At 59.4% G+C, this 67,782-nt stretch overlaps 3 protein-coding genes across 5 annotated transcripts; 1 reads left to right on the top strand and 2 right to left on the bottom strand.

Moving 5' to 3' along the window:
- The first annotated feature begins 4,888 nt into the window (after positions 1–4,888).
- ILKAP (ILK associated serine/threonine phosphatase) lies at positions 4,889–29,824 on the top strand. Of its 3 annotated transcripts, none has more exons than XM_056108320.1 (12): positions 4,889–4,996; positions 12,092–12,157; positions 12,623–12,679; positions 15,287–15,406; positions 16,480–16,606; positions 18,202–18,308; positions 18,645–18,738; positions 19,139–19,226; positions 21,251–21,372; positions 28,117–28,236; positions 29,425–29,506; positions 29,618–29,824. In XM_056108320.1, exons 1-12 carry the CDS (start codon positions 4,942–4,944, stop codon positions 29,756–29,758), a joined length of 1,179 nt encoding a protein of 392 aa, XP_055964295.1. In that variant the 5' UTR covers positions 4,889–4,941; the 3' UTR covers positions 29,759–29,824. The 3 variants fall into 3 exon arrangements, with proteins under 3 accessions (XP_055964295.1, XP_055964297.1, XP_055964296.1); XM_056108322.1 differs by having other exon boundaries at positions 4,956–4,996; positions 12,092–12,180; XM_056108321.1 differs by lacking the exons at positions 4,889–4,996; positions 12,092–12,157 and adding an exon at positions 12,261–12,300.
- A 5,921-nt stretch (positions 29,825–35,745) lies between these two features.
- KLHL30 (kelch like family member 30) lies at positions 35,746–42,400 on the bottom strand. Its single transcript, XM_056108376.1, has 7 exons — positions 41,621–42,400; positions 40,080–40,215; positions 38,600–38,686; positions 37,789–37,944; positions 37,445–37,633; positions 36,353–36,498; positions 35,746–36,004 (listed from the first exon to the last, which is right to left on the bottom strand). The coding sequence occupies exons 1-7, from the start codon at positions 42,392–42,394 to the stop codon at positions 35,753–35,755; spliced, it is 1,740 nt and encodes a 579-aa protein (XP_055964351.1). The 5' UTR covers positions 42,395–42,400; the 3' UTR covers positions 35,746–35,752.
- Positions 42,401–47,769: 5,369 nt separating this feature from the next.
- ESPNL (espin like) lies at positions 47,770–66,262 on the bottom strand. Its single transcript, XM_056108388.1, has 9 exons — positions 65,969–66,262; positions 64,966–65,156; positions 63,365–63,551; positions 62,498–62,680; positions 57,229–57,360; positions 53,150–53,261; positions 52,045–52,157; positions 51,317–51,511; positions 47,770–49,200 (listed from the first exon to the last, which is right to left on the bottom strand). The coding sequence occupies exons 1-9, from the start codon at positions 66,260–66,262 to the stop codon at positions 47,770–47,772; spliced, it is 2,838 nt and encodes a 945-aa protein (XP_055964363.1).
- Between the last annotated feature and the right edge of the window lie 1,520 nt (positions 66,263–67,782).

Genomic DNA, 67,782 nt, shown 5'->3' with positions numbered 1-67,782 from the left:
CGTTGTACTATCTGTCCGGCACCACGTATGGTTCCCTTGAGTGCCGCCCGGAGTGATCCCTGAGTGCAGACCCGGGAGAAAGCTCTGAGCACTGCTGGGTGTGGCCCAAAAGTATAAACGAAATACTTTTATTTTAGGGTTTGGAGTGATAATACAGTGGGTACGGTGTTTGTCTTGCATGCAGCTGACCTGGGTTCAATCTCAGGCATCCCCTATGGGCCCCTGAACACTGTCAGGAGTGATTCCTGAGCACAGAGACAGGAGTAAGCCCTGAATACAGCTATGTATTGCCCTTCCCCCAAAAAAACTTTTATTGCAAAGCATCAGCTGTAATGGAAAATTATTAACAGTGCTCTAGTTTTTTGCTTGTTCATTGGATCAAGGGCTAGCAGTGCATGGGCTTAGCCCTGGCTCTGCGTGCAGGCTCACTCCTGGTGGGGCGTGGGAGACCTAGCGTGGGAGACCTAGGGAGAGTGGGGAAGAAAACCCAGGTCTGCTGTGTGCAAGACAAGCACCCTCCCTGCTGTGCTATGGTCCGGCCCGTTAATAGCACTCTAAGTGGCATCTTGCTTTTGCCCAATTCATGTTCACTGGCTTCCGAAACTGCATACTTTTTATATTATGAAGAATACTCCTCTCTGAATTGAATGGCGATTCTGCTCTAATACGTCAGAAACTCAAAGGGACTTCATTGGGTGTCCTTGCTTGGGGTCTCCTTGAGCTCACGGTCAGATGCTGGAGGAACTGCTGGTTCTCCTGAGGGATTCACTGACTTGGATGTCTGCCAAGGTCCTGTCTTGGCTGGTGGCCCAGAGACCAGGAGGAGGTTGTTGGACACAAGGCAGCAGGTGGGGCTGGAGTGATGATAGCACAGTGGGTAGGATGTTTGCCTTGCACGCGGCCGACCAGGGTTCGATTCCAAGCATCCCATATGGTCCCCTGAGTAATTTCTGAGTGCAGAGCCAGGAGTAACCCCTGTGCATGGCCGGTGTGACCCAGAAAGCAAAGAAAAAAAAAGAAGGCAACAGGTGACTTTGAGGCTGGGGAGCCTCAGGGACTTGATTCTCACCTGGTGACTGGCTTTCCTCAGAGCAAGCAATGCCAGGGAACAGGGCAAAGTGCAGACTGTTTAAAAATCAAGGCTGAGGGGCTGGAGCAATAGCACAGCAGGTAGGGCATTTGCCTTGCATGTGGCCGACCCAAGTTCGATTCCCAGCATCCCATATGGTCCCCTGAGCACTGCCAGGGGTAATTCCTGAGCGCAGAGCCAGAAGTTATCCCTGTGCATTGCCGGGTGTGACCAAAAAAAAAAAAAAAAGCAAAAAAAAAAAATCAAGGCTGAGCCGTGGAGACCATCAGACCATCAGATGGTGTTTGTCCAGACCCCATCAGTTAAAGCGTTCAGGGTCACGAAGAGAACTCCCTGAATGTTCCATGAGACAGGAGGGGTGGTAAGGATACATTTTAGATGCACATGTACAAGGGGAGATATCAGTGCAGAATACTCTGGAACAGACTGTCTGTCACACCGGGATAGCTGGCAGTGCCTGCGAGACACTTGCTCTATCTCCAGATTATTCAAACTTTCAAGATGAAACATTTCTCATTTTTCTCGAAGACCAATTGTAGAGTGACTTTAGTGGACCTGGCAGGCACAGAACGGGACGCAGCCTCGGTTTCCAGCTTCTTGTTAGTTCTGGGGTAGGAAGGCTTGTGTCGCACACGACCACGACCATCCTGTTGTTTGTCAATTGCCTCGAGCAGGCCCCAGTAACGTCTCCTTCGTCCTAGCCCGAGATTTTTAAAAAAGTGCCATATTAAAGGCTCTTCCTTAAGTGATTAAGTGATTAAAGGCTCTTCCAGGGTTAGGAGAATGAGACCCATCATTGTTACTGGTGTTTGGCATATTGGGTACACCACGGGGAGTTTGCCAGACTCTGCCGTGTGGGCAGGTTACATTCGGTACCCTGCCATTTTGTCTGAAGTAAGAATGAGATAATAAGGTGTCACGCGGCCGCAAATGTGGCCGTGCGCTTCTAGGAGCTAGGTTTTATAGTCTCCGGGTCTTGGCCGCTGATGGGATTACATGGCGCCAGGGGGCCAGTTGGTGGGTGTGACCCCTGCCTACTGGAATTTTGAGGATCTGGGTGGAGGATGCTCAGCCCCGATCTGAGCAGGCTTGGAGATCTCAGCCCCAGGACTCACATGCCTTTGTTCCTCTGCCGGTACCTTCATGCGTGTTGCACACGAGGAGCTGCAAAACTAGGCATGCACCCATCCACTCACTCATCCAGCCTATACATGTGAGGGCCTACTATGTGCCAGGGGCTGGGAGCTGAACTTCCAGGCCTTCTACAGCTCATATTAAGACTCAGTCTTGATACAAAATAAATGTAACATTGCAGCCATGACAGAAGCTCTACAGGAGACGTGTGAGGGGGTTTCGCTTAAGAGTTTCCAAGAAAGATTTTCATGAGAAATGTTCATGTGCAATGCACCTGAGCTGAAAGCTTCAAGGGATGAAGAGGAAGCTTGAGAGGAAGTTGTTGACTGTGGAGACAGAGCAGATTCAAACACTCTTAGGGGTGGATGGAGAGTGTATTTGCAAGGAATTGGGGGTGGATATACACACACACACGGTCACGGTCACGGTCCTCCCATTATTCATCGGTTTGCTCGAGTGGGCCCAGTAACATCTCCATCGTGAGACTTGTTGTTACTGTGTTTGGCATATTGAATACTTCACGGGTAGCTTGCCAGGCTTTACCATGCGGGCGAGATAATCCCGGTAGCTTGCCGGGCTCTCCGAGAGGGGCGGAGGAATCGAACTCGGGTTGGCCATATTGGTCGCTTGCAAGGCAAACGCCTTACCCACTGTGCTATCGCTCCAGCCCATACACACACACACACACACACACACACACACACACACGTATATATATTTGGCATTTGCTATTTACTCCTGTAAAACATGACTAAATGTTCAGTGGCTCAAAGCCAGTCACATTATTATTCTGCACACTTTGTGATTCAGGAGTCAAGGCACAGTTGAATCTTCTGTTAGGCTGAAACCAAGGTTGGGGCCAGGCCTGAGGCTTGAGGGTCCAACCAGCTTCCAAGTCCCATGATTACTGCTGAGACTGGGTTTTCTTGGATGGAAAGCCTGCATCTTGGGGGCTGTGGACCCATAGACCATTCCGTCCTTGCTGGGTCCACTCAGTATCCCATGGAGCCTCCCAGAAGGGCGGGCATCATGAGTTTGTGTGAAGGACTCGTTACCCAATCCTGGCTAGTTTCACACTCTTGCAAATTGGTTCTGGCACATCTAAGTGAAGGAAATCTCTCAGAAGTCCTATGTTGGGGGTGAGGGACCATGGGGGCACCTTGGAGTCCATCCTCCATTGAGGGTTCTAGGGAGGAACCAGAGAAACATCGACCCTGGAAGGAGATAGGTAGGGAGTAGAGAAAAGTCAGAAGTGCTGAGCTTGAGTCCTTTGAGCTGTCAGATAGCGCTGGCATGGGAGCTGATTTGGACAGTGGATGAGGAAGCCCAGATGAACTCCATCCAGACAGTGGCAATTGCACCCCAGCACCAGGGTAACTGCCAAGAGAGGTGAAGAATGAGGGGTGCGTTGGGGGCCAAAGGATAGTACAGCGGGTAGGGCGTTTGCCTTGCACACGGCTGACCTGAGTTCAGTGCATCCCATATGGTACCCCCAGCACCGACAGGAGTAATTCCTGAGTCCAGAGCCAGGAGTAACCCAAGCATTGCTGGGTGTGACCCAAAACGCCAAAAAGAAAAAAAAAAAAAGAACAAGCAACAGCGCACTTGGGAATCTTGGATGAAAACCCATCAGTTACTGGGTAGGAGGGTGGGTGGGTGGGGCGGCGTTGGGACACTGGGGACATCAGTGGTGGGAAATGCACATGGTGAAGGGACCAGTGTTGAAACATATGACTGAAACCCAATCATGAGCTTTGCTAAATGTATCTGTGATTCAATAAAATACATTAAAAAAACAATAATGGTGGGTCGGAGGATAGCACAGCGGGTAGGGCGCTTGTCTTGCACGAGGCTGACCCGGGTTTGATCCCCGGCATCCCCCAGGGTCCCCCGCAAGCACCTCCAGGAGTGATTCCTGAGTGCAGAGCCAGGAGGGACCCGTGCGCATCGTCAGGTGGGACCCAAAAAGCGATCAATTGGGGCTGGAGCCATCGCACAGCGGGGAGGGCGTTGGCCTGGCACGCGGCCGACCCGGGTTCGATTCCCGGCATCCCACAGGGTCCCCCGAGCACCGCCAGGGGTAATTCCCGAGGGCAGAGCCAGGAGGAAGCCCTGAGCATCGCTGTGAGACCCAAAAAGCAAAAAAAAAAAAAGCAATCAATCAATCAATCAATCATGGTGCTGGGGCTTGCCAAGACGATGCCCTAGCTCTGGGCGACGGGACGGGCGGCCCCGGGGGCTTCTGGGGAGAGGCTGGAGGGGGTGCCGGGCTCGGGCTCCGTCCCCTCAGGGCCGTCGGAAGCCGCCCAGGCCCCCCACCCCCGCGGGCCCGGCGGGCGGAGGCGGGACGGCCGCGGACAGCTCCGCCGAGGCCGCCGCCCCGCGGGGAGCGGCACGACGCCTCCGGGCACGGGCGACGCCTCCGCGGGGGCCCTCAGGGCGCGGGAACATGGCGGCCGCGGCCGGCGCGGGGGCGTCAGCGCGCCTGCGCGGCCCGAGCCCCGCCCCCCGGCCGCCCCGCCCGCGCGCAGGATTCTGGGGCGCCCGGGCCGCGCCGCGCGCCCATTGGTGGCGCTCGGGACCCGCCCTCGCGTGACTGACAGCGCCGGGCCGCCGCCGCCGCCGCCGCCGCCGCCGCCGCCCCGCTGTCGCCCCGCTGCCGCCGCCGCCGCCGCCGCCGAGTGTGGAGCCGCCGCCGCCGCCGCCCAGCCTCCGCCATGGACCTGTTCGGGGACCTGCCGGAGCCCGAGCGCTCGCCGCGGCCGGCCGCTGGTGAGTGGGGGGCGACGGCCCTGAGGCGGCGGGGGCGGCGGCCCGGGCGGCCCGAGGCGGCCCGCGGGGGTCGGGCCCTGGCGCCGCACCGGAGCCCGCAGCGCCTCCGCCATCTTCGCCCGCCCCGAGCCCGCGCCGCCTTTGTGTGCGGCGCCCCCGGACCCCCGGCGGAGAGCGGACCCCGCGCCCCCGACGGCCGCGCCGGGGCCGCCGCGCTGAGGGGGCTCTGAGGAACCCCGGGGCCGCCGCGCTGAGGAGACTCTGAGGGAACCCCGGGCTGCCGCGCTGAGGAGACTCTGAGGGACCCCCGCGCTGAGGAGACTCTGAGGGACCCCCAGCGGGGCTACCACGCTGAGGGGGCTCTGAGGGACCCCGGGGCCGCCGCGCTTAAGGAGGCTCTGAGAGACCCTCCGACTGCCGCGCTGAGGGGCTCTGAGGGATCCCGGGGGGCAGGGGGGCTGCCACGCTGAGGGAGCTCAGAGAGACCTGGGGCTGCCGCTCTGAGGAGACTCTGAGGGACCCCCGGGGGGCTGCCACCTGAGGGGGCTCCGAGGGACCCCGGACCGCGCGCGGCCAGACTCGCAGTGTCCTGCCTCTCTGCTCCCGCCGGGGATGACACGTGCCCCGCCCCGCGCCCCTCTGGAACCCGCGTGGCCGAGCGTTTCTAGATGGTTCTGCCTGTGGCTGTGGCGATGGCGTCTCTGCCCCGGGCCGCCTCCGGGTTCGCAAAGCCGCGCGTGTGCTGTGCCCGGGCCACGCAGGGGGCAAGGCGGAGCCCAGTCGTCGCCAGGGCCCGGGAAGGCCCCGCCAGGAGGGGACCCGCGGCCGCCCCGTGGGCGCGTCTCCGGAACGCGCGGTCTTGCCGGGGTGTGGGGCGGGCTGGAGTCCGGGCGGCGCCGAGCGTTCGTTCTCCTCGGGAGCTGCGTAAGAGAGCGCCCCGAGTCCGAGGGGAGGACTCGCCGCACTGCTCCGATCCGGTGTATTTTGTGTAGTTTTTGCTTTTGATGAGGTTCTTTGTTGTTTTTGTTATTTATTTTTGGGGGCGTCAAGCAGTGCTCAGGACGCCTGGGCGCCCCTCTTCCATTCTCAGTCTGTCAGAGGTTCAGTGCAAGGGACTGGGGATGCCCTGCTGCTCTGTTCTGGGCTGGCGGCATCCGGCTATGCTTGGGGGACCACTTGGCACCAGGAATGGAACCTGGAACAGGCGTGTGCTGTTGTCCTGTCTCTGGCCCCTCTTCAGTTGCAGTGTCAGAGATGGCAGACAGCAGAGTTGACACACACAGCAGAAGTGCTCAGTGGCTCTGGGTGCACGTGGGACACTGGGCCTCTGGACTGGTGGACAGCACAAGTGCTCGGTGGCACTGGGTGCATGTGGAGCATGGGGCCTCTGGACTCATGGCCATATGCTTGTGAGGCAAGCCCTGTAACTATTCCTACAATACCTTGATTTTTTCCCCCCAATAATTTTGATTTGTTTGCGGCTATACCTGCCTCCGTGCATGCAAGTTATTCCTGGCGACGCTCAGATCTTACGCAGTGTTGGGGACCCAACCAGGGCGTCCTGCACGCAGAACACAAAGTCAGCTTGTTGATGCATCTCTGTCTCTTGACCTCATATACTCTTTTTGGGGAGGATGTGTGGTGGGGGTGGAACTTTTGGGTCACAGCCAGTGATGGATGTCCAGGATTTTGTCCTGGCTCTGTGCTCAGGGGTCACTCCTCACTCCTGTCAGTGCTTGGCAAACCATATGTTGTGCCAGCTATTGCATATGCAATGCAAATGCTTTAATTATGCTATTTTTCTGCCCCCCCAACTTAATTTTTTTTCTGGTGCCGGAGATGGAGCAAGGGCCTCATACATGTAATGCATATGTGCTCTATCATTGAGTATTCCTGATCCCTGATCCCAGTTGTTAGGGGTTTTTTTTTTTTTTTGCTTTTTGGGTCACACCCGGCGATGCACAGGGATTCCTCCTGGCTCATGCACTTAGGAATCACTCCTGGCGGTGCTCGGGGGACCCTATGGGATGCTGGGAATCGAACCTGGGTTGGCCGTGTGCAAGGCAAATGCCCTACCCGCTGTGCTATTGCTCCAGCCCCTAGATTTTTTTTTCCCCCATGTGGGGTTATTTATCGGTGGGCTTTGGAGCACACCTAAAGGTGCTCAGGGATTGCTCCTGCCTGTGTACACAGGGTTGACTCCTGACAATGCTTAGGTGTCAGCTTGCAGTGGCAGGAGTTAAACTGGGGTCAGCTACCTGCAAGGTAACTTGTACTTTCTAGCCTCAGGTGTTTGATTTTGTTATAAGTCATAACTAATATATGCCTCTACCCAAGCCTCTTAACTTTTATAGTCTGAAGGAAAGTGTAGAAAGAATGTATTAAATGGGGGCCAGAGCAATAGTACAGTGGTAGGGAGGGCGCTTGCCTTACATGTGACTGATCCAGGTTTGATCCCCAGCACCTCATAAATTCATCCCCTGAGCCCACCAGGAGTGGTTCCTGAGCTTAGAGTCAGGAATGAGGCCTGAGCACTGCCAGGCGTGGCCCCCAAACAAAAGAAAACCAAAATACCACTAGGGCCAAAGAGAAATTGAAGGAAAATAATTGCAGTGCAAATTATTAAAAAACTTATAATTAAATTTTATAATTAAAATTATAAATCTCAAGGCTGCTTTCCCTAATAAGTGAGAGACTCCAAGGGCAGGAGCAGTAGCACAGCAGGGAGGGCACTTGCCTTGCAGCAGCCCACCTGGGTTTGATTCCCGGTCTCCTGACATCACCAGGTGTAATTCCTGAATCCAGAGCCAGTAGTAACCCTTCTGGGTGTGGTCCAGAACCAAAATAAAAATAAGTGAGAGACTCCTGTGTATAACTTATTAGAAATAAATTAAAGACTGAAGCCAACTACAAGAATTGTGAGTGACCTGTCCACAGGGGCCAGTGTTTGCTTTTGTGAACAATTTCTAGCATCTGTCACATTTAAACTACTCAGTGCTTACTTTCTTTGTCACTGAGGAAAGGAATAGCAAATCACTGATGTACCATGGTTTTGTGTGTGCCTCCCCAACTTTTTTTTTCTTTTTGCTCGGGGGTTATACCTGCTTACCTGGTGGTCTCAGAGGTGATACTGAGAGGTGTCTCCTGCTATGATATTACAGTTGGCTCCAGGTGGTACTCAGGGGACCATGTCGTGTCAGAAATTGGACCTGGCTCCAGCGTGCACAGCATATGCTCTAGCTTTTTGAACATCTCCCTACTCTGTACCTTGCTTTTTTACCAAGCGGATTTGGAAAATTTCCTACATTGAGGGGGTCAGGAAATTGACATTCATTTGTCCCTTTCCTTGCCACACAAGGAAAGGGACAAATGAATGGCAGCTTCTATTGTGTTGGGAATGGAAGTTGCCATTACTTTTGTCATGTTTAAACTACCTAGTCTCTTTGGTGGTGACTTAGCAGACCCAATAAAGACCTGTGTTTGAACCTGTTGACTGTGTTATCATTAGTTACTAGTTTGGCCTACTAAGCCCTCACTTAGAAAAAAATTTCTCAGTGACCCCAGTCCCCCGGAAATCTCCCTTAAGTGAACAAACCTAGAGGGCCCCCTAGTTGCACCCAAGATCCCTTGGATTGTTCCACCATGCCACCACCCCTTGGAGGGCATTGTTGCCTACTCTGGGAAACTGCAGGAGTTCAGCGGACAATTGAACATTTTTCTCTACTGTTTCGCTCTGAGCAGTATACAGTGGTGTTGGGGGTTGCTCTTGGCTGGCGTGGGGGACTAGAACCCAGGTTCTCTATTTGCAAAGCATTCACTCAGCCCATTAAACTCTCTGCCATCAACCTTTCTAGAGTTCTGTATCTGTAGTTGAAAAACAGACTAGGCAAAAAGATTTTGTGGTTTTTGTTTTTGTTGTATGTTCTGTTTTTGGAGATTTGGGAGCCACACCAGCCAGTGTTCAGGGAATAATTATTAGTTCTGTGCTTAGGAGTGATTCCTTAATGTGCTAAGTGAAACCATGGTACCAGGGATTTCAGTGGGTCAGCTGCATGCAAGGCAAGTGCCTACCTCCTCTAGCCTTACAGTGAATTTTATTGTAAATTTTGTTCCATTGTAATCTAAAACAAGCTTTGGGTCACCTCAATATGACCCACCCAACAGGATTTATTCTCAAAGTAGATGTCACTGTCACTGTCCTCCCGTTGTTCATCGATTTGCTTGAGCGGACCCAGTAATGTCTCCATTGGAGACTTTGTTGTTACTGTGTTTGGCATATTGAATACTTCACGAGTAGCTTGCCAGGCTCTGCCTGTGGGAGAGATACTCTCAGTAGCTTGCCGGACTCTCCGAGAGATAAATAATTTCTTAAAATAGAGGGTACAATTTTCCATAGACCTCATTTCATTTCAGAATGTTAATTAAGAAAAAATTTTGGTTGAGATTAACTCATGGAGATCTTGAGGTTTCTTCTGATGTCTTGAATCCAGTTTCTTTTACCCCCAAACCTTCCCTTTGATGTGGTGACTGCACCCGGCTGTTGTGCCTGTGTGTGTGTATGTGTGTGTGTGTACACATACATGTTTACTTCTGGATCTGGATCTGTGCTCAGGAATCACTCCTGGCAGTGCTTGGGGGGTCTTATGCAGTGTCAGGGATTGAACTAGGGTCATCCACTTGCAAGGCCAGTGTCTTGGCCCCGTGCAAGTTCTTTGGCCCTTTTGTTTTGAAGAAGTTGGGTGCAAGTATTTTTGGAGGTGAAGGTAGAGGCACAACAGTACCCAGGAGTTTCTCCTAGCAGTACTCAGGGGAGCATACGGTGCTGAGGCTCCACCTCATGCTTTGACCTTTTGACTTGAGGAATTGTGACAATGATAGGAGTTTGGTTAAAGTGCTACTTTGTGGTCTTTTTTACTCTTTCCCTGGACTCAGTCTGTCTTACTTCTCTCTCTCTCTCTCTCTCTCTCTCTCTCTCTCTCTCTCTCTCTCTCTCTTCTTTCTTTCTTTCTTTCTTTGCTTTTTGGGTCACACCTGGCAATACACAGGGGTTTCTCCTGGCTCTGCACTCAGGAATTACCCCTGGTGGTGCTCAGACCATATGGGATGCTGGGAATTGAACCTAGGTCAGCCATGTGCAAGGCAAATGCCCTACCCGCTGTGCTATTGCTCCAGCCCCTTTACTGCCCTTTCTTGAGCTGCCAAGCCAGCGTGGGCAGCAGTAGGTCCATCAGCACACGGCCACAAGGGCGGGCTGACAGCACTGTGACCACCAGCAGCATAATTCTTGTGTGTGAGGGGCATTTTCGCTGATGATGTATTTCCAGTGTGTGGTGGGTTTAATGATATGTAACGTCAGTGTAAACTGTGGAAATCTGGATTTCCGGTGAGAAAGGAGGTGAGATAGGCCTTTCTTGAGGGAATATGATGGTTATTTAGGAGCACTGTCTTTTCTTGTTGTTTTTGGGGTGGGGCACACCTGGCAATGTTTGGGGGTTACTCCAGGCTCTGCTTGGGAGACCATATGGGATGCTGGGGATTGAACCCGGGTCGGCCATGTTCATGGCAAACACCCTCCCCGCTGTAACATTCCTCCAGCTCAGGGTCACTGTCTTAATCCAAATTGTAGCCAAGAAGGAGAGCCCAGGCTATAGTGAATTGGTGATCTGTGACCCATTTGCTTTGTTTTGGGACCATACCCAGCTGTCCTCAGGGCTGCTTCTGACTCTGTGCTTGGCAACCCTTCTCTTCCATTGGTACGTGAGGGATCATGTGCAGGCCACTCTCAGCCCATGGAAGCATCTGTCCAGCCCCTGAAGTATGACTTGCCTCCCTGTGATGCTGTCCCTGGTTGTATAGGCGCATGTACACTGAACCATCACTCACAGTTTGGAGTCTGTAGAGAACAGACACTGGATTAGACACTCCCAGATTTGGGTACACCTTGGGGTGACCTCTTACAATATTAGGTATTCCTGTAGAAGGGTGATATAAATTCTAAATGCTCATGCTAAGTTGCTTTTTAATGTCTGCTGCTGCTTTTCTAATACTTCGCATTTGATAAATAATGGAGGTATTGGGGTGGGGGGAGAGGGTGATAGTACAGCAGATGGAGCACTTGCTTTGCGTGCAACCAACCTGGGTTGGATCCCCAAGTTGTGCCCCATATGATCCTCTGGACCCCATCAGGAGTGACCTCTGAGTGCAGAGCCAGGAGGAAGAGCCAGATACAAACACTTCAGTTGCCGGGAGGGTGGGTAGAGGGGTGGACACACGCTGAACACCCTCCAACAGTTTTGTTAGAGTAATCCTGAGAGGTGAAAATATAAGGGAGTTGATAGTTCTCGTTTATGTTAACGATATAAAATGAAATCCTGAAGAAATTTACTGGAGTTTTTTGTGTTTGCCTTGCAAGTGGTGATACGGGTTCAATCCCTGCCACCCCTAAGGTCCCCCAAGCCCACTAGGAGTGATCCCTGAGTGCAGAGCCAGGAGTAAGACCCGAGTGGAACTTACCCTTACCTTGGCCAGGTGGAACCCCTGTCTTCATGACAAGAAGAAGAAGGGAAGGGGGAAGGAGGGGAGCACTGCTAACTCAGGGTCCCTGTGTGGTGCCTGGTATCTGACTGGGCCAGTTGCGTGCAAGGTAAGCGTCTAAATCCCTGTGTTGGCTCTGCCCTCATCTTTCAAAGTTCTCAATGGGTCTTTAAAAGGTCTGTGGGTCTTTTTTGTTTTTAGGCCACACACCTGCTGGTGTTCTGGGATTACTCCTTACTCTTACTAAGAGATCACTCCTGGGGGCTTCAGGAGACCCTATTAAAGGGTTCCAGGGATCGCACCTAGGCCTGCCGTGTGCCCTGTCTGCTGTCCTGTCCTCCAGTCCCTTCTTATGTTGTTTCTATGTTGACTGTAACTATGGGGAACAAATGGATATATTAAATAGCTTTCAAGAAAATTCTTTGCAAAATCAGTATGTCCAATGAGGAGGAGAACATTTGAATTTAATATCAAACTTCTCAGAACTAGGGGAGATGTGTTCTCCCCTGGAAAGCTTTTCTGGCGGGCAGCACCCCATCTAAGCTGTTGTCCATGTTCCAGGGAAGGACGCGCACACGGGATCGCTGCTCTTTGATGACCTCCCTCCGGCCAGCAGTGCTGACTCAGGTACAGTCTTCACGCTCTCCCAGGTGTGTGTCGACGTGTCATCTGGGATTGTAGTTGTCTCAATCTTTTTCCCTTTCCCCCATTTTCAATACACAGATGTTTTAGGTGTTGGACTGTCTTAAGTTTTGAATCCATGGCATCAGGTAAGGCAGAAAAATCCACTAGTCGCTAGCCCAGAGAAGCTGCATAAGAACATTGAGCAGTTTTCTCTGGTTTATTTGAATGTCTCTCTTACGAGCTGAGATAAGATTTAACTCTGCAGGGCAGATTTTTGTTTCCTTAGAAACCATAGGACCTTAAAATAAAAGAGCTTCAACATGTTATTTATCACAGTATGAGTTGCCACTGGACTGACAACAAGGATTGAGTTTGTTTCAATGGCCTGCCTAGCTGTCCTGTGGGGTGAATTCTGAGATGTGCACCTCCTTGGGGCTGGGGCTCACCTGGTGCTCTGCTGTGTTTCAGGATCAGGGGGACCTTTGCTCTTTGACGATCTCCCACCAGCCGGCAGTGGCGAGTCAGGTAAGTGGAGGGAAGGTGCTCCATGGTGAGGCTGATGGGGCTCATAATCCTTTTGTATGGCTTTACAGCTTTCCACAGGTTTAGGACAGTCAGTCATAGTATGTCATGAAGTTAATCGACACTGAGTAGGCTCCAGTAGATGGAAGCCAGTAGATTGGATAAATCTTATTACACGTTTGGTGATCAGTCTCACCTTCTCAGGGTTCAGCTTCTTGTGTCTGACTTTAAGAATGAAGAGATTAGGGACTGGGGTTTAGCTTGGGAGGTAGGGCACAGGCCTTAAATGTGAGACCTTTTATTTTGTTTTGCTTTTATGTCACACCCAGAGGTGCTTAGGGGTTATTTCTGATAGTGCTTAGGGGACCATATGGGATTCTGGGGATCATATCTGGGTCGGCCACATGCAAGGCAAACACCCTACCTGCTGTCACTCTGGCCCCGTGTAAGGCCTTGAGTTCTTAGGTTCAATTCCTGTTGTTTTGTGTCAGTGTCCTTCCCCACCCCCACACACCCCCACCCAGCACCTCTGGACATTACCCTGGTGTTCCCAAAGCACTATAAGTTGTGCCCTCACACCCCCAAGGCTGTTATTCTGCTTGCCTCTTTATATTCCTGACAGGCTCAAATGTTTCTAGAATTGTCTGTGTGTAATGGATTTAGTTTTCCCTACTATCCTGAACCCATTCATACAGATTATTAAATAGATCTTCTGTTTCATGCAACAACATTAAAAATTCAAAACTAGAATCTAAATGATAGTGATTTAGTGACCCACACAGGAGTTTTTTTTTAAAGTCCTTATTGGCTCTCAAGATTCCATTTATTGATTGGATTCATTTTTGCCAAGCTCATTACTTAGACTGCCTGTTGCTGTAAATTTTTATCATTTTTTTCATTCCCAGTTAAGTAGAATGGAAGGTTAGTACTACTACTGAATTTCCTCTAGGTTATTGGAACAGCTGAATTATTACTCCTTTCTAGAGCTTTATTCATGAACCCCTAAAGGGCGAACAGGACTACAGACTGGCCTTTCCTTGGACTTTTTTTTTTTAATAATTAAAAAATTTTGGGTCACACCTGGTGATACATAGGGGTTATTTCTGTCTCATGCACTCAGGAATTACTCCTGTCGGTGCTCGGGGGACCATATGTGATGCTGGGAATCGAACCCGGGTCGGCCATGTGCAAGGCAGGCGCCCTACCCACTGTGCTATTGCTCCAGCCCCTGTTTTTTGTTTTTTGCTCTACGCTTGGTTGTACTAAGGGCTGACTCCTGCAGCAAGTGACAGGGACCAGAAATGTGCAGAGGTCGCGCAGTCCTTTGCTTTATCATATGGCGAGGTGTGTGTGTCAGGTTTCCCTGCACAAGGAATCTCTCTCAGAGTAGTGACTCTTCAGGGCAGGGAGCCATTCTTACTCTTTTTCTGGTGTCACAGTGTGATTACATCAGTGGTGGTGCACTTTTAATACTTTAGTGTCAGGAGTATGTAGCCACTTTTAGCAACACCTGCCATTTTGGGGGCCACTTGTGTACTGGGCATTGGGAAAACTGTTTTATATACCTGTTCCATCTTTCTTTTTGGGGTGGGAGGGGGTGGTTTGGGCCGTACCTGGTGGTGCTGAGGGCTTATTCCTGATGAGATGCGGGGGATTGAATCTGGGTCAGCTGCGTACAAGGCCAGCACATTCCCCATGGTACTCACTCCCTGGCCCTGTGTTTCCATGATTTTCAAACAGTCCTCTGCGATGATAGTATTTCTGTTCCCCAGGTTATGAATGAAGAAATAGAGGCTGAACGGTGTATTGTTGCCTTAAGGGCACGTCTCTTCTGCATGGCAGAAGTAGGATCTGATGCTAGAACTAAACACATTCACGTCGCAGCCCCTGTCAGCTCTGGCTCACTGTCAGTTCATCTTCCTGTGCGCCTCTACATTAACATGTGGATGTAGACCAGGCCTGTCCACCTTTCAGGATACACAGCAGTCTGAAAGCCAGCTAGACCTCATGTAAAGCCTTGTTTTGCTCATTTCTTCTGAATGTTGTTTAGGGCATGTCACTTGAAAGGTTTAAAGGTTATAAGGGACCATGAGTATAAAACCTAGATGTGCTTCAACTACAAAATATGCAGTGCCTTGTGTGTGTGTGTGCGTGTGTGTGCGTGTGTGTGTGTGTGTGTGTGTGTGTGTGCGCGTGTGTACACGCGCCACACTTGGTACTTCTCAGTGCTTATTCCTGGCTCTGCATTCAGGCGTCACTTCTGGCGAGGTTCGGGAGACCATATGAGTTGCCAGGGATTAAACCTGGGTTGACTGAGTGCAAGACAAGTGCCCGCCCTGCTGTCTCACGGCTCTGGCCCTGCAAGTGCCTTTTGACTAACAAGGAGCCTCTTTCAGAAGCTTCTTGTGAGTCTGAGCAGTCTGGGGCCTGAACTTGTGTTTTCCGGCTGTGGGTGCCCTGCCCACCCCCGACTCAACGCCAGGTCTGCACTGCCCAGCCTCTGCCAGTCCATGCTCGAAGTGTCCTTTTGTCTCAAGGCTGGGACGGGTCGGTGCGGGGGACTCTTCCTAACGGTCTTTAGCATGTTTCTGTCTGGCTCTCTACTTCCAGGTTCTCTTGACACTTCAGTATCCCACATGGTAAAGAATGAAGGGAAAGGAACAAAGAGAAAAACTTCTGAAGAAGAAAAGAATGGCAGTGAAGAGCTTGTGGAAAAGAAAGTTTGTAAAGGTTTTCAGACAGTTTGAAAACAAATGTTTTAGACTTCATATTTTAAAACCACCCAGAGCACCAACAAGCTCAGCTTTCTGATTCTAACATTTCCTCTTTCTGTCTGTATTTAAGCCGTGGGTAGGTTTCCTCCTGCAAGCCATTTCTGTGTTTACTTCTGTGCCCTTTTCTCTGGACGCTCCGTCCCTGTCTCTGATCCTCCCTCGGCTGTGCGCCGGCATTGCCCTTCACGTGGTGGCCATCACAGCTCCCCTCCGCTCCCTGTGTGTCTTGATCAGCTCTGGGAATCCCCGACTAGCTCAGTAGGCACTTTCCAAGAGGGGCTGGGGAGGAACAAAGGGAATTTGAAGTCAGCTTTGTACTTGTCAATGGAAGGAAATGAAAAATGAGAGCGGTGGTTGGGGATCGCCATGTATTGCCCTGCCCGGGCTGGCAGCTGTGGGATGCCGTATGGTGAGGGGACCCCTCCTGGCACAACTGCAGCTCAGATTTACACCACTGTGGTTTGCTTTTCGGGCTGCACTTTTGGTGGTCCTGGGGAGGGTGTTGATTACAGCTCTGTGTTCTGCGAACCATAAAGTGCCAGGGGCAAACCCGCACCAGCTGTCAGACAACTCATTCAGCCGTGACTTTCACTGGCCTGGCCATTAAAGACATAGATATCTATGCCCGTACTGGGCGCCTTTATTCTCAGGTCATTGGGATAAACTGTTCATTGTATCTCTCCAAACTCGGAATCTTTCTGTCTCATTAGATTGCCGACAAAACTAGATTTGCACCTAATTCCTTTCCCCAGAGTCAAATCCTACTTCTATGTGGGTACCAGTGCCTTCCTTGCTCTGGATCGTTTAGTACCAACTGGCTGTCACCTTTCCCTGTGGGCCCTTCAGATGGCAGCTCAGCACCTCAGTGTCTGATCATCTCAGATAGGCACTGCGGAGTAGGGGGGCCCTGGCCAAGTCTCGAACCCTGGAGCGTGGCTAGTAAAGTGGCCTCAGAGCCTCTCAAGTACTCGGGACTAGGGCTTCCGGGGCCGGGCGCAGACTTGTAGCGGCCCTTTGCTCTCTCCCCAGCCTCTTCGGTGATCTTCGGGCTAAAAGGCTACGTGGCTGAGCGCAAGGGGGAGCGGGAGGAGATGCAGGATGCCCACGTCATCCTGAACGACATCACCGAGGAGTGCAGCCCCCCGTCGTCCCTCATGTGAGTGTCCCCACGTGGCTGGGCATCAGTACCTCCCAGCTGCGGTTGATTTACCCCAGCCTCTTTTTTAAAATTGGTCAAAGTGGGGACTGCTGGCACCTGGGGGAAGGCTACCATATGTCTGACAGTGGTCAGTTCTGATGCAAAGTGCCGTGCAGCCCCAGCGTCAGCCCAGCTATGGTCGAGGGCCCCGTGCTCTGGGCATTGACAGTGTGAGCTTCCAGGAGAGGAAGAACTGATGTGGTCTTCACCGTTCTTTTTCATGGGGGCTACTCCCAGCAGTGCTCAAGGGGCTGGCATGGCTTCTGGGGATTTTCAGCCCAGCAGTGCTTGGGAGCTGCTAGGGAGAGAAACATGTAGTGACACTTGGGACCATATAGTGCTGGGATTGTCACTCAAGGCCTCCTGCATACTAGGCATATGCCCTACTTCTGGAGCAATCTTCTTTCGCCCCAGGAGTTTTTCCTAATTGGGGACCCAGAAAATGAAGACGAAACCCTTAGAGTAGTGAGTGGTGATTAAGGAGAAGTGGAGCAGAGTTGGGGACCAATAAATTGGGAACAAAGAACAATAACAGAAATGGTATCAAGGAGACGGAACGTCGTGAAAATGCTCTGCAAATTTATAAACTAAAACATAGCCTCTTGATTGAGCTCTTAGCGTGGAGGAAAAGTGACCAAATGGTAGGACATTGAGTTGGTCGTTTACACCCCTTCTGTAAAGGAAAGTCAGTATGATGGTAATGTTAGGGTGCTTGATCCTCGGCCCCTTGGAGGTGCAGTGTGTACACACATGCACACACGTTCCCTTCCCCCCTCCACTCCTGTCCAGTTTACTTTATGGTATATATGTTGTATGGGTGGGTTTTCTGGCACAACTGGATGGGGATTAGAATTAGACTAAAATAATACTCTTTGAGAACCAGGTCTTGCTCAGTCAGAGTAACAGTTCTGGAGCTGCCGCTGGTGAAAAAAGTCGTAGACGTTTTCATGCTCAGTGGCATACGGCCCCTGCCAGCAGCTCCTGGACTCCTGGTGAAGTGGCACAGCCAAGCCTGCAGTGAGAAGCCCATGCCTTGTGCCCCTGTATCAGGTTTTTCCGGCTTTGGGACTTGCATTGTAGGTGTGTAGCCACATAACTGTCCCAGTTGGTCACTTCATCTGTACGTTTAAGACTGAGTCTGTTAAATAGGAAGACTGTCTCAAATTCATCGTCAGTGTGGGTAAAACTGTTCATGGTTCCTGACTTTGAAAGCCAAGGAGAATGTTTTTGTTTGGGGGCCACACTTAGCTGGTCTCAGGCCTTACTCCTGGCTCTGTGTTCAGGGATCGCTTCTGGTGGGCTCGGGGACCATTTGTGGTGATGGGAGATGGCAGGCGCCCTCCCCACTGAACTCTAGCTCGCAAATAGAAATTTTTATCTTAAAACTGAGTGACTCCGATGTTTGTTGGTTAACATCACAGGACCTTTCCCCATTTGTGACAGGTCACTGGTGTCTTACCAGTCGGATGTCCTCTCTTACAATTTGAGACAAGATTCACAAGCTTTAATGGGAGGTGTAATCTTGCTGTACCAATCTCATTTCATTCTTCCAGTACTCGGGTTTCATATTTTGCTGTTTTTGATGGACATGGAGGAATTCGAGCCTCAAAATTTGCTGCACAGAATTTGCACCAGAACTTAATCAGGAAGTTCCCTAAAGGTGAGACTGAGACCCTAACAGTTCCTGCTCCTCCTGCTGTTGCTCTCTGTGGGAGTTGGTGGATGATATGACAGCCAAGACTCATTGGTGATCCATAGAAGATTGGCAGGGCAGGGCTTGGGAGAGCGCTTCCCCACATGAGAGCTGCGGGGCGGCCATTCAGACCACGTCAGTGGCGCTGTCTTGCATGAGAGTGTGGTTGCTGAATGGGAAACAGGTTTGTTCGCACTCAAGCTTCAATCCTAGTTGATGGGCAGATACCCAGTCTCACAGGATGGCAGGGGGAGGAGGGCTGCTGTACTGAAGCACTGGTTTTATTGGTTTCTGCTGCAATAGGAGATGTAATCAGTGTGGAGAAAACTGTGAAGAGATGCCTTTTGGACACTTTCAAGCATACCGATGAAGAGTTCCTTAAACAAGCCTCGAGCCAGTAAGTCTAGCTGTGAAGACAGAAAAATTGTTTGGGATTTTAATTGTATCTTCAATGGGGGAAAAAAAAATCAATGCTACAGATCCTGAGTTTGAAACTCAGTGGGAGTGATTTTGTTTCGGGGCCACACCTAGCTGTGATCCTGCCTTACTCTTGACTCTCAAAAGGGAGCGGAGTGTGAGTGTCCCTTCATGCTTTTCTGCCTTCTGATACGGCTCATGCTAACACTGTCCATAGAGTGCCCAGCACGGCGAGTGCACTCTGAGAACCGGCTGCAGGTGCCAAAGGAGTGGCTTGTTGAAAGACTGAGACACTTCCTGTTCTCTCTGAAAGTCTCAGAGAGCCACCAACAACACCACGATGTTGGTGGCTCTCTGAGACTTCTCATGTGTTCCCTCAGGAAGCCTGCCTGGAAAGACGGGTCCACCGCTACGTGCGTTCTGGCTGTGGACAACGTTCTCTATATTGCCAACCTTGGAGACAGCCGGGTATGCAGATCCTGAGCCGCCCACTTAGACGCCAGCACGTAACACCTGTTTACTTGGCTTACTTGATGCTATCCACATCAGCATCAGTCTTCAGGGTGGCGGGGAGAGGGGTGTTCTACAGTGGGTGGGCTGTATTTAATTCTAAAAAGAGGGCATCGCTAATTGAGATGGTTTGTTCTTGGGGAAAATAGCCCCTATATCTACTTTGTTTTAAACCCCACACCCATTCTTTCCTCTTTTGTCCATGTTTGTTTCTGTGGTGTCTGGGCTCTCTCTAGGTAGTGGTTGGGCTAGAATTTAAACACTGTGGAGCCCGAGGGATAGTATAGGGATTAATGCACTTGCTTTGTGTGCAGGCAGGGGGCAGGTTTGATCCCTAAGAACTGCTGGATATGGCCCCAAAGACCTGACTTCCAATAAATAGTGCGGAGGTTAAGCCTAAAGATTCTCTAACTTCTTTTCTCTGCTTCAGTTACTACTACTACTACTACTACTACTACTACTAATTCTACTTTTTTTTTTTTTTTTTTTTTTTTACTTTTTGGGTCACACCCAGCAATGCACAGGGGTTACTCCTGGCTCTGCACTCAGGAGTTACTCCTGGCGGTGCTCAGGGGACCCTATGGGATGCTGGGAATCGAACCCGGGTCGGCTGCGTGCAAGGCAAACGCCCTACCCGCTGTGCTATCTCTCCAGCCCAATAATTCTACTTTGAAAAATTATTGTGATTACAGAACAATTCCAAACCTGTAGCTTAAAAACCTGCTAGGTGCTCTGCCCTTGATCTCTTGAGCTTGCCATTGGTGGCGTTTTGACCCAGTCAGTTTGCAGGCATGACTTAGAGTTAGAGGGCAGTACCCATCAGGCTCACTCTGCCTGTCTCCTGCTACCCAGAAGTCTGTCCCATCCCTGTGCGGCTTTGAGAGTGGCCATCGCGTGCTCCTCTGTCATCATAGGCAGGAGTCCTTTCTCCTCTTTACAACAGCTGCTCCATGCCCCCTAGCTTTTATTATTTAAAAAAATGTCCGCCCCCTTCTTAAATTGAATCATGGTGAGATACACAGTTACAAAGTTGTTCATGATTGGGTTTAAGTCATACAATGTTCCATCACCTGCCCCTTCTCCAGTGTATATTTCCCACCACCCATGATCCTAGTTTCCCTCCTGCCACTTCCATCCCTCCAGTCTGTCTCTGTGGCAGATATTTTGCCCCCCCTTTATTTTTTTTATTTTTTCTTTTTTAATAAGAATTAACCCCATTTTATTTTATTATTTTTTTAACATCAAGTTTTATTTAAGTGATTTATTTTGGGCTCACATTCAGCAATGCTCAGGAATTACTCCTGGCTCTGCACTCAGAAATTAATACCTGGCGATACACGGATGGACCATAGGGGATGCTGGGAATCGAACCCGGGTCGGCTGCCAGCACAACCCCCCCATTCCCCCCCCCCCTTTAGACACTGTGGTTTGCAGTACTGAAAGGTTATTGGGCATATCTCTTTACATCCTTTCAGCACTCAGCTCTTGTCCAGAGTGATCATTTCCAACTATCATGGCCGTAGTGGTATCTTTTAGGGGACATTCTTTTATTCAGGAAACAAAGGACAGGATCTGGAGATAGAACTCACATGTCAGCGACTGTCCCAGGCTCCGTCTGGGAGCTGTTGTCTGGGTGCTCACCAGGAGTCTGCCACAGCACACAGCTGTTTAGACCAGGTGACTCCAGATGAATGGGAATGACGGTAAAGCAGCAAAAGAACTTTGGAGTCAGACCGACAGTCGAGTCGGACATGCCCTATGAAATGACTCAGACACAGTGCTCGGCCTTTTGACCTCAGCTTCCTCCTCCTGGAAGTAGGGCTTTGCTGAGAAGTCACATGGACACGTGCCGTTGCTCTCGGTCAGCATGCCTGGGAGGTTTGAGGCCTGGGCTCTCCCGTCCATGTAACCCTCCTCTCTGCGCTGACGTCAGCCCTGTTTGTTGTGGGCTGCTCACGACCCAGGTCGCACTGTCTTGCCAGGCCATTCTGTGTCGTTACAACGAGGAGAGTCAGAAGCATGCAGCCTTGAGCCTCAGCAAGGAGCACAACCCCACACAGTACGAAGAGCGGATGCGGATACAGAAGGCCGGGGGCAATGTCAGGTGAGCGGGGCCCCAGGAGACTGAGGTCTGCAGAGGTAAAGGGGGCCACGCAAGGGCTGCATGTGTATGCGGTGGGAGCAGAAGGCAGACGTGAAACCAGCCTCCGGCCTGGAGGTGGCCCTGGCCAGCTGCGTGCCTCATCTGCATGGCACCCGATTCCTTCCTGGCATCGAAAAACAAGACAGAAACGAGCCTTTCTGCTGCGGAAGGGGAGAAGCCCGTCTCGGGGTCGGACTCACCATTTGCAGTGTTGTTTTTGCTCAGGAACTCATGTAGGGCGCAGTTCACAGTGCACCCGTAGAGAAGAGTATTTAGCATGTACTTCTGGTCACTTGTCCATGGGTGTCTGGTTTCTCTTCGGGAAGTCTGTCGCTGTTGTAGTTTGTTCTGGAAGCCACACTGGCGATACAGCTTCCTCCCAGCTCTGCAGGATCGCTGTGGTGCTTGGGGGACCATAATGTGGTGCTGGGAATTGAACTGGGTCGGCAGGTGTTATTCTCCAGCACTGGGAAGTCTTTTTTTTTTTTCCCCCTGAGGGGACATGGGGGACACACCTGGCTGTGCTCAGGGCTGACTCCCAGCTCTGCACTTAGATGTCACTGCTGTCAGGGCTCATGTGACCCTATGTGGTACTAGGCATGGAATCCAGGTCTGCTGTGTACAAGCACCCTCCCCGCTGTCCTATCTCTCTGGCCCCCAGGTGTCTGCTACTGCGCCGGCTTCCTATTAGCAGGGCTGCAGGGCCTCTCAGGAGTGGGGGTCAGCGGGACTGTTGGTTCAGAGCTCTGTCTCCGGGAAGAGGGAGGGTTTCGGTGCTTGCCTTGCCTTTAGTTCCCACACCCCTATCCCCTAAGTGCTGTCAGGAGAGACCCCAGAGCACAGCCAGGCCAGGAGCAATCCCCAGCATCCCCCTCTGCCACCCAAAAAGCATCTCTGGGTGGGGTTCCCGGGATAGCTCAAAGCACGAGGTGTCTTTGAAGACTAAGAGTGAACCCTGCTTTGCTCCCTGGCACCACCCCGTGTGGCCATGTGGTAGTTCTGTTTGGGATCCTGGTTTCACTATCAGGTCCAGCCCCCTGGATTGGCACTTGGTGCACAGGTCCTGAGCACCACCAAGAACACCCCTCTCTCAACCCTACCCCACCCCTCCTACCCCTCCCCGCCAAATGCTCTGGTGACATCGGGATGAGCCTGGGCAGCATGGTGCTCTGCCAAGTGGTGGGCTAGCCTAGTTGACTGTGACCTGGCATTGCTGGGCACTCAGCAGGGACTGTGCCAGTGTCAGTGCGCCTGTCTGCCCTTTGACTCGAGCGTCCTACTTTTTGCTGAGTGTCTGGAGAGACTGCATTGACAGTCCTCACTGAATGGAGTGGCCTCGGCTGGCTGTGAGCCGAGGACTGTGCCAGTGTCAGTGCCACCTGTCTGCCCTTTGACTCGAGCGTCCTACTTTTTGCTGAGTGTCTGGAGAGACTGCATTGACAGTCCTCACTGAATGGAGTGGCCTCGGCTGGCTGTGAGCCGAGGACTGTGCCAGTGTCAGTGCCACCTGTCTGCCCTTTGACTCGAGCATCCTACTTTTTGCTGAGTGTCTGGAGAGACTGCATTGACAGTCCTCACTGAATGGAGTGGCCTCGGCTTGCTGTGAGCCGAGGCTTCAGGATTGCGCTCCCCACCCCTTCAGCTCCTAGGAGTGTGTGTGGGCCGGGGCGGGCCAGGATCGGATCTGAGAGCAGAGCTGGACTCCTTTGAGTCTCTCCTACCTGCCCCATTAGCAACCATTCAGAACATAAAAAAAAAAACTGTTGGGGCTGGAACCATTGTACAGTGGGGGGGCATGTGGCTCACTAGGGTTTGATCCCTCCCCGCCCCTCCCCCCTAATAGGCTCCCTGAGTCCACCAGGAGTGATCCCTGAGCACAGCCAGATGTAGCCCAGAAACTAAAAAAAAATTTGATTTGGTTTTTGGGTCCTACCTGGCAGTGCTCAGTTGCTCCTCGCAGCTCTGCACCCTAGCTGTGCTCAGGAGACCATGAGGAGTCCGGGAATCACACACCCTGTCCCCCCACACAAAGCCTGTGTTCAGAGAGAGAGGACAGGCTGCTTAGGCACTTGCTTTTCACATGCCTGATCCAGGTTGAATTCTCAGCACCCCACGGGGCCCCTGAGCCCACAGGAGTAAGCCCTACGCGCCGCCGGGTGTGGCTCAGAAGCAAGAAGAAAAGAAGCGTGTTGTTCAGCCCTTGGCTGTCACTCCAGCAGCGTTGACGTCTCCATGCCCAGCACCTCAATTCTGGGTAGTCAGCATTTGGCCACACTTGCGTGGCGTGTTCAGGAGCTGTTCCAGCGCAGTTTGATGCTCGGGTGCTCCATGTAGTACTGTAGGTACCGTGGCAGTCATCTCCAGCTCATCAAGCTGTCTGTTTCTCAGGACCCTTTGAGCATTGTTTGTTGGATGTGAGGGTGTGTTTCTTCCTGTCTCAGTCCCAGCTCCCTGCCCGGGCCCATCCATCCATTGGCCCGAAGATTGCACCCAGACCTCCTGTGTCCAGGGCCCACGTCTGGCACTCAGCACTCTGAACGCTATTGCAGGCACACTCCTTCGTTCATATCAGGCCTCCTGAGAGTCCATCTTCATATTTTCCCTTGTCCCCAGGGTGTCTCTGTTGGAACCAGGATTCACTCAAAGTCATCCATACCTTGGCCTTGTCTCTTGTTTTGTTTTGGGGCTGTTCCAGTCAGTGCTCAAGGACCACTCAAAGCTTGGTTTTGGGTGAACTGTACAGTGCTGGGGGCTCAATCCTGGATCTCATGTTGGCAAAGCCCATGCTCCAGCCTCACATGTTTCAGTGTAGAGGGTCTCTCTGGAGCAGGTGCTTTCCCGGGTCCAGTAAGCACTAGTCTGCTGTCACTTGTGTGTCTAAATTTGTCTTCATCCGTGTCACCTGGGCCTCAGGGATCCCGTATGCCACTTACACGTCCAGCTGTGTCTTTAGAATCAGGTTGGTGAAAATACTGACTTACATCGTTAATCCTTCCTGTTGGTGCCACCAATTCCTTGCTAAGACATGGGTACCGGCAGGTGCCCCCACGTGAAAGGTCACATTGGCCTGTGAATCTGCAGTGATCTAGTAGAAGCACTCTGGCACGCTGTGATGGTTGTCTGCCAGGGCACATGTCACCTGCTACACTAGTCCCCTTTCGTGATCCAGCACTGATCTGATTTCGTGATCTCTCTCTTTGCCTTAAGCTCTGGGTTCCACACGTAGTAGCATCGGCTGGAAGGAATTCCCTTTGTCAGCAGGGATCAACCAACCAGAACCTTGCAAAGCAGGGCAAATGTTTATATACCAGTCCACCAGGAAACAGCCATCTACTGTGGTGGAGTGAACGGGCTTCCTTCCTGCTCTTGACTCTCCTCCTCTCCTGGCTGATTCTGGTTAAACAGGGGCCTCTGCTGCTCACGTTCCAGGGTACGGCCAGGGAAGGGGCCTCCTTCAGATCCACGCCTGTGACCTCCAGAGACATGTGCTAGGGACTCAGGTCGGCTGATTTATCATTCCTGTCTAGTCTGTTTGAGGGCAGAGCTGGAAAACTCATTTCCAGTTGTGCTTTCCGATCGTTGGCTGTTAGTTCTGTTTGATATTAGAGAGCCTCTGGCCTGGCTAGGAGCAGGCTAGGAGCAGTAGCTTGAGCTCTTTAATGCTTCAAATCTGGGTTCGTAGTAACTGCATGTTTATTTGCTGAAGTAGCTTCAAAATCAATACATCAAAGTGAGTGAAGTTTGAGTTCACTGTAGTTTACGTGTCTTTAGGCCAAGGATGTATTTTCAGAAATAGAACCATCAAAGGGCAGGGAGACGGCTTGAAGGACTGGAACTCAGGCGTTGCATGTAGGAGGCCCAGGTTTAGTCCCCTGAGCACCGCCAGGTGTGATGACCCAAAAACAAACATAAAAGAAATAACTGCATGATCCAATAATTCCACTTCTGAGTTGGAGTTAGCTTTTGAATAATAGAACGTTTAGGGGGACACAGGCCACCCCATGCATTTAGAAGATTAGCATACATAAACCTGGTCCCCCAAAACTTGATTAATCACCCACTGTTGGCCAGAAGCCTCACACTAACAGCTGACCAACATATATTTTGTATGTTATACAAATTATTGACTGTATTCTTACCTTAAAGCTAAACAAAAAATATGCTAAGAAAATCATATGAGAAAATATATTGATGGTATTCCACTGTATTTATTGGTGCTGTAAATTTGCGTCAGCTGTTAACTAGGAAATATCTGTGTAATGGGACCTGCACAGTTCAGACCCGTTGTTCAAGGTCCACAGTATACCCAGAGAATTTAAAGCAGGAGTTTGACGAGTTCTGCATATGCCTGGGTGACAGCAGTGTCCCTGACAGTAGCCTGAGACACTGAACCTTGGGTGCTGCTCAGCCTTCAGAGGAAGGGAACAACACAGTGGAAAGTTAGGTGGCCCAGTCACCGATGAAGAAAGGAGCGTGTGAGCCCATCAGTCATGGCATCCACATGGTCCCCGAGCCTTGCCAGGAGTCATTTCTGAGCGCAGAGCCAGGAGTCAGCCCCAAGCACTGCCAGGTGTGGCCCCCAAACCAAGACCACCACCACAGCAAAACAACAACCAAAAACAAGTGCAGCACGTTGTGAGGCTAGAGAGGTAGAACCACAGGTAAGACGTTTGCCTTGCAGGTGCCGGTTCTTTAAGGCTCAATCCTGGAACCCCATAAGGTCCCTCAGGCACCGGCAGTTGTAACTCTGAGCAGTTTTGGGTGTGGTCTCAAAACAGGTCAGTGGTGGTGGTGGTGGCTTTGTGGGGATTGCACCAAACAGTGCTCAGGGACTGCTGGCAGCCATGCTGGGGAGCACTAGGTCCCGGGGACAGACCTGGGCCTCCAAACTGATGCATATGCTCCAGACCTTGGTGCCATTACTCTACCGCATGAAGTGGCTTGATTCTCTGGGTCACACCCAGCGAGGCTCAGGGGTTACTCTGGCTCTGCAGTCAGGAATAACTCCTGGCAGTGCTCAAGGAACCGTCTGGGATGCCAGGGATTGGCCCCCGCTTGATCACATACAAGGCAAAATGCCCTACCCACTGTACTCTCTCTCTGGCCCGTAAAGCGTATTTTTACAACAGCTTTAAAAAATGAAAAAAAAAAGGGGGGGGGTTGGAGAACAGTACAGATGGTAGGGCATTTGCTTGTGACTGACTCAGTTTCGATCCCTGGCACCCCATATGGTCCCCCAAGCCCACCAGGAGTGGTTCCTGAGCACAGAGCCAGGAGAAAGCGCTGAGCACGTCTGGCTGTGACTCCAAAACCAAAAGTAAAAAGAATCTTCCACACTTAAGTGGTTAAACATATAAATTAAAAGCTCTGTTTATGAAGATGTCCTCATCTGGCACTTTACTCATATCCATTACCATAATAAAAACACATGTGTGCCTTTTTCCTACTTTCTTCCACTGAGGACAGATACTGGATGCGGCAGTGCTTGTGGCCTGGGATCTCCCCTGAGGGTGGTGGGGGACCTGGTAGTTAACAAGGAAGGAGCCGTGTTCAAGACAGCTCTGATAAGCACAGAAACTTCTGTGCCAGCCTGCGGCATCGGTCCATGTGGGAGGTCTGGAGGAGATGGCTGCCCACCGTCCGGCTTGCTTAGATACCTTAGAAACCTGTGGCACCATCGTGTCCCCTGCTGGTGCCCAGGAGACTGTAGTCGGCAGTGTCCAGCCTGTTCCAGCAGCTGTCAGCCCACGTCCATCTCTTTGATTGTGCAGGAGAAACTGGACTTCTGTCCTTTCCTAGGCCAGCGGACAGGTTTGACTGGGAGATGTTGAATGGTGCTCACCCCTGCACCCAGCTTCCACTGTTGGGCACGCTGATGGCAAGTTAATGTGCTGTCAGGTAGTGCCAGCACAGCACGGGTCACCATACAGAGCCCCTGTTCCCCAAGCAGCATGTGCTCCAGGGGACGCTGGGAGGGGATGGGAGGGGACTGGGCGGCAGTCAGGTGGGGCCTTGCTGGAGGAACTGCTGGCTGCACCGAGGGCAGGCTCCCCACCTATCACCTTGGTGCTGGGCCTGGGAGGGGTGTGGCGCTCTGAGCACCCCATCCCGGTCTCTTGTACAGACCGACCACCAGGTCCCGGCCCTCCTGTGGCTCTGCCGAGACGCACAGACTGAGCGGCCCAGGATTCCCGCGGACAGCGTATCGGGAGGCCTGTGTTCTCCAGCCCGGGGGACTCTGCGCCACCCTCTGAGTGCTGTCGTCCCTCCAGCGGCTGTCCCGCATGGGTGCGGCACTGGCTGGATTTTGTCAGCACTGCTTCCGGGAAGATGCCACTGAGTCTGGGGAGCTCAGACCACCCCTCTGCAGTCTTGCAGGGAGGCTGTGTCCCAGCCTTCCCACGAGGCCCCCCATCTGGCCTCTTGGGTCCCTGGTCTCATTGACATTCGTTCGCCTGGGGACCCTTTGGACACCCGTTTGGCCTCAGTTGAGAAATGCCAACCTGGAGCCCTGAAAATGTGGTGCAGAATTACCGGACATGTGGTGTGTGTGCGATCACATGTCAGTGCTGGTGAATGGGGGTTCTCAGGCTGCACTGGAAATATCAGCGAGGTGCAGTCTGCAGCCTCGGGGACCAGCTTCTGGGTGTGGCCTGCAGCCATCTCCCTCGTCAGCTGGAACCTGAATGTTTTCCCTCATTTTAGGGACGGGCGTGTCTTGGGCGTGCTGGAGGTGTCCCGCTCCATTGGGGATGGCCAGTACAAGCGCTGTGGGGTCACTTCTGTGCCAGATATCAGACGCTGCCAGCTGACCCCCAATGACAGGTAATGAGCTCCCTTCCCAGGCGCAGGGGAGTCCCACAGTCTGCATCACCCATTGGATGGGGCTGGGCGGCCCAGTTTCTTCAAAAGTAGGGTCTCTCACTGCGTGCCAGGCTGCCCACAGGAGAATGCAAAAGATGTGTGGGCTTCCAGTGGGATACGGGGTGCTGAGGGAGGCCTTAGACCTTTGGGTTCCATGTTGAGGAATCTGCTTAGCCTCTCACGAAGGATCATGGGAGGGTTTTAATCAGAGCTGCAGGAGGTGCCTCCTGGCCTCCTGTCTGAGCTGCAGCAGTGGGTGGCTCTGCTTGGCCTGGGGAACCCTCAGGAGCTGGTCTAGAAGATGGAGACGGGGCCCTTTGGGAACTGAGGCCCAGGGAAGGGAGAATTGCTGAGAACAGGCCTCACGGTGTGGCAGGGAGGTGACATGCCTGTGAAGGACTCATTCCAGAACTACTCGGCTGCCCCGACTGAAAGGGCCACCTGCTGCCCTGTGTCCCACGTCCCTGAGTGAGGGCGTTTGGGCAGGCTTCTGCTTCACCTGCAGTTGCCGGGTTACCTGGGGGTGTCCCAGGGGCCGTGACATCCCTTTCAGAACCCAGGTGCCCACTGGACCTTGTGTCGTGGATTGGGAAGCGGTGACGGCACCCGGAGGCTGCAGCTCAGCGAGCTTGGCATAGACAGCCAAAGGGGCTTCTGAGAGGGCACACCTGTCTCCCACCTCCCCGGCCGTCCCCAGCCTCCTGGCTCTCACAGCCACACAGCCCTCATGGGCAGAGTTCAGGAATGTGGTTTGTCTGGAAACTTAACTTTGTGACTTTGGAAGTGACACGTGATGGTGGAAATTTGGTGTGGATTTGCTGTAACCGCTGGTGTTTGTTGGGCCACATATGGCGGTGCCCAGTCTTATTGCTGCCACCATGCACCATGAGGGAGCACTCCTGGGGTGGGACTTGGGGGATCATATATGAGGCTCTGGGGAGAGAGCCCGGCACGGCCATACACAGGGAAATTGTCTAGCCACCGCACTGTTGCTCCAGCCCACCCCTGCTGATATTAGGTAATTTTCTTTGAATTTGTCTAAGAAACTACCATTTCAGTAGCTCTGACCTTTTCTCACGAGAGTGAAGTTGTTTCCGATGCACGGCACGGCCCTGAGTGGGCTGTGAGACCGTGTTCCCCCGGTGGCAGGTTTATCTTGCTGGCCTGTGATGGCCTCTTCAAAGTCTTTACTCCGGAAGAAGCTGTGAACTTCATCTTGTCCTGCCTCGAGGTAAGAGATCTCAGGAGGGCGTGGAGTCCTCCCGCGCGGTGGCGTGTGTCCCACCCGCCTTGTGGAGCTGGGGCCTCAGGAGATGCGTCACCGCCCCTTCCTGCCCACCAGGACGAGAAGATCCCAAGCCGGGAAGGGAAGCCCACTGTGGACGCCCGCTACGAGGCGGCCTGCAACAGGCTGGCCAGCAAGGCGGTGCAACGGGGCTCGGCTGACAACGTCACGGTGATGCTGGTGCGGGTGGGGAGCTGAGGGCCCAGCGCGGCTGCTGTGCGCTCGGGACTCCCATGACTGTAAATAAAGAATTCCTTTTTTTTTCCTAGTCTCTTGAGTGGTCACATTTTCAGCAATTTTGGGCCCTTGAGAAGTCCTGTTTGCTTTGGAATGTTTGCACTGGATCTTCCCTCATTAAACCTGTACACTGGAAGGGGTTGGAGCACTAGTACAGTGGGGAGGGTGCTCGTCTGGCACCGGCTGACCCTGGACCCTTCCAGGAGTGACCCCTGAGCGCAGAGCCGGGAGGAAGCTCTGCCAGGCATGGCCCCAAGTCCCTGAATAAAACTGTTTGTTGTAGGCAGGAATGACACCCTGGCCAGCTTGCTGCTTGATGATGAATTCCCAGGCACTTGCCTCCGCCTTTTGACCCTTGAGACGAAGCTGGTGGAAATTGGCACCAGACAGATAAGTAACCTGAGCTGTTGGTCGCCGTGGCGGAAAGAGAAGAGACTCATGAGCGTAGTGCTCCGACAGCAGAGCTGCTCCAAGCAACTGCTTCGGTCTGTGGCGAGCAGCTTGGTGGAGGACTCTGGAGGCCAGGCGTTCCTGTGTTGGGCACACTGCTGCCATCGCAATGTGGCCTCCGACCCAACCCGGTGAGGATTGTGCATTCACAGTTCGGCCTAGGATGGGGTGGCTCTTCAAGCAAGACCCGTCCGGTGGGAGCCTTGAGGTAAAGACGAGATGAGCCTGTGCTGACAACACACTCTTGCAACCCTTGGGTCAAGCTGCGGTGTTGCGCCTGCCCTCGGGTCTCTGACACACAGCTTCTGAGGAAGCTGGTGGGTGCTGCTGGCGCCTGCCCCGCAACACTGGACAACAGCCGGGTCCTGTGTCCTGTGCAGCTGAGGACGCGGGGTACCAGGGTGGCCTCACTGAGGCAAAGAACCTGGCACCTCAAAGTCGGGAGAAAGGTTTATTCAGGAAGCAGCTTCCCCACAGTCCATTGCAGGCCATGGTGACCGCGTCTCCTTTGTCAGCAATCCCAGAATACCCCCTTGCCACCGCCTTAACAGGGTCTGGCCGCATCCTTGGGGTTTTTATGTCTGAGGTGGGGGGAGCTCACCCAGCAGTGCTCAGGGATCAGTCCTGGTAGGGCTTGGTGGATACTCAGGGTGCCGGGGCTCAAACTCGGGTCAGCTGCATGGAGGGCCAGTGACTTAACTACTGTCCTATCTTCCCAACCAAGTTCTTGAACTTCATCTTGGGAGCAGGTAGAAGCATGTCCCATCTGGCACTCTGCACAATTATTACTACAACTGCTTCTGGCACTTGATGCTGGGAAGACAGATGTGTGGCATTTCCGAGGAAAGCCGCTGTCTGCGTGTCCGTAGATGCAAGTGAGGGCTGCAGTGCCCGGAGCCGCCGGGCCAGCCTGTGCTTCCTGGGTGGGTGGGTGGGTGCCAGGGATGGGGCTGGCTCCTGGGCATGGTGCGCACTCTGGCTGGAAGGGGCTCAGGTCTGCAGGTGGGGTGTTTACTTTCAGCTCCAGGGTGTGTGGGTCTGGGTTGCCATCCTGGAGGCCCGGGGGGCGAGGGGGGGAGAGCCGGTGGCTGGGGTGATTGCCTGCCATCCTTGGTAGGCAGTGGGGCCCTGGTGGAGCCTCTGCTCGGGGACAGCCAGCTCCAGCGTGCACCTGTGCCCCCCCACCCCCGGGTCAGATGGGAGGACAGTCCTGGAGGCCATCTTCATCTGCCAGGCACTGGGGGGCGCAGAAGCTAGTCTAGAAGAGGGCTCCGGAGAGGGGGTTGCTGCCAGTGAGCCTCGGGGGCTGTCCTTACTCCCACAGCTGCCCCTGAAGCCCCCTCCAGCACAGTCCCTGCATGGCCCCACCACCCAGGCGGAGACCACCAGCTTGACATCGGCCCCTCATCATGCACACGGGTGAGGAGGGTGCGAGACTGCAGCTAGGACTCTGCTCTGAGCCCCAACCAAGTCCCCAGCTCCTGCGCATCATCTGCAGGTCACCTGCTCAGCATGCTTTCTCCTGCATGTGGCCGCTACCACTCACAGCAGCCAGAGCTGGCAGGGCCTGGCAGGGCTGCCCAGGACAGCTGACGGGGAGGGGGTGAGGGAGTAGCCACTGCTGTCCAGGAAGACGGAGGTGGCCTGCCCTGTCAGCCCTGACTCTGCCGCCGTTTCCCCCCGGCCTCCTCCCCCGTGGCCAGGAGTCTTCCAGTGCCCCTCCCCGCCCTCTCACAGGACCACACAACCCTCTGGTCTCTTCTGCACTTGGCACCCAGACTTCTCGTGCACCTACGGGCATGTCTTCAGAGCAGGCAGCAGGAGCCAGAGACCAGTGATCTTTGACGCACGGGCCAGGCTCCACTCTGCTCCCACCTTTGCCTCATGCTCTGGCCGGCCTTGGCCTTTGCTGCCAGGGCCAGGAGGGCAGTTGCTTGGGTTTGTGCAGGAAATGACACGTCCAGGCGTCCTGAGCCTCACCCTGTCCCCTCACATCCCCCAAGGAATCTGAAACTGGGGACCGCCTCACAGGAGCAATTCGGGGGGGGGGGTGTAGAGCCAGAGAGGGCAGAGCCAGGCTGAGCAATGGCCCTGTGTTCCCGCAACCCACACACCTGTAGGTCCAACACCCTCTTGGCACTGCTGCCCAGGCCCATGACGGCCTCCAGGGAGCTGCGGCCAAAGAGGGTCAGGCTGGGCCCCCAGACCCAACTGCATCCACCGCTGCCACGGGCCAGAGATGACACAGAGATGGTATGGGCTGGTGGGGAAGGTGCTGTGAACCAGGTGCCCAGGAGATGGGCCCGCAGAAGAAGCCAGTGCCAAGACAGGGGACAAAAGACTCCACTTGTGACCCTGTCAGCCGGCAGACATCTACACAACCCCAGCATCTCAAACTCTGCCAAGAAATAAGGAAGGTCCAATCATGGCCATGGGGGCTTGAAGGTGTCCGCAGGCAGAAGGCCAGCTCAAGCCTGCACCACGGGTCCCCAGAGCACTTCTGGGTGTGGCCCACCCACTAAAATCTGCTTAAGGCAAGTTTGGGGTTTTTTTTGGCCATACTCAGCAGTGTTCAGGGCTTTCTAGCCTGGCTCGGTGCTCAGGGATCACTCCGGTGGGTTCAGGGAACCATATTCGGTGCTGGGCGTTAAACCCAGGTGGACCCCTTGCAAGAGAAGCGCTCTGCCCGCTGTGCTGACCCCGGGTGGGCCCTTTCTTCATCAAGGCCACCCTTGGGTTTGGCGACTGCTGAATCGCTGAGTGAGCGGTGGTCATCCCTGCCTGCAGGAGGCGCTCCAGCTGCCTGAGACATGCTGCCACCAAGCTGTCCCCGCTGCACTCCTCTCCAGTAATGACGTCATGGAACTGGTGCGGCCTCAGGGAGACTGGGGCCACATTGGAACCCACAAACTGTGTGACTGGGCGGGCAGGGCCCTCTGGCACCAGCCCTGCCCTGTGGGTCACCCCAGGGCACACACAGATGGGGGCAATCTCGGCCCCACTAGGAGGCATCAGGCCTGTCTTGCAGCTGAGGCTGGTGGCACCAGGGACCCACAGACTGCGCAGGCGTCACAGCCCTCAGAGGCCCCGTTTGGGGTGGCAGTGGCTGTGGGGGAATGGGGGTCTTCCTCCTACCCAGAGGCCCCTGTGTGATGTTCTGCTATCTTCTCCGTGGATCCAATCATTGGGCAGTTACGAGGGGGCTTGGCTTGGTTTTGGGCCAACCCAGCTGTGCTCAAGGATCTCTCCTGGCGGAGCTCAGGGGACCTGATGGGGTGCCGGGGATCAAGCCCAGGCTGGCCACATGCAAGGCCAGCGCCCTCCTGCTGGGCTTTCTCTCTGGCCCTATTAGTCTTTTTTTTTTTTTTTATAATTTTATTAGTGAGACACCATGAGGTACAGTTGCAGACTTACAAATTTTGTGCTTCGGTTGGCCCTATTAGTCTTGGTACCATCTCTTAACACTGGGGTGAGGGTAGATTTGGGGGCAGGTTGGCCAGTTGTAAGCACCACATTTGGGCATTTTGGTGGGGGTCACCAGGGAGAGAACGGGCCGAGTGCATAGAGAGCACATGCTCTGCCCCTGGTCCCCGGCTCCAAGAACCCACCCTCCCTTGCACCCAACAGTGCTCAGGAACTGTGTGGTACTGGATCGACCCCAGGCCCCTGTGTGCCAAGCCCAAGTCAGCCTGCCTTGCCCTGGCTTCAGAACCTGATTCTTTGCTGTGCTTGGGACGAAAGTCCCCAGCCCCTGGCCCTGATTGTCCCCTCTCTGGTGCCCACAGCCAGGTAGCTTTGAGGGAGCTACTGTGAGAACTGCCTCATCCGCGCTCCATGCACCAGACCCAGGGGCCAGGAGATGCATGGTGGCAGCCCCCTTCAGCGGAGCATGCGCACTACTGTCTGGGACGGGGGCCGCCCGTGGACAGCCCTGCCTGGTACGTGGTACGTGACCACTGTGGGCCTCCCCTGGGAGTTTTAGAAACCGTGGCTAGTGGCAGGCTGGAGGCTGGCCCGGGCCTGGGGAGCTGAGGGGCCAGTTGGGGGCCTCATCTTGTCTGCTGGGACCTGGACACCCCACTTGGCACATTCCAGTCGCCCTTTCCCTTTGCATCTAGCACAGATGAGCCCCCCCCCCCATGTGGTAAGGGAGGAGGGTGGACTAGGTGCACCAGTTCACCTCATGGGGAAGAGAACCTTCATGTTTGTTTAGCGCGTTTGGTGGTGTCTGACCTGGAGGCCGGAGATGGTGTGTCAGCCTATGCTGTTCACAAGCCGTCTTCACACACCACACCCCCCTGGCCACTCGAGCTACAGGACAGCAGCTAGGGCACTTGCCTTGCACGCTGTTGGCCCAGGTTTAATCCCTGGCATCTCACATGGTCCCCCTGCCAGGAGTGAGCCCTGAGCACTGTCTGGAGTGGCACACGTAAAAAAAAATAAAGAAAACAGGACTTCTTACAGGTCCCCTGGTGACCGCCACCCAGGAACGTTTGCACGACCCAGGAGCATGAGGCCCACGAAACTGGTCTGTGAACCAAAAGCTGACAGTAAACCATAAAGAAATTTATTTCCAAACACATCATTTTCACGACCCCACGTTTACTCATGCAGCCCTGTGTGGGGTAGAGAGCAGGGCTGGGCTCTCTGACACTGCTGGGTTCCCACTGGTCCTGCCCAGGCGGGGGGACGGGGATCTGCTGGCTCTTGGTCCTAGCGCAGTGGCTGTGCCTTGAGGTCCAGCCGGGTGCCCCTGCCCAGGAGATCTTTGAGCCCGCAGGACGTTAATGGAAGCAAATTGCTCAGGAAACGGAGCTCCTGGCCAGGGCACCCCTTCCTGCACCCCTGCCGGGAGCCTTTGGCAACCCTCACTCCCAGCCCCACAGACAGAAGAACCTCCTCCCAGTGTGTCTGTGGGTGCCGCCCTCCGGGGGTCATCATCGAGTCCGAGGAGCATTTGCTGCCCGCGCCAGCACGCAGGGCAGATTGCAGAGAGCAGAGGGGCTCACGCGCGCCACCCCCAGGGTGCAGCTCAGTTCTACCTGCTTTGGTGCAGTCCTCCAAAGGGCACCTGAGGAGCCCGCAGGGTCCGCCCACCTGTAGGGAGGCTCCCCGCAAAAGTTCTCCTGGCCCTCTGAAGCCTCAGACGGCTCAGCGCCGCCCCTGGCCTCTAGCCCCTACCTATGGGCCACTGGTCACAGCCCTAGATCGCTCCTAGCCCCGCCCTGGGGCTCTTTGGCTCCGCCCCGTTCTCCCAGCCCCGCCCACGGACGCCTGGCCACGCCCATAGATCTTTCATAGCCCCGCCCCCGGTCTCCTAGCCCCGCCCATAGGTCTTTGTAGCCTTGTCCCTGGTCTGGTGGCGCGGGCCAGCAGCTGCAGAGCCTGACCACTGCTCCCTCAAGCCCTCCCGGGTGTGGCGGGGGACCACGCACAGGAGGAAGGGGGGTGAGGCCGCAGGGGCGGGGTGGGAGCTCGGCCGGACGGGAGAGGGCGGCCCCGCAGTCAGGGCTCCTGGTGGGCCCGGAAGGGCTGTGTCCACTTGCAGACGTCCAGGAAGACGGTGGAGGCGCCGTGGTAGAGCCAGAGGCGGGGCAGGGCGCCGTGGCGCACCCAGACGCCGCGCCCGCGGTCATAGGCCTCCATCTCCACGCGGTAGTCGCCCTCCAGGCCCTGCCAGCGGCCCCCGGTCACGTAGAGCCGGTCACCCAGGGGCACCAGCGCCCCGTTCTCGTGCAGGCTGTGCAGAGGCGGCACCTGCGGGCCACGGGCGGTGTCCGGGATACGGCGGGAGGGACAGGCGGGCCGCCCGACACCCCCCAGGACATGCGCCCCCTCTCCAGCCTGCGCCTCCCACGGGGCTTCCTGTCCCCGTCCCGCGCTCCCAGACCCCCGGCGCTCTCCGAGTCGGGGTGGGGGCAGGCTGGGCGCGCCTGGGCTGACCCCACCCTGCACCTGCTCTGTGGTCAGCCGAGCACTGACGCCAGCGGGCAGCTGGGCGGCCACTCTCGGGGCTGGGCCGCGTTTGGAAGAAACGGGGAAAGGCCAGGGCTGTGGCCGGCCCGCCCCCGGCCCCTCCCGGCCCGCACGGGGGCTGAGGCCCACCTTCTGCCACAGGTTGGCCTCGGGGTCGTACACGTAGACCTTCTTGCTGTTGTCCCCGAGCAGGTAGAGGTCCCCCTGCAGCGCCGCGCAGCGCGGAGACGACACGTACTTGGGGAGGAAGGGCGACGCGATCACGTTCCAGCAGTCTGCGGGGACACGGGGGCGGGGGCGCCCCACTGACCGCAGGGCCGGAGCCCCGGGGAGGCCCCGCGCCAGGCAGCAGCCAGGACCTGGGGCTCTGAGCCCCCCTGCTCCTGGGCACTCCCTGAGCCCGCACCTCCAGGCTGGGCCAAGGCCGCTCAAACCCAGGGCCCCGCCCCACCCAGGGCCCGGCCTCCACCCCTGATGGGCTCCACTCACTCCCGTGGGTCTGTGAGCACCTGGGTCCGGGGGCGGAGCTGCTGCGTGCAGGGGAGACTGGCACGTGGGGGTGAGCGTGACCCCGCCCATGGCTCTGCCCCCGGCATATCGGGTGAGCGGGTGAGCGAGGCACCCAGCCATGTCGGATGAGCGTGGCCCCGCCCCCATCACGTGAGTTGCGTGTGGTCTCGCTCCCAGCACGTGGAGAGCAATGGCTCCGCCCCCGGCCTGTCGGTTGAGCGTGGCCCAGAGGCCCTGTAAGCACCTGGGGTTGCGTGCAGGCCCCGCCCCCAGCACTTGGGGATGAGGAGACCCCAGTCTCGTCTGGCTCCGCCCCTGGCACGCGGGTTGCTGGTGGCCCCGCCCCACCACGTGAGTTGCGTGTGGTCCCGCCCCCGGCACGTGGTGGTGGGCGTGTCCCCGCCCCCAGCAGGTGCCGGGTGAGGGTGAGGGTGGCCCCGCCCCGACCCTCGGCTCCGCCCCCGGCACGTGGTGGTGGGCGTGGCCCCGCCCCAGGGCGTGCCGGGTGAGGTGGCCCCGCCCCGGCCCTCGGCTCCGCCCCCGGCACGTGGTGGTGGGCGTGGCCCCGCCCCAGGGCGTGCCGGGTGAGGTGGCCCCGCCCCGGCCCTCGGCTCCGCCCCCGGCACGTGGTGGTGGGGCTGGCCCCGCCCCAGGGCGTGCCGGGTGAGGTGGCCCCGCCCCGGCCCTCGCCCGCCCTCCCGCGAGGCGCACCGGTGGCCGGGTGGTAGCTCTGCAGGGCGAGCGCGTTGTACTTGCAGGCGCTGGAGCCCACCAGGTAGAGGCGGCCGCGGCAGCCGGCGGCGGCGAAGTTGCTGACGTACTTGAGCGCGGGGCTGACGGGCGTCCAGGCGTCCGTGTAGGGGTCGTAGCGCTCCACCTCCACCACGTCCAGGGTGGTGCCTGCGGCGGGGTGGGGGAGCGCGGTGGAGCCCGGTCCGGGGCCTGAGGAGGGCCCAGAGGGGGTGGGGGCGCCCACGGGGGAAGCGCTGTCCGCGGGGAGCGGGGGGGGGGGGGGGAGTCAGGCGGGACGCGTCGGGGCCGGGGCCCTGGCTCACCGCCCACGGCGTAGATCTCCCCGTTGAGCGCCGCGCTCGTGTGGTTGGTGCGGGCCTTGAGCATGGGCGCCGCGGGCCGCCACGCGCCCTCCTGCAGCGGGAAGCGCCAGGCCTCGGCGCTCGACCACGTGTCGGTGCGGCTGCCGCGGGACCCGCCTGCGGGGTCGGGCAGGGAGGGGCGCCGCCTGCTCAGGGCTCTTCCCGCCAGGCTGACGGGACCCCCGCCCCGACCTCAGGAGTTCATTCCCTCGCCCCGTCCCTCAGAGACGCCCCGTCCTTCAGGAATTCATCCCCCGTTCTTTCAGAGAGCCCCCCGCCTGCTCCCTCAGATACTCCCCACAGGCTCTTCCCTCAGGGACGCCCCCGCCCGTCCCTCAGAGTTCATCCCCTGCTGCCTCAGAGACGCCCCCCCCCCCCCTTCTTTCAGAGAGGCCCCCACTGCCCGTTCCTCAGAGCCCCACCCCCCCTTTCCTCAGGGAGTTCAGCCCCCCCTTGTTCCCTCAGAGACGGCCCCCTGCCCATCCCTTCAGAGTCCCACCGCCCTGTTCCCTCAGAGTCGCTCCACCGCCCCATCCCTTCAGAATCCCGACACCCCGTTCCCTCAGACACCCCCCACCATCCTTCCTAGAGGCCTTACGGTCCCATCCCCTCAGAGACGCCCCTCCGCCTCACTCTTCAGAGAGGCTCTGGGGTCCGGGCACACAGGCTGCACCCACAGGTAACCCAGGAGGTTTCATGTTTCCTTGGTGGAAGAGTCTGGAAGGTTCTGGAAGGGTCAGGAGTGGGGGTCGTGGGGGAGCCACCTGCCTACCTGTGACGTAGACCTGGTTGTTGAGCGCCGCCACGGAGAAGCCCCATTTGTGGTAGTCAGGGAAGTCGGGGAGCGCCATCCAGTTCTCTGGGGGGAGGGCAGGCGTGGGGGACGAGCTGGGACCACCCCTGCCCTCCCACTCCCAAGGCAGGGCCTTTACTGGCTGCAGAGCTGGAGTGACACCAGAACAACCCTGGGCACACTCTGCTGCTGACCCGCCGACCGTGACCGAGGCTGACAGGGCTGGATGGGGAGAGCTGACAGGGGTCTCGGGCGATTTTCTTATTTCTGAGGGTGCACCCGAGAGGCGTTCAGGATCCCGCCTCCGTGATTCTCGGTCGTCCCAGCTGCTGTCCCCGCGGGGCTCTGAGGTGACCCTGCTGCCTAGAGCCAGCGGCACCAGGGCCCTCAGGGCTGCACCCAGCCAGGCGTAGGGCACCTTGTGGTGGGGGCATCAAACCAGGCTGGGGCATGTGGGCAGGTGCCTACAGCTGTGCCAGCTTCTGCCCCCGCAGCAGACCCCACAGGGGTGCGTATACCAGGTTGGTTCATGTCCCAACCTCAGTTTCCCCCTCAGCAGAAGGGGTCAGCGCTACGTGGAATGATGAGTGCTGTCTTGTGGAGTGGCTACTGCTGGGCCAGAGTCCCTGACAAACTGGCCATCTTGAAGCTGTGGGGTAAACTGAGGCAAGGTGAGACGATGGTTCGAGAAGAATCCAAATGGGGCACCCACTCAGCGTGGACGTTGAGGTCCTATAAGGCAATCTGTTGGGGTGTGTGGAGTCTGTGGGGACCCAGACCTGAGGTGCCTCTGGGAAGGTTGCTTTTGGGAGTTTTCTGGCACGCTGGGCAGGACATGTCCCCCTGACTCATGCTTGTGTCACCAAGTGGGGACAGCTGCCAGAAGTCCCCTGCTGGTTGGAGTTAGTCAGCACAGTGCCTCCCCGACGTCAGCCCCTAAGCCCCCCCCCCCCCCCCCCCCCCCCCCCCCGTCAGCCCTGAGCCAGCCAGCCAGGCTGGCTTGTATGCATGGTGCTGAAGCCGCGGGGTGGACCCCAGTCAGCCCCGCTGCCACGGTCTCTGTCACTCTGCTTCCCCTTCCTGGGATTGCCAGGGACCTGAGTCACCTCTGGCAGTGTGTGGCCCCCACCTCCCCGCCCAGCAAGCGGATGGCTGCACACAGCTGCGGTGCGCACCTCTGGGATTGGCGCCGGCTCCCTCAGGCTCCATGCACCCCTTGCCACCCCCACACAGACGTGATCCCGTGGGGGGCACAGGGAGAGGGTGCCAAGAGGAAGTGGAGGCAGCCACGTGCCCTGGGCCCAGGGTCCCCCCATGAAGGACGGGCAGTGGCTCCTTCCTGGGGGTGAACAGGGGGCTGTGGCGGGGGGAGGTTGCCATTCTCAGCCCTAGAGCTTCACGGTTCTCCTCAGTTCTGGCCCCTGCTTGTCCCCACCCATGACTTGGGAGGGGGACTCACTGGCTTTGGGGTGATAGAAGGCGAAGTTGCCAAGGTGGGGGGCAGGCTCCTGGGTGCCCTCGTCGTCCTCTTCCAGTGCGCGGCCGCCCACCACCACCAGGACCTCCTCCAGCTTCTGCGGGAGCGCCAGCAGCTCCTGGGGTAGGGGTGGGGGTCAGAGGGCAGGACAGAGTGGGGCCCTGGGGCAGCCTCAAGACATTCCTCTTGGGTTTGTTTTGTTTTGGGGTCACAGCTAGTGATGTTCGGGGGGGATTACTCCTGCCTCTGAGCTCAAGGATCAATCCACATTGCTGGGGACCGTGTGGGGTGCCTGAGATTGAACCCAGGTCGGCTGGGTACAAACCGGGCATCTGCCCATGGTCTGACTGCCCAGCCCCCGGCTCCCTTTTGAACATGGCACTTCTGCCTATTAAATGTCTCCTGGCTCAGGTGTCTCTGGGCAGGTTTGCTGATATTTGGGGGCAGTGGCAGGTCTGAGTGAGGCCTTGTGCTGGGCATGTATGTGGGACACAAGTTTCAGTGTGCACATGTGTATGTGCATTGCACACACGTCTGTTTTGACGTGTGCTATGGGACACGTGTGTGCTGTGGGGTATGTGTTCTGTGGCGTGCGTGTATACACTGTGGTGTGTATGAGCTGTAATGTGTGTGCCGTGGTATGTGTGTTCTGTGCCGCATGTATGCTCTGTGGCATGTATGTGCTTTGTGGCACATATTGTTATGGCACATATGTATATGCTTTGTGGCATGTGTGCCCCAGGGCATGTATGTGCCGTGCTATGTGTGCTCTGTGGCGTATGTATGCTGTGGTGTGTGGACTCTAGGGCACTCATGCTGACAAACAGCCTGGGAGCGGGTAGCAAGTTTGTGGGTGCTGCTCCCCTCCCAGCAACCACGGTGTTTGGGGGGTCCAGACCCCAGAGTCTGGCTCCAGGCAACACATGCCCCCCCATGCCTGCCCCCAGGACCAGCAGAAACGACCCAAGTCAGGGCATAAGCCCTGGTCTGGGAGGCCCTGAGCCAGGGACCCGCCGTGCCTGGTGGCTCGGAGGTACAGGGCTGGACCCTGGCAGGGATCAGCAGGTATGTGGCTGCATGCACCACTGGAGCCCTCCCAGGCCTGAGCGTCTGCCCGCCAGCAGACGGACTGACTCATGGCCACACTCTGGCTGGTCAGCTCCTGGACCCCAAAACCCTCCTGGCTCACAGCTCCCCATCAACACTTGAGTGGCTTCGGGAGAGGTGGGTGGTAGCTGGCGGCCATGCCCTTCTCTGCCCTTTGTCCTTCTCTGCCCCATGCCCATCTTCCTGGTTTCTTTCCTCATCAGGGGAATAGCGCAGTTGCTGCCTCCTTCAGGGAGCCCTCCCTGACTGTCCACCCTTGGAGGCTGCCTCACCCAGTGCTGGTCTTTCTCGTGCTGCTTTATGTGAGGGTCCAGGTTGGTCCCCTGCTCCCCTGAGTCAGGGGATGGGAATGATTGAGTCTCCTCCCGGTGCACCCGGGGAGGACAGCCCAGCTTAGCATCCCAGTCCATACTCACCCCACTGTGGTCCTGCGACAGGGCAGCCTGGCAGGCCTCCGATGCTCGGATCAGCGGCTCTGTGGCCAGCAGCTGCTGCATGCAGGGTGTGGGCAGCGCATCCAGGGGCACCAGGCTCAGCAGCAGGGGCAGGTGCTGGGCCCGGGCCTGCGGGTCGTGGCGTGCCCAGCGCAGCAGGGCCTCCAGACGGCTCTGCTCTGGCTGTGCCTGGAGCAGGTCGCTGGTCAGACACGTGGACAGGCGGTCGGGGGTCAGCTGCAGGAACTCGTCCTCCTGGGCCACGGCCTCAAAGTTCTCCTGCAGGAAGGCCCGGGCCTTGGAGGCCACCCCCAGGAGGCCCTGCTGCTCCCCGAACTCCCAGATGCCCAGGCAGTTCGCGGCATCCAGCTGCTGCTGCAGGTACCGGCCACACACCTCCTGCACGGCCGGGAATTGCAGGCGTGCAGCCGTGCGGGTCAGCGCCTCCACGTTGGCCTGTGTCACCGTCAGCCGGCCCGTGTATGCGAAGTCCACCAGCTGCCCCACCACGGCCGCCTCCACGTCCCGCAGCTCCACGCGTGCCGAGAAACTCTCGGCGAAGTCGCCCGTGAACATGGCGTGGAAGTAGGGGCTGCTGAGTGCCAGGAGGCCGCGGTGGCAGGGCAGCTCCTGGCCATCCACCAGCAGGGTGACGTCGGCCAGCTTGGGCTGCGTGCGGAGCTGCAGCAGGCCATCCAGCATGTCCTGCGCGTGGGATGGGAGCTGGAAGTGGAGGTCTTCCGTGGTCCGCACCATGGTTCTGCGGGGCGCCTGGGGAGAGACGCTCTGTGTAGCGGGTGCTGAGGACCCTGTGCCCTGACCAGCTAGCAGAGGGGACAGGCCTGGCTGGAAGTGGGTGTGGGGCTCACCAGCGAGCCCAGCCCTGCCCCCACCAGCTGTTCTGGGCTCACCAGAGCAGACCCCAGGTCCCGGGGACCCCAGCCCCAAGGCTGCCCAGGAGAACTTCCTGCCCCAGAACCCACCCAATGACATCCGAGGCCGCTCAGAGCCTTGACCTTTGTGACTTTGGGGCACCACGGACTGATCTGTTCCCGCTTCCCTTCTCTGCAGACTGAGGCGGGCCAGGACCCGGCATCCCTGGTGGGCATGTAGCACCTTCTTTGGGGGGCACACATGTTTGTCCAGCCAAGGAGGTGGGCACATGCTCTGACCCAGCGTGCACGTGGCTGGGAACCCACCCAGGCAGTGATATCCCTGGGTGTGACTGTGCCTGTCTTAGGTGACCAGCTCCAGCCTTTCAGCCCAAGGAAGGAGGAATCAAAATTCTGAGCAGGGACCGCAGTGACACTGCAGCGGGAAGGCATTTGCCTTGCATGCGGCCAGCCCAGGTTCAGTCCCTGGCAGCCCACGTGGTTCCTTGAGCATCAATCAACAGGAATGATTCCTGAGTGCAGAGCCAGGAGTAAGCCCCGAGCACTTTGCCAATGTGGTCCCAAAATTTAAAAACATTGCAGAGAGGTCTTACAGAAGCAGTCCCACTAGGGGGCGCAAGCAGAGGCTGTGAAGGCCATGTTGCCGTGCCCCCTCCCCCATAGCACCCCCCACTGTGTTCGGGCCCCTTAAAGAGCCTGATGAACCTCACCAGGTCAACGTGGGGGCCGTGAGTTCCCCTCTGTCCTGCAGAGCAAGTGCCCAGGATCCCACGGAGGGGCTTCAGAACTGACCAGGCCAGGCCACCCCCCGCCCCACCAGAGTGGCCCCTACTGAGGAGGCTCCGGGCCAGGCTGAAGGCAGGCAGGAGGACAGGAAATGATGTAACGGCCACCACGCCTGCACATTCCTCTCATTCTGCCACCCCAGGCCAGCGGTGACAGCTGGCAGAGAGCCTGTGGGCATTGGTGCCGGACAGCCCTGTGTGCCCCCACAACCACTGACTCCTGTGTAGGCTGGGGCGTGGGGTGTCCGGCTGCAGGGCTGTGCGGAGCTGAGCCTGCGAGGGACATCTCCGTACTGACTGGACGCAGCTGCCCGCTGGGGTTGTGTGCAGACATGTGGCGCACATCCATGCCGCAGCAGGACAGTGGGGGTCCCTCAGGCCCCTCTCTGAGCGTCTGGCTTGGCTGGTGTGGGGGTCTCTTGCCAACATCCTATCCCTCCTCCACTGCCCCCTGCCCGGCCCCTCCTCCTCGGGCCCCTGCCCTACCTCTCGATCAGTCCTGGCCCCGTAGCTGACGATTCCGGCTGCGTTCCTGGCTATGAGGGACACCAGGCCTGCTGGACTGGCCAGGGGGCCACGTGGACAAGAGGTATTTTTAGCATCTGTCTGCGCCGGGGGTGGGGCTGCCTCCCGCCTGTCACTCTGAGGCCCACGCTGGCCACGTCACTATCGGGTAAGGGCCCGGGACCCGCTGCCAGGCCAGCGACAACAGGTGCATTCCTGGGCATGGTGTCACTTAATCTTGTTACTTCACCTGCAAGAGGGGCCCAGGGGGCTTCTCTGGAGCCTCGGGGCCAGTCCCCACTCCTGCTGCACCCCCCGTGGTCATGGGTAGGCTCTTGAGTACTTCTCTGCTGTGAAGAAATGCAGTGGTCTGGCCTGTAGGAAGCTCATGCCAGAGTGCCTGGCGCCGTGTCCCCCACGTCCCCGTGTACCCCATGGGTGGAGCTGGATCCTTGCTGTGGGTGACCCTCACTCTGCAGAACACAGGTATCTGAACTCCACAGAGAGGGTTGAAGTCCAGTGAGCACCACGCTAAAGGTGGGAACACCACGCCCAGGCATGCGTGAACCCCCACAGGAACATCAGCAAAGGGAGGTGGGGACCCCCGTGCCAACCAGGCTCGACTCCTGCAGCACGTGACCGTCCTCCAGAGCATCACAGGGTGCAGCCCCGGAGACCCCCGGGCAAAGCTCCTGAGAGCTGCTGGTACCCCAAGGCCACTGAGTAGCTTGAGCGGCCCAAGGAAAGATGAAATAGCAAAAGAACTGCGGGTGCTTTTGAAATCTGGGGTCCGTGGGGGCGGGAGAGTGGTGGAAAAGGGGAGTCAAAGGTGAGGGGCGCCAGGTGCCGCCAGGCGGGGGACGAGGATGCCGAGCCCTGGGGCTCCGTCTTCCCTAGGCTGCCTTGGCCTCGGACTTCCTGGTGGCTCCAAGTCTTGGGTGTCAAAGACATGAAGAAATGGGGGCACCTAAAAATACCCAGAGCCCTCGCGCCTGACTCCATGGCTCTGGCCTGGCGCCCTGGTGGGCCGGCGGGGGGCCCCAGGAGTGGGGAGAGGGGAAGCAAGGCCTGCAGGGAGCCCTGGGGTGGGTCCTGGTATTCCTCATGCCAATGTCCAGAGCATAGTTCCAGCCGTGGGCCTGCGGGTTCGAGGGGAGATGTCCAGTGGGGTCTTCCTCACTGGGGTTTGTTCCCAGGGACCCCAGAGGGAGGGCAGGGAGTTCTCAGAGCACAGGCAGCCCTCATTCCTGGCCAGGGCACGTGACCCCAAGGGGCCCTGAAAGCCGGGCCCAGCCCAGAGACCCCCCTGAGTGCCAAGGGCTTGTGCAGGAGCCCGTCAGCTCTCAGGATGGCAATGAGCCCCTAGTTGGGGGTCCATCCCTGATTCTTGCCCTGCCCTGGAAGCATCTGGGCACCCCCTGGGTCCAGCATCAGCCCCTGCCATGGGTGGTCTCGCTCCCCATGTCCTGGAGCCAGGGAAGGGCAAACTGTAAGGGTGAGGTCAGAGCTTAGTGAGCTGGCATGGGCCCAGGGGACGAGGCGGCTGCCAGTCTAGGAAACGCGACCCAGGCTGGGACCAGCTCAGCCACTGGGTGCTGCCTTGGACAAGGATCGCTCGCATCCCCGGGTGCCCTGTTCTGTGTCCTCGGGGTGTTGTGACTGCCATCGTGTTCCCCGCCCCCAGCTCACATGTCTGCTGTGCACGCGGTGGAGTGGATGTGATGTCACCAGGGCAGCGGGAGTGGCATCTCGGTACCTCTCCAGGGACATGCAGGGTGTGTCTTTAGGGACCATGACCCCAAGAGCATGTCACCATGTGCCAACAGGGAGAGTGACATCACCAAGTTAGGGAACGGCCCACCCTCTGTGTTGTTTTACTTCTGTGGTGCTGGGGATGGATCCCAGGGCCTCACAAACGTGCAGCGTGTGCTCTACTGCTGAACCCTCGCCCGGCCTCCCTGCTGTGCTTGGTGACCCCTGATTTTATTTGTTATTGCTCTGGCAGTGGTGCTCGGGACCAAATCCAGGCCTTCTGCCCACCAGGCCTGCATGTCTGGTTTGCAACTTCTTTTTGTCCCCACCACCTCCTGTTCTGCCTGATAGTTATCGGGAAGAGGGGGTGGGAGTACAAGGTTGGACCCCCTCCCCCAAGTTTCCCACACACACAGCCAGGACAGAGGTTGGGGGTTTTGGTTGTAGTTGTGGTTTTGGATTTTGGGCCACACCCAGGGGTGCTCGGAGGACTCTCCTGGCTCTGTGGGCAGGAATTACTCCTGGGGCCTGAAGGACCGTCGGGGATGCCAGGGATGGGCCCAGGTAGGCTGCGTGCAAGGCCGGCGCCTTCCCCGCTGGGCCATGGCTCCGGCCCCAGGACACGTTTCCCTGCACTTCCGGCTGGCATGTGAGAGAGCTCAGGCATCCTCGCTGCAGCCTGTCCTGCCGGGCAGAGCGAGCGGGGTGAGGGCACCCCTCCAGGCCCCACGTGCTTCCCTATCTCACCAGCTGCCTCAGTCCTGTCCGCTGAAGGTCTCTGGGGCCTCACGGGTGTCACTGGCTGCATGGAAACACCCCACGCGTTTGGGGTCTCATTTCCCCAGCTCACGGCACTTCCTCGGGGGGCTTCTGCCTTGGTGTCCTCACCTCACTGGCCCAGGGGTCTCCTCCCAGGGCAGAGGAGGATGGAGGCGCTGCCAGACTGGGTGGCAGAGAGCAAGGGTCCTTCCACACTGTGGGGCGTGAGGCTGGGGGTAGGTGGGGCTGGCTGAGCACCTGGGAGGAGGGGCACCCCTCAGCCACCTCTGCTCGTGGCTGCACGGACCTGGCGCTTCCCCCCACATTTGCAATGCTGAGGGGATTGCTTTCCGGCCCTCCCATGCAGGCTTCTTTGTGTTCTGCACCTAGTTAGGGGTCGCCGAGAGAGACCCCCCACCCCCCTCAGCTGCAGCACCAGCAGGCCTGGAGTGGGCTGGTCACCTCCCTACAGAGTGATGCAGAAATGGCGCTGGCCTGATGGTGACTCAGGGACACCAACAGGCCCAGGAACTGCCGGGACCCACCCCTGCCGCTGGGGGCGCTGCTACCCAGGACCCCAGAGAATCTGGACTGTCCTGGAACAAACAAGCTGACCAGGCCTGGGAGGGTAGGGCCTGGACGTGTCCCTGGAATCAGTGTGGATGGCACTGGAGTCTCCCTGAGGTCAAGGCAGCCCCTTGGGGCCCTGGACTGGCCTGTCCCAGGGGCCTGGGGCATGAGGAGGCTCCGGTCCCAGCCCAGCATCCTCAGCACCCCACCAACAGCCGGGCCCTGAGCTTCCAGCTCCTTCTGTAGCCCCGGCCGGTGCCCCCAGCCACCCTCGGGCCCATTTCCTCCGGGTTCACACGTGACTAGGGGAGGCTTTACCCATTCATCAGGGGGTTCCCGAAAAACCGACCCAGGCCCCACACGGGGGTGGGTCCTGCACCCCACTCACACGGGGCGGGCTGTGGCCGGGAGTCCCACCCCACTGGTGTCTATTGGGGAGCAGAGAGGAGGCTTAGGAATGGGAGTTTATTCAGCAAAAGCACTTGGGGGCTCTGCCAGGGCATCCCTGCCCTGCCCATGGCCCCTCGGGAACCCTATTCCGCTCATCTGGGGGCTCGGTGCCCAGAGGGTGTGGTGGGGACACGGCATGAGCCCCACCCCAAGGGAAGATTCTGGAACCCTCCTCCCCACGTGCCAGGGTGGGACACACCGTCCTGACTGCCGTGTCACAGCTGGACGCAGGTGTGGCGAGGTGAGGGACATGGCCAGGCAGGCAGCGGGAGCAGTGGGGAGGTGGACACGCGCGCTCGGGGGAGGCCCTCGGGGAGCAGGGTCTGGACGACAAGGGACAGGCCGCGAGGTGGGCTCCCCTGGGCCCCCGGGGTGAGGTGAGGTGACGCGCAGGTGGCAGGGCGAGGGGCGAGCGCCCTCACTCCGCGAAGCTGAACATCTCGGCCTCCTTCTCCTTCCAGAAGGTGAAGCTGCGGTCGATGTAGCCGCAGATGTCCTCGTCGGCGACGCTGCCGGGCCGCGGGGCGGGGGGCTCGGGCTCGGCTCGGGCTCGGGTCAGGCCCGACTCGCGCCCGGGCTCCGGGGCCCAGGCGGGTCGGCGCGCGCAGCCGAAGAAGCGGGCCTTGATGTCCTCGAAGCCGTCGGTCCAGGCGCGGCGGCCCGCGGCCACCTCGTCGGTCACGGCCCTGTGGAAGGCGCGCGCCGCCTCCCAGCCGTGCGCGCGCAGGTGCTCGAAGACCTCGAAGCAGAGCAGGTGGCGCGCCTTGCGCTCGGCGGCCGGCAGCTCGCACTCCAGCAGCTGGAAGTAGCCCAGCATGAAGAGGTCCAGCGAGAGGCTGTCGTAGGGCAGCGGCGCCCCGTCCACGTGCGGCAGGAACTGCTCGGGCGACAGCGGGCCGCGCGGCCGCCGGCTCAGCCGCCGCAGCTGGCGCGCGGGCACCAGGGCCAGGATGGCCTTCCAGCTGCCCAGCAGGTGCGCGATGACGCCGCGCTGGCGCCGCAGGGGCCCGAGGCGCCGGGCCGCGGGGGTCCTGCCGGCCGGGCCCGGCGCGGGGGTGTAGGCCGACCTGCGCCAGTGGCTCAGGAAGAGCAGCACGATGCGCTCCTTGCGCAGGCTGGCCAGCTCGGGGCCCGGCGCCGCGCCCGCCTCGGACGGGGCCTCCCCGCAGCTGATGCCCGAGTCGCTGCCCGCCTCGGTGTCCGCGCGGGCGCACCGCGCGGGCCGCGCCCCCGGCTCGCAGGGGCCGGGGCTCGGGGGCGCGGGGGGCCCCGGCGCCGACTCGAAGTTGCCCCGCAGGGTGCGCACGGACACGCCGCTCTCCTGGATCTCGCGCTGCGCCGCGCTGCGGAGCGGGGCGGCCGGGGCCTCCCGGGGGGCGGCCGTGGCCGCGGGGGCCCGCGCGTCCGGCGGCCCCTCGCCCGGCGCCAGCCCGTTCAGGCCCCGCAGCAGCGCGGTCAGGCTGCGGACCAGCCGGGCGACGTGGCTGCACCAGAAGGGCAGGGGCTGCCCGCCGGGCGCGGCCTCGGGGGGCCCCTCGGGGGCGCGCTCGGCCGCGGCCCCCGGCTCCCCTGGCGCCCCCGGCCCGCCGGGCCGCGGCAGGAAGTGGCTGTTGACGGTGATGCGCACCAGGGGCGCGGGCAGCAGCGCCTGCAGCTCGGCCGCCAGCCGGCCCAGCTCGCCCTCGTACTCCTGGCAGCGCCGCCGCAGCTGCAGGCTGGCCACCTGCGCCTCCAGGTGCAGCAGGTCGTCCTCGGTCAGCAGCTCCCCGAAGGGGCCCAGGATGGCCCGGTGGGCCTGCGAGAACCGCCAGGACGCCTGCTCCGGGGGCCCCGGCCTGCCGCTCTCGTCCTGGGCGTGGGAGGCCGCGTCAGGGCTGGCCCGGGAGCCCCCCACCCCGCCCCGGCGGGAAGAGCATCTCCCCCGCTCAGCCGCAGGGGCACCCGGGATCCCCTTCTGATCCCCTCCTCTTGCCCTGTTCCCCCGCCACCACCAGAGCCAGGGCCCAGCCCTGCCCCAGCGACTCTGGCCCCGGCTCTCCAGTCCAGCTGGGCTGGGCCTCGGGGAGCTGCTGTGCCTGCGAGGGTGGGCCCAGGTGGTCTGAACTGAGGCCGGCGCCTCCCGCCTCACCCCTCCATCCTTATCCCCCCACCCCCATTCTCCCCCACCCCATCCTCCCTCCATCCGTATCCCTCCCGACCCCCGCCCTCCCCCACCCCCATCCTTCCTCCCCTCCTGCTCCCCCTTCCTCTCCCCCTCCAGCCTTATCCCTCCCCACCCCCATCCTCCCCCACCTCCCTTCCTTTCTGAGTCCTCCTGGTGTCACTCTGCAGGGCTTCCCTGTGGGGCAGGAGGCCCCACATGTGGATTTCTGTGTGCTGACCAGGCCAGGCTGGGCCATCAGACCAGCCCTACAGCACTGCCCACAGATGGGATGGGAAACACAGTGTCCACTGATCCAACGGGTGAGTTTCGCTTCTAAGCATTCAAAAAGCCACCTGGGCTGGAAACAGCACAGGGCTTAGGGCGCTTGCCTCGACCCTGGTTTGCACCCCTGAGCCCCCCGGAGTGATCCCCGAGCAGAGACACAGGCGTAGGCCTTGGCACCGCTGGGTGTGACCCCAAAGCCAAGCCCAATGCCAGCTGGCAGTGTCGTCAGGCCCGAACTGAAGTCCGGGGGAAGTGACCGCCTCTCTGCTCAGCTTCCCTAGGGCGACGCCGGACCTCACCCTGCCACGGCCCGGTCACTGCGCTCGGCCCGCCCCGGGGCCAGCAGTCCACGCTGCAGGGTCAGCACACGCTGGCCCCGTCCCCACATGTCCCGGCCTCCCCAAGACCCCCTCACCGCTGCCCCGAGTCCGGAGCTTCTGCGAGGGCGGCGCTGGACCCTGCTGCCTGGAGGGCAGGAACTGCACTGACCTGGGGAGAGCCGCTGGGCAGACACGCGGCCGGCCTGCTCCCGCATGGCCCTGCCCCTGCTGCTCACCACCGCTGGTCCCTGGCCCCACCGCGCTGGCAGGGCTCCACGAAGGGCCCAACCACCTCACGCGCCTACTTCCCGCTCAGCTCTCCTCAGCCCCGCCCCTCAGAGCCCCGCCCCTAGCCCCGCCTTCTCCCCGCCCCCCTTCTGCTGCAGTCCTACCTTCCCCAGGCCCCGCCCTTCTCACCAGGCCCCGCCCTTCAGCCCCACCCCTCACCAGCCCCGCCCTCCTTCTCCAGCCCCGCCCCTCATCAGCCCTTGCCCCCTCCCTACCCCACCCCCGACCCTAGCCCCGCCTCTGGCCCCGCCTTCTCCCCGGCCCCTCCCTTCTGCTCCCGCCCTACTTTCCCAGGCCCCGCCCTCCTCACCAGGCCCTGCCCTCTCCTAGCCCCGTCCCCACCAGCCCCACCCTCCTTCTCCAGCCCCGCCCCTCACCTGCCCCACCCCGGACCCCGCCCCCTGCCCTAGCCCCGCCCTCCGGCCCCGCCTTTTTCCCGGCCCCGCCCTTCTGCTCCAGCCTACTATCCCCAGGCCCTGCCCTCCTCACCAGGCCCCGCCCTCCACGCTGGCCCCACCCCGAAGACCCCGCCCTCTCCAGGCCCCGCCCTTCAGCCCCGCCCCTCGCCAGACCCCGCCCTCCTTCCCCATCCCCGCCCCTCACCAGCCCCGGACCCCGACCTCCTGCCCTAGCCCCGCCCTTACAAGGCCCCGCCCCCTCCCCAGACCCCCGCCCTCCTGCCCCTCCCCAGGCTCCGCCTTTCTGCCCTAGCCCCCCCTACTTATTAGGTCCCTTCCCTCCAACCCCGCCCCTCCTCAGGCCCCGCCCTCCTGCTCAGCCCCGTCCCCTCCCCAGGCTCCTCCCTCCTGCCCCGGCCCCGCCCTCTCCTCTGGCCTCTCCCTCCTGCTCCAGCCCCCCCCCAGGCTCCACCTCTGCTCCAGCCCCGCCCCTTCCTCAGGCTCCGCTCCCTCCACCCTGCAGGGTCCCACCTGGCCCTCCGGCGACGGCTCTGAGCCCAGTCTGGCCTGCAGCTTCCGGACCATCACCTGCCGCTTCCACTCGGGTATGGGCCGGCCCTGCTCATCCTGCGTGGGCACCAGGCCATCCAGGTCGCCCAAGTGCGCCCCGTCCAGCTCCAGCAGGGCCAAACCGTCCGGGGCATCCCCGGCTGTGGTCTCCAGCCCCTGTCCAAAGGCAGGAGGGTCACAAGGCCATACGGGTTTCTGGCCGGTGACCTGGGAAGATAGGGGAGCGGCAAGAGAGTGGTGAGCTGAGTCAGGGAGGACAGGGACCTGGGGCGTCTCCCTGGGGATCCAGGCATGGATCAGAGGGGACCCCCACTTCTGGGCATGACCAGGAAGATGTGCTCAGAGCATGCCAGTGGCTAGAAGATTCCTTGGAAGTTCTGAGCTGCAGGACTTGTCCGAGCCTTTAAGGCAGAGCAGAGTCTGAGCTCCGGGTCAGGCAAATGTGCAGGGCTGAGTGAGGCCTCCTTGCCCTCCTGGTGAGCTCTGGGTGGGGCAGCATGAGGGGGGGGAGGGGCTGGCCACAGGGACTCGGGTGAGAGAGGGGTCCCTCTCTGCTCCCACCTCCCCACAGCCATGCCCACCGCAGAGAAGGCCCCGGGCCGTGGCCTGCATTCCCAGAGGCCAGCCTGTGGAGGCCCTGGCTGGGACGGCTGGTCAGGGTCCTGCAGAGAGCGTGGGAGGGGGCTCACCGTGGGGACCGCCGTGGCAGCAGCGGGGACCCTCAGGGACGCGTCTTCAGCCGCCTGCTCGTCTGGGACTGGCTGGTCAGGCTGGGCGGGCCAGGCCGGGCTGAGAGATGAGGCTGTGTGTGGGGGGGAGGGGGTGGGATCAGACCCTGCCCCAGGCAGCCCTACAGCGCTGGTGGGATGTCCATGCAACCTTTTGGTGTCCCTCCATCCCGGTCCCTTCCCAGTGTCCTCCTGACCCACCCACAGTCCAGGGAGCTCAGAGCAGCCTAGAGTTGGGAGATCGGGACCCAGTGCCACCCTGCAGGACCAGAGGTGGTTCCTTCCCCCTTCCCCCTCCACACATGCATACACAGACACACACGCACCACACCCCAGTCTGTGTCCTGCATCTCACACACACAGTCACACATACTCTCCCACATACAACCACACACACACACACGATACCCACCTACACTAACGCCCGGTCCTACTCACTCATGCTTATACCATCTGACACACACACACCTGCTTACACATACACACCCGTGCTCATACACACAGCCACAAGCACACACTCCCACTTCCACACTCGCTCACGCACACACACACACACACACACTCATGATTTGGGACCAGCTGAGGACCAGAGAGGGGTGAGGCCACCCGAGGTCACACAGCAGGATCAGGCCCAGAGCTGGAGGGCTCCAAGGTGACAGAGTCAGAAGTTGTGATAGGAACTTCAAGAAAAGTTCATCCTCACTTTATCTGTTCTTGGTTTGGGGGGTCACACCCCGTGGTGCTCCTGGACCTGTGCAGATCCTGGAGGGGGTTGGGGTGCCATATGTGGTGCCAGGGATGAACCCAGGCCAGCCTTGTGCCCGCATGTGCCCTGCCCGCTGTCCTGTGTCCTGTCTCTCCACACACACACACACACACACACACACACACACACACACACACACCTTTAAAAGGCTGCAGACTCTGAGGAGAACCTGCGAGGCCGAGGGTGTCGCTTGCCAGTGCCAGTGCCAGTGCCAGTGCTGTTGCCCGGAAGACTCAGGGCTGAGGCCAGCCCACCCACGCCTGCACCCACAGCCCGGGTCAGCCCCTGATGGGTACTCACGGGTGGAGCCCCTGAGACCTGCACTCCCTCTCTTCTCATCTGGGGCTTGCCGGGCGGCCGAGAGTGGCGGCGGGGGGAAGGGTGGCGGCGGGGGCGCCATCAGCAGCGGGTCCTGGGGTGGACAAGAGGGAGGCTCAGTGGGATGACAGAAGCTGCTCATGTCGGGGGCATCCAGAGCCAGCCCGGCCAGCCCTCAGTCAGGGACTCACAGACGGGGATGGCACAGGGCTGGGGTCAGCCCCCCAGCTTATCTCTCACATCACTGGAGTGACCAGGACTCCGGGAAGAGGCCTGTGACCTGGTCAGGAGGTATCATTCACTGTGCCCCGGGGGCCAGCAGCTCCGTGGCATCTCAGGCCTGGCTCGTGGGCGCCCTCTAGAGGCAGGGAGGGCGGGGTGAGGGCCGGGACAGGCACAAAGGGCCTGGGGTGAGTGGCTGGGACAGGCACAAGGGGTCCCAGGGTCAGGACTGTAGTTTAGGGAGCTGATAAGGGTGCTGGGTTGGGCTGAGTTAGAGCACGGGGTTAGGTACTTGATTAGGGTGTTAGGGTAGGACTCTAAGTTAGGCTCCTTGTTGGAGGTACTGGGTTAGGGCCCTGGGTTAGAGTACTAAGGGTACTAAGTGAGGGTGCTGAGTTAGGGCTCTAGGCAAGGGACCAAGTTAAGGTAGGGGGTTATGGCTCTGGGTTAGGATGCTGGGTTGTTCTGGGTTTGGGTGCTGGATTTAGGTGCTGAATGAGGGTGCTGGGTTATTCTGGCTGGGGGTGCTGGGTGCGGGTGCTGGGTTGTTCTGGCTGAGGGTGCTGGATTTGGGTGCGGGTGCTAGGTTGCTCTGGGTTTGGGTGCTGGGTGCAGGTGCTGGGTTATTCTGGCTGAGGTTGCTGGGTTTGGGTGCGGGTGCTGGGTTGCTCTGGGTTTGGGTGCTGGGTTAGGGTGCTGGGTGCAGGTGCTGGGTTATTCTGGCTGAGGTTGCTAGGTTTGGGTGCGGGTGCTGGGTTGTTCTGGGTTTGGGTGCTGGATTAGGGTGCTGGGTGCGGGTGCTGGGTTGTTCTGGGTTTGGGTGCTGGGTGCGGGTGCTGGGTTGTTCTGGCTGAGGGTGCTGGATTAGGGTGCTGGGTGCGGGTGCTGGGTTGCTCTGGCTGAGGGTGCTGGGTTTGGGTTTGGGTTCCTGCCCCGGGTGTCTCCCCTGTGCCCACACGCAGCCCCCCAGCCATCCCTGCCTTCTGTGCTGAGTGAGCGGGGGCCGAGGGGTCTCAGCGGAGGCCCCGAGCACAGAGCGGAACCACAGTCAGCTTGGGACCTTCCCAGCCCACGTCGCGTCCCCTTGGCCTCACCCACGCGCAGGACACCTTTGAGCTGGGCTGGCACCTTCCCTGGGGACAGGCCCACCATGGCCAGATGCAGAGAGACTAGGGCTGGGGCTTCTGGGTCCCCCGCCCCCACCCATGGGGCAGCCGGCCCCATCAGGGAGACCCCCTCTCCCAGACCCGCATGGCGACCCTCTCAGCATCCCTCCCGGCACCTCCGAGTGACCTGTGCAGAAACAGGCAGCTGGCTGGCGGGTACCAGGTTCTCCTGACACCCCGGCTTGAGTCTCTGGGGCAGACCCCCAGAGGAAGGAGGGGGGCATGGCCCACGGACCCCAGCTGGGCCCTGGAGAGTGTCCCGGCACTGCCCCACACTTTGACGCAGGAAGCGCCAACGGCTGTCTGCCAAGATGCTCACGGGCAGCTTTGGGACAAGCCCCGGGCCCTTTGGGGGTCCCTGCTCACCCAGAGGGCAGCCCTGCCCGCCTGGCAAGGAGGCCGTACCGCCCCTCAGCCTGGGGGTGCCCACAGACCAGGGCTTGCACCACCAGCACCCCCTGAGCCCTGTCCTAGACCCTCAGCCCTGGGCGTCCCCGGGATCACCGCCTGCGCCCAGGTACCTCACTCCTGCTTGCAGGTCCAGGCGTGTGCGGGGTCCCCGGCCCAGAGCGGCCGCCCCGCGAGAGGCTCATGAATAACTGAGGCGGTGTTGGGTGGCCGCGGCTGGGCGGGGTGTGGGATTCCTTACCGGCACCTTAGCTCCCCCAGAGCAGGGTCTGGGTCAGAGGCACAGGGGAGATTCTCAGGTCAGGAATCGGCAGCTGCCAGACGTGGGCCCGGCCCTGCCTCCGGCCGCCCCAGAGGCCCCTGGTCCTGCCCGCAGCCCGGACAACAGCAGGAGGACGGAGCAGGTGGTCTGGGGGAGCAGGGGGCCAGGGGCTCCACATGGAGGCTCTGCCCGGCCATTCCCAGGACCCAGAGGGGCAGATGGGCCTCAGCGCTCCCCAGGGCTGCCACTGGACATGCTGAGACCAGAGGCCACGGGGACCCCAAAGCGCTGCTGGCTTCATGCCAATGCTTGGCCCCAGTGGCTTAGGTGACTAGGCAGGGGACTCAGACCCCAGGCCCACGGACAAGAGCTGTGGGGAGCTAACAGGGCCCCTCCTGGTGACCCTAGGGACCCCCCCCCCCAGCTGAGTCCTCTCCTGGGAGAACACAAACTTCTCTCCTGAGTGACAAGCACGGAGAGCTCATGGGGCACCGGTCGGCCCTGCCCACGGGGACTCGAACCTCATGGCTGAGGCCACTTGGCGCCGTCACCTCTGGCGCTGCAGTTCCGGGGAGGGGACACCCCTGTGCCCTGGTCTGGGCCCTGTGAGACTTGGGAGGCAGCACCTGGGGTCCCCACAGGCCTGTTGTGTCCGGGGAGAGGTTTGAGCAGTGGCCATGCATTATGCATGGGGACGGCCGGGGAGTGCCCATTACAGCCTGGACCGCACCCGCCACCAAATCATGGCATGGACGGGCTGTGGCCTCCGCCACGCCCGAGATTCAGGGGCGGGCTGTGTGGGGGCCTCACCTTCCCGTTGAGAAAGGGGTGCTTGCCGCTCAGTGCTCACTCCCATTAGGTCCCGCAAGTCTCCAAGACCCCCTTACACACGGATCACTAAGGCTTGGGTTGCTCAGAACCGGCCGCCCCAGGACAGGCAGAAGCGGGTGCCGTCGTGGGAGGGGCGTGGCCCGCCAGACGGCTCGGGATTGCGTTTCCATCAATATTGCAGCAGCAGCCCTCCCTGCCCCCCGCGGCCAGCCCCGCCTGCAGCTGCCACCTGCCCTCCTGTGGGGGCCGAGCCCAGCGGGGGTCACCCATCACCCCTGACTGACCCAGGGCGCCTGCCGGAGCCAGACTCTGACCCTGATCCGCTCTCCCGAGGGCCACGGTGCATGGTGGCCCCCAGAACCAGAGGCAGGGGCCTGGCCAGGCTGGACATGGCAGTGTGTGGGGGTTGGGCATCTCAGAATGGGGAGACGCCGTGACGGGTCCGTCCCTGCATCTCTGGGTGCCGGGATGGGGCCCAAACCCCTTTCCTGGAAGAGCTGGCAGAGAGGCTGGCAGTGGTGGCCTGGAGGGAGGGGCACCAGCTGGGTCACCGTAGCTGCCAACAGGACCTTAGGGGTGTCAGTGCAGGTGCTCATGGCAGCAGCTGTGAGGTTACATCCACCCACAAGGTCCCGGCAAGAGGCAGCAACCTCTGACGCCCCCCACAGAGCACCAGGCCCCGAGTCTATCCACAGAGCACCAGGCCCCAAGTCCCCACAGAGCACTAGGCCCCAAGTGTCCTAGAGAGCATCAGGCCCCGAGTCCCCACACAGAGCACCAGGCCCCAAGTCCCCACAGGGTATCAGACCCTGAGTCCCCACACAGAGCACTGGGCTCCGAGTTCCCACACAGCTACAGTCCTGTCACATATCTGTCGTATCACTGCCACAACCCTGTCATATTCTAGCCACAATCCAGTCAGAGCCCCGTCAAATTTCTCTCATATTCCTGTCACATTCCTGTCACGGTCCAGTCACTTCCCCGTCATATCCTTGGCATAATTCAGTCACATTCTTGGCATGTTCCTGTCATTTCCCTGTCAGAGTCCAGTCACTGCCTTGTCACATCCCTATCACACTCCTGCCAGCGCCCTATTGGGGTCCTGCCACAGCAGCCTCACACAGTGGTGGCCAGAGCTCCGAGCAGAGGGTGGCGCCATGTCACCTGCTTACCGGCAGGGCTGTGTCCCGCAGGAACCGAGCGCAGTCCTGGTGTCCGTGGTACTCGGCCAGGTCAGCCGCCGTGTAGCCATCCTCGTCCCGCAGCGAGGGGTCCACATGGTGGGACACCAGGGTCCGGCAGCACTGGGGTGAAGGGCACACGAGAACCACTGAGGCCGGCCCTGCCCACTCCCGGCCTCGCCCACACACATGCTGGCGCTGGGCCGTGCTCAGCCGCCCCTCAGCCCAACCCACGGGCGGAAACTGAGGCCTGCACTGCCGAAGCCCCTCGGATCACTCCCATGTCCCGGGTGTGGGAATTGGGGCACCTGGCTAAGAGCCTGCGCAGGGCTCAGCTGCCAGGTCAGTGGGATGGGGGGACCCTGGCCCGGACTCGCCCTGTAGCCTGAGCCCCCGGCTGGACCCTCGGTGGCGTCTCCGTTTTCACAGCCCGTGGCAGGCGCCGAGAAAGCGATCCCGGTGCTCGGGGAGGCAAGACGGTGCAGGCGGGTGGGGCAGGCAACACGAGAGAGAGGCAGGGTGCCCGGGGAGGCCGAGGGGACACTGTGCCAACTGCCCGCGAGCCCCCTACCCAGCCGAGACGAGCAAGGGGCTTCCAGGCGGAGGGGGCAGAGGTGTGTGCGGGGTCAGGGCTGGGGGCTCAGCGGGTGCTCGCTGGCTGACAGAGGCATTAGCGGTGCCAACTGCATAAGCCAGACCCACCCGGCCACCTCCCAGCCCTCACCCACCAGACCGGCCTCCAGGGGTCCTGGCGGAACCCCACCTGGGGGTGCAAGGAACTGATCTCATCACTGAGCTGCCCGTGCAGGGACACGGCCTCGTGGTCACCTGTCCCTGTGGCCGTGTTGCACGAGAGGAGGGACGAGGAATGTTCCCTCAGGCTCCCCTCCACGATGCCCCCCGCACCATGGCGCACGTGGTCACTCTTGCTCCTCAACCAACGCTGTGGGAGTCTCAGCCTGGGCGCTCAACCTTAAGCTACAGCGAGGGCCACAGCTGTCGGCGCTTGCCTTGCAGGCGGCCAATACAGGTCCGGTTTCTGTCCCCCCAGGGGTCGCCCAGGCCCTGCCAGGTGTGGGCCCTGAGCACCGCCAGGTGTAGCCCACGAACAAGCAAAGAAACCCCAAGCGACAAGCTGACTCTTCTGGGTTTCTGTAAATGGGTGTCGGAGCCAGCGACCGTGAGCCCGGCTGTGCTGTCGGCAAGTCAGCAGAGCCTGGGGAGGAGACCGAGCTTGTCTGGTCGTGACAGTCGGCGTCTCGTGGGCTGCTCATGTGGCCTCCAAGACAGGCCAGCCGCAGCTCTAAAAGCCTGAATACAGTGATCTCTGGGCCGGCCCGGCTGCAGCCATTGCCTTGCTCTGGTTTAATGTCACCAGCGGGAGGAGTCAGAACTTGCCGCGCCGGGTGTGTTGCCTCCCTGTGCCGCTTCCGATGGCCCCGGCGGAGGGTCGAGAGACGCTGACATGCCCAAGGGCAGGCTTTTGCGTTACTGACCAGAGAGGGTCAGGCTAGTGTGTCCCTGTCTGTGCCGCCCAGCGTGGCACCCACAGGCAGAGTCACGACACTCTTCCTTCCGGTGTGGCATCCGTGCATGTTGGACATACACGTGCGTGCGTGCGTGCGTGTTGTGTGTATGTGTGTGTGTGTGTGAACATGCAATTACCTGTGGTACGTATGTGATGACTCTCAGCAGGCTGGTTCTGTGGGCACTTGACCACCCCACGCACTTTCCTTCTTAGTCTCATCATGGGCCCAGGCCAGCCCTGACCACCACTGACCACCTGCCTCCACCGGGGCTCCCAGGACCATCAGCGATGATTGTGAGTGGGCAGGGCAGGGCCTGGGTGGTCTCACCCCACCTGCAGATGCTAAGCTGGCCGGAAGGGAGCATGCCATGAACGTGTCGGCCAAGGCACAGGGAGCCGGGCACAAAACGCCAATGGCCACGCACGGGCTCCTGACCGTGTGCATGGCTGGGGACAGTCGGGCCTTCCTTCAGGCTGGGGGACAAGCCAGCATCTAGGCCCAGAGCACGCGCGCCTACCACCCAGCCCACCCCGCCCTGTGCTCCCCGTCACCTGCCCCAGAGCCCAGCATGTCTGAGTCCCTGCAGGGGCCTGCCCCGAGCAGGAGGCCCCGCCTTGTCCCACTGTCCCCTGGGAACATCCTTTCTTTGGGACGGTGTGTTCAAGACCGCCATGCCCCGTGGGAATAGCTCTTCTCTTCTCCCGGCCCGCCCATTCCCGCCGTCCTGTCCTAGGCCGGGCCGAGGCTCCTACAGTGCTCACGAGCCGGAGGGGGGAGAGCGTTGGGCACACACAGTCTGGGGCGTTCTTCAGTCTGTCCTGCTTTCCTGCTCCTGGTCCTGGGCAGCTTCCCAAGGCCACTGTCTTTCCAAGGAGACAGAAACGGCCCCTCGCTCCTCCCGGCCACCGCCCAGGTGCCCAGGGCTTCCCTGAAGGGCTTCTGGTGGTGGCAACAAAGCCTCAACTCCGGTTCTTTATTGGTCCGAACCTAAAGTCACTTTTTTTCCCTCCTCTCAGACCAGACCAGACTCTCAGGAGCAGAGAGGTGTAAACTCTGTGTGGTCTGAGGCAGTGAGAGCTCCAAGGCTGAGTGCACGCAGAGCAGCCCCAAACACAGAGCCAGGAGTGAGCTCTGAGCACAGAGCCAGGAGTCAGCCCCAAGCACAGAGCCGGGAGTCAGTCCTGAGCACAGAGCCAGGAGTCATCCCTGAGCACAGAGCTGGGAGTCAGCCCCGAACACAGAGCCGGGAGTGAACCCTGAGCACAGAGCCAGGAGTAAGGCTTGAGCATTGTAGGGGGTGGTCCCCCTGCTCCCTAAAAAAAAAAGCCAAAGGCAAAGGGAAGGCAATGGAGAAGACTTGTAAAATTACACAAGTGCAAGGCCACAGAAGAGGTGAGAAACACCCTTTTTTTTTTTTTTTTTGCTTTTTTGGGTAACACCTGACAGTGCACAGGGCTTACTCCTGGCTCTGCACTCAGGAGTTACTCCTTGCGGTGCTCGGGGGACCATATGGGATGCTGGGAATCGAACCCGGGTCGGCTGCGTGCAAGGCAAACGTCCTACCCGCTGTGCTATCTCTCCAGCCCCAGAAACACCCATTTTTCCAAAACATAATCTTAGGCCGGAGCCAGCACAGGAAGGAGGGTGCCCTGAACTGATCCCTGGCAGGACACCTGGTTCCCCAGTCCCCACCAGGAGGCATTTCTCTGGCCCCCATTTTATTTTATTTTTAGGGGATCCACATCTGGTAATGCTCAGGGGTTAGTCCCAGCTCTGTGCTCAGGAATCACTCCTGGTAGTGCTCGGGGGGCCCCATGGGGTGCCAGGGACCAAACCCAGGCAAGTGCCCTGCACGTTATATTGTTGCTTCAGCCCCAAGGCCCTGTTATTTAAAAAATTTTTTTTTTTTTACTTTTGGGTGGAGGCACATCTGGTGATGCTCAAGGGTTACTCCTGGCCCCGGTGGGCTCAGGGATCACTCCTGGTGGGAGTTCTGTTTTTAGGGTCCCTGGTGGGGACCCTAGAGGGTGCGGGGGATCAAACCTGGGTCTGCCGTGTGCCAAGCAAGCTCCTTATCCACTCCACTATCTGTCCAGCACCAAATTAAAAAAAAACTTTGGGCTTCATGGCCTGCATGATGGTACAGCAGGTAGGGCACTTTCCTTGCCCGTGACTGACCCAGGTTTGATCCCTGGCACCCCACAGGGTTCCCCAAGCCTACCAGGAGTGATTCCTTCGTGCAGAGCCAGGAGTGAGCCCTGAGCAGCACTGGGTGTGGCTCAAAAACAGAACAAAAAAATGTTTGGGTCATACCCATTGGGACTCAGGTGCCACTCCTGGCTCTGTGCTCAGGACTTACTCCTGGCTGGAGGGGCAGGGGTTGGGGGCTGTATGGGATGTCAGGGACCAAACCTTGGCTGGCCCTGTGCAAGGTAAAAGACCAATCTTCAGCATTATCCCTCTGGCCCTGATACCTAAGGACATTCTATTTTTTTTTCTTTTTAAAGTTTTTGGGCTGGGGCTGGAGAGATAGCACAGCGGGGAGGACGTTTGCCCTGCACGCGGCCAACCCGGGTTCGATTCCCAGCATCCCATATGGTCCCCTGAGCACCGCCAGGAGTGACTCCTGAGTGCAGAGCCAGGAGTAAACCCTGTGCATCGCCAGGTGTGACCCCCCCAAACAAAGAAAAAAAAATAAAGTTTTTGGGCTACATCAAGGTTACTCCTAGCTCTGCACTCAGCAATTACAGCTAACTGTGCTTGGGGGAACACATGGGATGCCAGGGACTGAACCCGGGCCGGCCGCATGCAAGGCAAATGCCCTCCTGCTGTGCTGTTGCTCTGGCCCCCTGAGGACAGTCCTGAGTGACTGCAAGTGTGGGGTCTCCTGAGCGTGTGTGTGGAGGCACCTGGGCGGGGGGTCCCAGGCTGCCTCACACTCACCAGCTCTGCCCTTGGGACCTCAGAGACGCTCTGCAGCCAAGCATGCGTGAGCACCGCCACCAAACGGGTGACTCCCTGAGCACTGGCCGGTCCTCAGAGAGCACAGCCTGAGTGGCGGCCCCTGGCGAGCGGGTGTGCAAATGCTCACCTCAAGGGGTGAGCACCGAGTGTGCAAGACCCCAGCAAGCCTGCAGCTGAGCTCCACACACCAGCATGAGCACAGGACTGCGTGCCCAGGACCAAGGGGAGGGCGGGGCAGGCACTGGAAAGAGGCAGGCAGAGACATGGGCCATGCTCACAAGCACAGCACCCTGGGGCTCCTCCACGCCCTTCCCAAGGGGCCCACACAGGCCCATCGAGTCATGCTCGCTGTCCCTCGCTGTTGGTCACTGCAGCCCTCCACTAGCCCCCCTGGCCAGCCCATTCTGACCGCCCCCAGAGGTGGGGTCGTAGGGTAGACGCAGGCACGTGGTCAGGGAGCAGGTGGGGGTGGGCGGGGCAGGACAAGCTCCCTCCGATCGGATCCGGCTTCACCTCTGCAGGACAGCTCGGGGGCCTGGCGGGGGCTGAGGCTGGTCCCTTCTCCAGACTGGCCTTGAGTCCTTGGGGACCACCCAAGCCCAGTCACTCTGGGCTCTGACCAGGGGAGCCCCCAGTTTACTGAGGGGTCAACATCAGGCTCCTCGGGTCAGTCTGCGAGGATGGTCCCTCCTGTACCCCAGGAGAGCGGGCCATGAAGGCCGGGCCCTGTCAGCCAGGAGAGTGCCCGTCCCCTGAGGGCCCCTTACCTCCAGGTGCCCATTCTCCGCGGCGTCGTGGAGGGGCGTCCCACCCCACGAGTCTCTCACGATGGGGGCGCCCATCAGGAGCAGCCTGTCCAGGATGGGGGTGTGGCCGCCCCGGGCTGCGAAGTGCAGGGCTGTGGCCCCCTCATTGTCCCGCGCCGCCAGCCCCGCCTCTGTGAAGGTGACCTGGGGAGAGGCAGAGAGTGACCAGGGCCAGCACAGCACAGTTGTCGCCCAGCCCCGGGCCCAAGCTGTTGGGGTCCTTTCTTGAGATGCCAGGCCCCAGCCAGCTCCGGCCGGTCTCTCTGCTCCCTCGGAAGCCCACGCAGTGCCCAGTGCCCGAGACGTCCCACAGTGAGACTGGCCGGGCCCAGCGGAACGCGGGGTCTGCAGTAGTGCTGAGATCAAACCTGCTCAGACATAGGCGGGTCACCTGTCGCCTCTGCCCCAACCTCAACCCCCCTCCAGGGTCAGTGACAACCTTGGCAGGCACCTGACCCAGGCCGGGGGGCTGCTGATGGGACCGGGAGACCTTTGATACAGACAGGTGATGCCGGGGATAAGTGGGCGCACCTGAGCCCCAGCACGGGGCAGGCCTGGCTCTCAGGTGAGTTAGTGCGACCTGGAGGCAGGCACCCCGCAAGGACCCGCCCCTTCCTGCCCACCAAAGAGCCCCGCCCACTAGGTCCCGCCCCTCCCCGCCCATTGCCCAATCACACCCACTACCGCGCCCATTCCCCGCCCACTATCCAACCACGCCCCCAGACACCGACACCACACCCACCGACACGCCCACTGTCCAATCAAATCGCTTGCCAGCCCTATCCCCGCCCATCCCCGCCCCGTCCTGCCCCGCCCCCGGCCTCTTACCAGCCACACGACCAGGGAGTAGTGGCCGCGGGCGGCGGCGGCGTGCAGCGCGCTCATGCCGTCCAGGGCGCGCAGGTGCACGTCGGCCCCGCAGTCCTTCACCAGGAACTGCGCCAGGTGCAGGTGGCCCTCCTGGCAGGCCAGGTAGAGCGGGGAGGCGCCGCTGCGCGTGCGCCAGTTCACGCCGCTGCGGGGAGGAGAGGTCCCGCTCAGAGGGGCTGGTCCCGGCTCCTTGGGGTGGCGCTGCCCTAGCCAGGCCCAGATCGAAGGGCGTTTGCGCCCCCTCTTCCATCCGAGAGGCTCCCGCGGCCCCGGTGGCGTTGCTTAGGTTGACACTGTGCAAGGGACATGGCGCCTCCCGCGGAACCAGCTCCCTGGAGAGTGGCCGGGGCGCCAAGGGCGTCTAGCATGGGGCCGTGCAGTCAGTGACCCCCAGAGCCCAGCCTGCTCTGTGAAGGGACCTCAGTGAGTGCGGTCCTCTCCGGCCCCCAGTGTGAGCCCCCTCTGCAGAGCGAGGTCAGAATCTTCCGAGTCCAGTGCTCCTGGGATTTTGGGGGGCCGGACAGGACGAGTTTTAGGGCGGGGGGGGGCAGGGTCGGTCCTTTCCCCAACGCTGACCGGTCCCCAGGGACCGGACATCTCCTCTGACACCACAGGTTGGTGCCAGGCGGGATTAGGGGGGTTCCCCTTCAGTACCTTTGTGTATGACGTGACTGCATGTATGTGTCTGTGCATGTATGTGTCTGCACATGTGTGCATGTGTGTGTCTGTGCACACGTGTGCATGTATGTGCCTGCGCATGTGTGCATGTACGTGTGCATGTGTGCGCATGCATGTGTCGGTGCATGTGTGCATGTGTGTGCCTGCACATGTGTGCATGTGTGCCTGTGCACATGTATGTGTGCATGTATGTGTTTGCACATGTGTGCATGTATGTGTCTGTGTACGTGTGTGTATGTGTCTGTGTACGTGTGTGCATATGTGTGTCTGTGCACATGTGTGTATGTGTGTGTCTGCATGTTGTGCATGCATGTGTCTGTGCACATGTGTGCACATATGAATTTAAGTGCATGTGCCTCTGGGCTTTCGGATGCTGGAAGCTACCGTGGAGTGTGTGGGCCGCTGTAAGGGGCGTGAGCGACAGGGCCTGGGGAGGCACTGGCCTGGGTGCACCCTAAGTCTCCTCCAGCCAGGTCCATGGTCGGGGAGGCCACGTGCACAGTGTTGAGACTGACTGTCACTGCACCCCTCGACCCTTGGCGCCAGGACAGGGGCACCCACAATGGGGAAGGGATTTGGGCCACTGCCTGCTTCCAGCCTGGTCTGTCCCCCCCCCCACTCTCTACCTGTGGGCGGGTGGGCATTGGGCACCCCCACAGGACGCCTTGTCCATACCTGAGTGAACTCAGCCCCCGTCCGCAGGCCAACGGGCTCTCAGGCCTGATTCACTGTTCGCCTAGTGAGGCCCCGGTGCCTAGGGGCTGTCCACTGCACCCGCTAGCCACTCTGCACGGCCAGACCCTGCACCCAGCTCATGCCCCATGCCCTCTCCGTCCCACCACGGCACCTGCCCTCTCCACGCCTAGCCCACGTCCCCTCACCTGCTGTGGGCAGCCGCCAAGAGCTTGAGGCAGGTGAGGTCCCCACTGACGGCCGCATGGTGCAGCGGCAGTGCCCCCTCCAGGGTCTCCAGAGTGGCCGTGTGGCCCTCCCGGAGCAGCCACTCCACCAGGGCTGGGTGTCCGAAGCGGGCGGCCAGGTGCAGTGGGGACACGCCCGAGGCATCCTGGTCCTGGGAAGCAGGTGGGCCGTGGTGCACACGGCGGGGTGGGGGGAGCACTGGTCTCCTGGGTCCAGGCTGGTCCTGAGCTGGGTGGAGCCCCCTTCTCATCCCCACCCCCTGCCCATGCCATGGCCCGGGACACTGTCCAGCCTCGACCACCCGCAGGGCACTCCCCGCAGCTCCAGGGAGTGTGTCAGGCACCCCAGGGACCTGGCATCCACGGATCACACCGGCCACCAGCCTGCCTGCTCTCAGGGCATACTGACCACCAACTGTCTGCCATGGGCCACAGAGGGGGCAACCCAGAACAGGGGCTGAGCCCGTGGCTCCTGGGACCCCAGGGGTCTCGCTAACCCCATCTGACTTGAAAGGGTGGGTGAGAGTAACAGCCTGAGGCCCTTGCCCCCACCCCCCAAGTCCCTTCCCGCAGGCCTGTCTCTGCCACTGACCCCGCAGTGAGGGGACCCCAGGATGCCAAGGACCCTTAGCTGGACCCGAAACTATGAGACATGATCAGAACCTTGGCTGGACACCTTGGCAGGGGGCAGGTGTCCTGGGCAGCTCTGGGCTGGCACTGGGGGTTCCAGGTGGCCTCAGAAGTGGTCTTGGGTTTTGAGGATCTTAGGTGGGTTTGAGGGGGGTTGAGGACAGGCTGGACAGTGCTGTGGGGCTTGCATGGCCAGTTCCACCTGGCTCCGGCCTGCACCCACTTTCCAGGGTGTTGAAGACCCCCACACCCCACCCCTGCACTGTCTCCCCTGCAGGCCGCAGCCCCTTCCTGGCCTTCGCCCTCTCCCGACCTCAGCCCCTTCCGGCCTCACCTGCAGGCCGCAGCCCCCCTCGCGCACCAGCCATTGCAGCTCCGTGAGGCCGCCCGTGGCCGCGGCGTCGTGGGCCGGGGTGGCCCCGTTGCAGGCCCGCTGGTTGCCGGGCAGCCCGGCCCGCTGCACCAGGAACTGGACACAGGCCAGGTGGCCGGCGCGGGCGGCGTGGTGCACCAGGCCGGCCCCCAGGGCGTCGGCGATTCCGGGCCGCAGGACCCCCGCCTCCAGCAGCCGCTCCAGCGTGGCCAGGTCCCCATCCTTGGCGGCGGCCAGTGCCCGGGGCTCCGCCATGCTCGGGCCTGCGGCTGTGTGCAGTCCGGCCTGTCTCGGCGCAGCGCGGGCTCCGGTTACCTGATAAGGCCGCGGGCAGATGGGAGGCGGCGGGCGGGCGCCCAGTGGGCGGCTCTGCCTGGTCTCTGTCAGCTGCAGTGGGCACTGGCCAGATGGACCCGCCTCTCCCGAGGGATGGGGCAGGCGGAGGGACGATGTGTTGGGGCCCTGCGGGCGTCGGCACTCTGCACAGGACCCATCCTGTCCCCAGGAGCATTTGGGGGTGCTGGTGCCGCCCCCACGTCCATGCTGAAGCCCACCCCAGAGCAGCAGCGTGTGGGGACAGGGCCCTGCAGACACGAGCAGTGCAGGGACCCCTGGGGGAGACACAGGGGCCACAGGATAGACTCTGTGGTCGCAGGGGGAGGACCCCGTGTGTCCCCCCGCACACCAGCCGCTGTCCAGAAAGCTGCAAGGGGGGCCTCGTCCCCCCTACAGGCAGTAGAGCCATGCGGGGCTGAGGGCGTGGTTCGGGGCCACACCCAGCAGTGCTCCGGAGTCACTCCTAGTGGTGTGCAGTTGGCCACGTGCAAGGCCAGCGCTGTCCCCCAGGGGGAACTTTTTAAAATTTTATTTTTATAAAGTTGTTTGCGGTTTACTACACTCAGTATTCCAACACCAATCCCACCACCGTTACCTCTTCCCACCACCATTATTTCCAATTTTCCCGACCACCACCCAAGCCTGCCCCAATAGCAGGCCCCAAACGATTTTGTATTGCTCGTGAATAATTTGCTAAAAATTATCAAGAAAGCTTCCTTAGCAGAAAGTGTGAAGGCTGTTGCCTCACCCTGGAGCCTCTAAACGCCTTGCAGGAGAGACCCCTGGCCTGTGGCGCAGGCTAACCTTGTGCCATCCTGCTGTGTCCGAGGTGTCGAGTAGGGGACGTCATGCGGCCACAGTGACACAGTCGGATTTAAATGTTTGACTTGATGGCGACTTTGGGGTCTGGAGGCGTCTCTGCGGCTTGTTGATCTCTTTCGAGACTGATCCGTGAGTCTCTGGATCATGGCCTGAATGAGCTGATACAGCACCAGAGGCAGCTTGTGGGCGTGACCGCTAGGCTCCGGGGAGAACAGGGGCTGGGGGAGGTCGCCCTTCCGCGACTCCGTGAGAGCCTGGAAATTTCGGTCACAAAACCCATGCGCCAGGGGGACTTCTTACACTAAGGCCCGTGTCTGCTGTGCCCAGGTCTGGCGCCCCATCCCCAAGGCCCCTGCTGGCTTAGGCACGCTGGCGCTCCTCACACCAATAGAGAAACCCCAAATGTGCGGCATGATGTCGGCTTTTATTAGTTCCAATAGGCTCATTTTGGGGTCGCCTCCTCCAGGCAGCCAGTGGGGCTACCCTGGACTCCAGGATGTGTGGTTGCGGGAGCGTCACGGTGAGCCGGACTCAGGTGGGGGCCAAGCTGGGGCACACACGTCACCCCTGCATGGCACACCCCTGGGCGCCCAGGCGAGGGGTTGGCTGGGGACTAG

This window comes from Sorex fumeus, unplaced genomic scaffold (genome assembly GCF_029834395.1).
Source record: "Sorex fumeus unplaced genomic scaffold, SorFum_2.1 ptg000207l, whole genome shotgun sequence".
Lineage (NCBI taxonomy): Eukaryota > Metazoa > Chordata > Mammalia > Eulipotyphla > Soricidae > Sorex > Sorex fumeus.
This window is presented reverse-complemented; position numbering and strand designations above follow the sequence as displayed.

What these genes read in the sequence shown, in the direction of transcription:
- ESPNL (XM_056108388.1), bottom strand. Translation starts at nt 66,262, where the DNA reads ATGGCGGAGCCCCGGGCACTGGCCGCCGCCAAGGATGGGGACCTGGCC. An exon ending in AGGGGGGCTGCGGCCTGCAG is followed by an intron (nt 65,157 to 65,968) that starts GTGAGGCCGGAA and finishes CCTGCTTCCCAG; the next exon opens with GACCAGGATGCCTCGGGCGT. An exon ending in AGGTCTCAGGGGCTCCACCC is followed by an intron (nt 52,158 to 53,149) that starts GTGAGTACCCAT and finishes CCCCACACACAG; the next exon opens with CCTCATCTCTCAGCCCGGCC.
- KLHL30 (XM_056108376.1), bottom strand. Translation starts at nt 42,394, where the DNA reads ATGGTGCGGACCACGGAAGACCTCCACTTCCAGCTCCCATCCCACGCG. An exon ending in TGTCGCAGGACCACAGTGGG is followed by an intron (nt 40,216 to 41,620) that starts GTGAGTATGGAC and finishes CCCCTACCCCAG; the next exon opens with GAGCTGCTGGCGCTCCCGCA. An exon ending in GAGCTACCACCCGGCCACCG is followed by an intron (nt 36,499 to 37,444) that starts GTGCGCCTCGCG and finishes GTGTCCCCGCAG; the next exon opens with ACTGCTGGAACGTGATCGCG.
- ILKAP (XM_056108320.1), top strand. Translation starts at nt 4,942, where the DNA reads ATGGACCTGTTCGGGGACCTGCCGGAGCCCGAGCGCTCGCCGCGGCCG. An exon ending in CCAACCTTGGAGACAGCCGG is followed by an intron (nt 19,227 to 21,250) that starts GTATGCAGATCC and finishes CTGTCTTGCCAG; the next exon opens with GCCATTCTGTGTCGTTACAA. An exon ending in TCATCTTGTCCTGCCTCGAG is followed by an intron (nt 29,507 to 29,617) that starts GTAAGAGATCTC and finishes CCTGCCCACCAG; the next exon opens with GACGAGAAGATCCCAAGCCG.